This window comes from Callospermophilus lateralis, chromosome 8 (assembly GCF_048772815.1).
Source record: "Callospermophilus lateralis isolate mCalLat2 chromosome 8, mCalLat2.hap1, whole genome shotgun sequence".
Lineage (NCBI taxonomy): Eukaryota > Metazoa > Chordata > Mammalia > Rodentia > Sciuridae > Callospermophilus > Callospermophilus lateralis.
The window spans coordinates 4,446,859-4,507,806 of record NC_135312.1 but is presented as its reverse complement, the minus strand read 5'-3'; the positions used below and the strand labels follow the sequence as shown (position 1 = coordinate 4,507,806).

At 55.3% G+C, this 60,948-nt stretch overlaps 2 protein-coding genes across 2 annotated transcripts; both read left to right on the top strand.

Moving 5' to 3' along the window:
- Nucleotides 1-273: 273 nt before the first annotated feature.
- Nucleotides 274-30,256, top strand: Man2b2 (mannosidase alpha class 2B member 2). Its single transcript, XM_076864817.2, has 19 exons — nucleotides 274-430; nucleotides 2,731-2,877; nucleotides 4,714-4,819; nucleotides 7,194-7,366; nucleotides 8,785-8,900; nucleotides 9,441-9,618; nucleotides 10,532-10,730; nucleotides 14,028-14,218; nucleotides 15,155-15,314; nucleotides 16,708-16,865; nucleotides 19,440-19,699; nucleotides 23,384-23,575; nucleotides 23,925-24,177; nucleotides 24,626-24,736; nucleotides 24,826-25,039; nucleotides 26,715-26,849; nucleotides 28,190-28,302; nucleotides 28,947-29,064; nucleotides 29,986-30,256. Exons 1-19 carry the CDS (start codon nucleotides 296-298, stop codon nucleotides 30,081-30,083), a joined length of 3,057 nt encoding a protein of 1,018 aa, XP_076720932.2. The 5' UTR covers nucleotides 274-295; the 3' UTR covers nucleotides 30,084-30,256.
- A 6,413-nt stretch (nucleotides 30,257-36,669) lies between these two features.
- LOC143406235 (MORF4 family-associated protein 1) lies at nucleotides 36,670-38,549 on the top strand. The gene is made up of 2 exons (XM_076864923.2): nucleotides 36,670-37,245; nucleotides 37,562-38,549. The coding sequence occupies exon 1, from the start codon at nucleotides 36,857-36,859 to the stop codon at nucleotides 37,238-37,240; it is 384 nt and encodes a 127-aa protein (XP_076721038.1). The 5' UTR covers nucleotides 36,670-36,856; the 3' UTR covers nucleotides 37,241-37,245; nucleotides 37,562-38,549.
- Nucleotides 38,550-60,948: the final 22,399 nt, after the last annotated feature.

Below are 60,948 nucleotides of genomic sequence, written 5' to 3'. Positions count from 1 at the left end.
AGGGTTCTGACCCTCCACTAGCTGTGTGACCCGCACAAGTTCAGGGCGGGCCTCAGTGGGTCCCCAGCCCCCGGCGGGCACGTCAATCTCCACGTCCGCGGGAGCGCGCGGTGGGCGGGCTGCGCGGCGGCGCGCGCGGCGGGCGCTAACCGGCGGGAGCGCGCGCCCCTACCCGCCCGCGACCGCAGGCGCACCCCGCCCGACCCGGGGCGCCCCGGTGACGCGGCCGCGGACCCGGAAGTCGCCGGCCCGCCCCGCCGGCCGGCCGCCAGGAGCACGGTCCCCGCCGCCCGGGATGGGGCCGCGCTGGCTGCCGCTGCTCGGGCAGCTGCTGCTGCTGCAGCCGCCGGGGTCCCGGGCCGCCGGCCCCATCCGCGTCTTCGTGGTGCCCCACAGCCACATGGACGTGGGCTGGGTCTACACGGTCCAGGTAGGTGGCGAGGACGCTCCACGCGCGCCCCTCGCAGCTGCAGCCTCCCTCCACCGGGAGCGCCCCGGGTCCCGGTGCCGGCGCAGGTGGCCCCGCTGGGTCCAAGTCCGGCTGGGCTCGGACTGGAGGGGCCCCCGACTTCTCTGGTCACTTCCTGCCTCTGAACCCCAGTTCCTCCTTCTGTCGGGTGGTACACTGAATGGGTGGCTCCTGCGTTCCAGGCTGCAGAGGGGAGTGGCGTCCCCAGCCTGGGCATTGACCGAGGTGGCCCATGTGAGCCTGGAGCAGGAGGGGCAGGCAGGCTCCAGGGCAGGTGGACGTCAGGTGACCACTGGAAAGAGGCTGCTTCCCTGTGCGGCTGGGTATTGGAGGCCAGTTCGGTATGCCCCGCCTTCCCAGCCCATGGCTTGGGTCGGACCAGGGGTCACCTCCTGGTTCTGCTCCGAACCTTGGGCAGGGGGTTTGCTCTCTAAGCCTCGGTTCTCCTGTCTGTGAGAGCAGTCACTCGCCTGCCCCGCCCCACGTCCAGCTCCCTGCACAGCCCTGCAGTTCCCTGCTGGGGCCCAACACTGGTCAGACCCACCCCTCAGAGTCCTGAGAGAAATGCAGGAGAGGGACCAGCATCAGGGTCAGTGTAAGTGCTCAGCCCCATTAGGCCTGCACCTGTACTGTGGAGGCAGGTGGTGGTCAGCTGGCACCCGGACTCTGAGGCACATGACTATTGGTTTGCTTCACTCCAGCCACAGTGCTGCCCTGGGCCTCCTCCACACCTCAAGACCCCTCCTGCCACAGGACCTTTGCCCTGGCTGTGCTGTCTGCCCAGGAAGCTTTCCTCCTGAGAACCTGCAGACACAGTCCCTTCCTTTCCTCCACTTGTTATTTGAAAGTCATTCTTGGTGTGGCCTTCCTGATGACCCTCTTCCCCTCTCCCTTCAGGATGGTCCCTGTTGCACTTGTCTCCATCTAAGGGGCCATATGTTTTGCTTGTTGGCTTGTTGACCGTGAACTAGAACCTGCACTCTTCAGGGCAGGGGCTTTGTCCACTGTGTTCACTGTGTCCCCACCATGCCCAGAAGATGTGGGTGGAAACCAATGGACACCCTGAGGTCCTCAGGTCTCCGTGGGCATTGCATGTTGTCACCTCAGCCTCCCGAGCTCCTTTGTGGGGTGAGGAAGGAGATGCCTAAGTTAATGAGCCAAACCCTCTGTGGCCTGGTGTGGTGGCCACGCCTGTAATCCCAGTGGCTCAGGAGGCTGAGTCAGGAGGATCATGAGTTCAAGCCCAGCCTCAACAACTTATCGAGGCCCTGAGCAACTTAGCCAGACCCTGTCTCAAAATAAATAAATAAATAGAAAAAGGGCTGGGGATGTGGCTCCGTGGTTGAGCACCCCTGGATTCAATCCCTGGTCCAATAAATAAATGAATGAATAAATAAATAATTGGTGATTAGGGACAGAATAACTTACAAGGACATTGTAAGTAAATGGTGACATTTTAAAGAGAGACAGGAAGCAGACCTGGTGCCAAATGTAAAATCCTGTCCCTGATGCATTTGGCAGCCTGTCAGGGAGGCCACCCACCCACAGGAGACAGTTTAAAGGTGGGGGAAGGGGCACCCACCACTCCCAGTTCCCAGAAGAAGAAACTGAGGACCAGAGAGGGTGGATGCGTTTCCTGAGACTACTCAGGAGTAACCCCGAGCCTCCCAACTCCTGCCCCGGGCTCTCAGCACTAGTGTGCAGGGCCTGGAGACTCCCTGGTCCTCAGAGTGCCCAGCCTGGGGGCATTGGGCAGCAAGTCCCCCAGGGACAACCCAAAGCACCGCTTCTCAGTTCAGCTCCCACCACCCACGTCCCCCTCACGTCAGCCCAGCAGACCCCTTTGTGGTCTCTGAGCCACGACCCGTCTTGCATCTGGGGCTTCACTGTGCTGCTGCCCATGGACCCTCAGGGCCAGCGGACACACGCCTCTCTGCCCAGCTGACTCTGGCTCCCCGGCTGGCTGGCACATTCCTCTTCCCACTGGGTGTCCTTGCCTGTTTCCTGGTGCCCCTGCCTGGCCCCCAAGAGCCCGTTCCCCCCACGGGTAGGGAGCACGTTCCCTCTTCATGTACTGGGCAGAGATGGGCACCCTGGACTGGTGAGGTGCTCAAGGGGGGAGCCGCGAGGGGGAGAGACCACAGACGTGCCCTGCAAGTGCCAGGGCCCTGGGACACTTGTTCAGCTGGATTTTTCCTGCTTCTTGGGGCCAAGCCCTGCAGAGCTCCTGGGGCACTGGCCTGACACGCGCCCCTCCCCAGGAGAGCATGCGGGCGTATGCTGCCAACGTCTACACCTCCGTGGTGGCAGAGCTGACCAGCCGGCCCCAGCGCCGGTTCATCGCGGTGGAGCAGGAGTTCTTCCGGCTGTGGTGGACCAGCGTCGCCTCAGAGAAGCAGAAGCACCAGGTGAGGCGGCCAGTGAAGCCTGGAGCAGGGACCTCGTGGGTTGGGGCTGAGGCCACAGCTGCGTCCGCATCAACCAAACCCCAGGGACTGCTTAGGCCAGGCTTCGTGGTCAGGGCCACAGCAAGAAAGGGTTTTCTTTTTAATCCAGGCTCTCTGGGGGTTCTTGCAAAAGTCTCCGGCTCCGGCAGGAGGGGCACGTTCCCAGGTGCTGCCTGGCCCCTCCTGAGCCCCTGCACCCCTTCCCTGATTTGCTCTGTCTGCCTGGCCCCCAGGCACAGGGGTGGTGGCCCTTGTGACGGTGCTGTAGCGTGGGCCAGGGCGTGACGGCTTCACCAAGTGCAAAGAGCCAGAGCACCCCCTCTCCGTGACACAAACACCCAGAACCTACGCAGGAGCTTGTTCCTCTTTTCAGAACAGTTACTGAGCGTGGACTTCAGAGAGGTTAGGCAATTTGCTTGAGGCAGCGAAGCTGAGAGGCTGAGCAAGGACTCCTCCCTGCCTCACTGGGGGGTCCCTTCAGCCTGCAGCCTGTCCAGTCATGATGAGAAACCCTGCATGTGATGGCCACTTGCCAGGTGCCCGGCCAGGGGATGTTACCCAGCTTTACAGAGAGGGCGTGCAGCAGGTCACACAGCCTGTGAGTGATGGGGGCGATTCGGAGCCAGTGTGTCTGACTTGGGAACACTGCACCCAGTGGCACATCTTCTAACTCCTGAGAGGGATGAGGGACGTGACAGGCATGTCTTGGTGGAGATCTGGCAGGACACTCCTGGGAAGCTCCCTGGAGGCAGGGACTTGGTTTCCTTTGTCCATTGCAGTGTCCCAGGGCCTGCCCAGTGCGGTGCCCATATGTCTCAAGTGAATGACCCACAAACGCTGTACCTTGGAGTACCAGCCATAGCTGCAGGCCCACGTCCTTGGGATCATTTACCTTCCCATCCTCCTGTTCACTCGTTTATCCAGAAATATTTATCAGCTACTCACGAGGCCAACCCAAATCCAGGGACAGTCTGCAAAATAACTAGTCTGTGGTCAGACTGGTCAGTCCCACAAGGGAAGGGGAAGCCTGAGGAGCTGTTTCAAGTTAAAGGGTCCAGAAGAGAAATGACAGTGTCATGCACTACGTGGTCCTGGCTTGAATCTGGCAAAAGGAACAGGAATTTGGCACAAAGTCTCTGGATGAGCTGGTAGTGTTGTCTTGATGTTAAAGGTGCTGATTTTCATCATTATGCTGTGGTTATAATTAATTACCACTGCTCTTCTGAGGTGCACCGAAAGCCTCGCTGCTCCTGAGCTACTTCCAAAACAGATGGAAAGTGTCAGAGCTGGAGCATTATGGCAAAGGAGGTCAGAGCAACGGTGAACCGGCAGGAGGCTGCACCTTAGCTCTTTGTACTATTCTTGCAAGTTTTTGTTTGTTTTGTTGTACTGAGGATTGAACCCAGGGCCTTGTGGTGGCCAGGCAAGTGCTTTACCACTGAGCTACATCCCCAGCCCTTTATTTTATTTTGAGACAGTCTCACTAAGTTTCCCAGGCTAGCCTCAAACTGACAGTCCTCCTGCCTCAGCCTCCCAAGTAACCCAGCCTTACAACTTTTTGCTGAGTTTTAAATTATTTGAAAACTAGAAGTGCACTTATAGGTAAAATCTCAGACACCAGCCATGGCCAGGTGCTCTCTGGGTGCAGCTGGCACAGTCTGGACCAGATCAGTGTCCTGCTTTTGTGGAATAAAGTAGGGTGAGGGGTTTAATGAGGTGCTACAGGCGCGGCCCTCACAGACCCAGCCAAGTTTAGGGCTTGAACCTGGCTGTTTCTCTCTGCCCACCCCTGCCAAGGTCCACCAGCTCCTGAAGAAAGGACACCTGGAGTTTGTCCTTGGAGGCCAGGTCATGCATGATGAGGCTGTGACCCACCTTGATGACCAGATTCTACAGCTCACAGGTATGGCCACCCCACCCTACACCCAGGGACTCCAGTGGGCTACGAGTTCCAGCTGTGGCCACCCCGCAGTGTGAAGCCTGCCCCTGGAAACAGTGGCTCCTAGAGCATACCCATGCCTGGCCGAGGGAGCTGAGTGCCAGGGTTGAGCCTGGGTTTTAGAGTCGTGTCGCGTGGGTGCATCCTGATCCTGCTCAGTCCCGTCCCCATGGCCCTGAGCATGGGATGTGGCCTCCCTGTGCCCAGTGTCCTTTGTTGATGAGTGTGATGTTAATGCGCACCTGAGAGAGTCGTCGTGAGGATTCAATTGGGATGATTCAGGTGAAGGACTTTAGGTGGGATGTGTGGTCCTCTGGGGTGCTCAGCTGACTTCACCACCCCCCACCACCCTCACTACGGTCACCCTCACCACCATCATCACCCCGATCGCCACCTCGGTCACCACCTCAGTCAGCACCAGCACCAGCACCCTCTTCCCCTGCACCATCACCATCCTCGTCCTCACCATCTCCATCCCCTCCGTGGTCACCATACTCCCTGTCCCCACACGATTGCAGTGCGCACGTCACGCTGCAGGCTGTAGCCACTCCCGCCGTGTTCCTCAGAGGTGTGGGAGTGGAGAGCTGACCACCCTCGCCATCTCTGGTCCCTTGGGCCCCGATTTTACCTGGGTTGAGCTGTAGTGGGCCTTGCTGTGAAGTGGGCCCCAGAAGGGAAGAAAGAGGGGGGCAGTGGACGGCCTCCCGCCGAGCTGGCCTCCCACATGGAGCTGGGCCCCTTCCCAAGTGGGGGCGTGAGGTGCCTCCACCCAGACCTGTCCCGCTGCCCGGCTGTTGGGAGCTCCTGCCCTCCTCTTGGCCCTCATGTCAACACACACCTGAATGTTGGATGTGACATTTTTATTGAGGGACGTTTGTTTCCAGCATCTCTGGGGTTGGGACGAGTCAGAGGTGGGCAGCAGCTCTGGTGACTGAAGCTTCCAGCCCCCTCCTCGGGCAGCAGTGCCCTAGCGGATTCTCAGAGGCCTGGGGGAGTGGCAGGTGCCAGCAGTTACCACCCCTGCCCCTGAGCGGGCCTGAAGGGGCCTGAGGAGGCTGGGCAACACCAGGCGGAGTGGAGGGAGGAAGGAGTCCAGGCAGGAGCGAAGGAGGCCACTACTGTCCTGTCCCCCACCGGTGCCCCCTCCCTCTCCTTTGCTGATGGACCCCTCCCTCCGTCCCTCCAGTGTCCCTAAGCAGTATTTAAAACACGCTGAACAACACCTTACACATCTGAAGGTCTGGGCAGCCCAGGGCATAGTGGATATCCAGCCTTCCTGTCCTCCCTTGTCCCTGCCTCCACACATGGCTTGGCCTGTCCACTGGGTCATTGTACTAGTGAGACACTGGTTCGGCTGCTGCAGTAGGGACCAAGAGCCATGAAAGACTGTCTTTATGGTTAAGGTGGGAGGTCTTCCCTGGAGCCCAGCAGGGTCGCCACACGTGCGGTAACCATCGTCCATGCTATTAAAGACAAACTGAGGCACGTGGGGGGACATGTGGGAGCTCCTCTGTGCAGACGGCAGCCCCTGAATCGGCAGCACCACCCTGCGGATGACCAGGGCGGGAGGCCATGGGGAGAACCTTCCTGAGGAGATCCTGGAAGGAAGATGCAGTGTTTGGCTAATGTGGAAAGCCCTAATTAGGATCCACGTGCGCGAGTCTGGCCCTGGTGGCTTACCCATCCTCCCTTGGTCCCTGCCTTGGTCTCTTACATAGAGACCCAGGGCGCCAGTGCCGCCACAGCCCAGTGGCCTGAGTCATTGAGGGCACCCACCTCTGGCTGCCGACAGAAGGGAGTGCGTGTGGCTGGCCCAGACCTCTGTAGGTCCTCACGGCTGGAGTCCCCAGAGGAGGGACCCAAGAGAGAAGGCAGAAGTGACGGTGATGGCAGGTGCCCTGCCCCTTAGCACTCAGTCCACTTCCGTGTTTGTTGGGGGTGAGTCCCCAGGTCCTGCAGCCGGCCTGGCACCCCTCAGCACCAGAGCTTGTCCAAGCTCACGGAGAGAGCCTCACCAGCACCCGGGCTGCCACATGGGCAGGCCTTGAGGGCCCGGAGTAAGCCAGTCAGGAGGGGCAACACGGAGGACCGCACTTACCGGAGGTTCCCGGAGCCCTCAGGTCCACAGGGACAGAAGGCAGAATGGCCGTCACCAGGGACAGGAGTTGGCATTCAGAGGGCTTATGCAAGACGGAAGGAGATCTGGATGGCGGTGACGCTGCAGGACCCTGGGCACTACCTCTGTGGGACCTGCCTGGCCTGGCGGCTTGTGCCCCAGCCTGCTGGATGGGCAGTGAGCCTGCCGCGGGTCACTAGCAGGGCGACGCTCTCTTTGCAGAAGGACACGGGTTTCTCTATGAGACCTTTGGGATCCGGCCACAGTTCTCCTGGCACGTTGACCCATTCGGTGCCTCGGCCACGACCCCCACCCTGTTTGCCCTGGCGGGCTTCAACGCCCACCTCATCTCCCGGATCGACTACGACCTGAAGGAAGCCATGCAGGAGGCCCAGGTGCGTGCTGCGCCACACCTGCCATCACCCCTCGCTCAGCGCATCTTAGGGGACACCGCCAGGTGCCTGAGCCCGAGCGTGTGGGGTGCCTGGCCTGCCCTCGTCTTGCCACCTCCCCAGGGTGCCCTCTTCCAGCAGGCCCAGCCCTCCTGGCCCCCTCCAGTCCAGAGACCCCTTCCTCCCCTTCCACAAGGCCTGGGGCCAGCCCAGGTCCTCAGGCCCCTCCAGGGACCAAGCAAAGCGCACTGAGGAACCAGAGGAGGAGAGTGGGCCTGGCTGGAGCGCAGCAGCGGCCTCCTGATGTCCAAGGCCGCGAGACAGTGGACAGGGCAGACCTCCAGGCTGTGTGCCCAGGAGCCACAGGCTCCACCCTCCTCTCCATTAACCTCCCCCAGCAACCCCGGAGGCTGGGGCTGCAGGAATAAAGTCCCCCAACTGGTGCTTGGGCAGCAGACATCTGGGGTCTCAGCTCTGGGGCTGCAGGCCCGAGCTGCAGGGGCAGCTGCCACAGGCCCCTCTCCTGGCTTGTCGATGTTTTCTCTCTGTGTCTCTGCTGTATGTCCAAATGTCCCTTTTTATAAGGGCCCCTGTCCTACTTGCATTGGACCCACCAATGACCTCATTCTAACATGGTCACCTCCACAAGACCCCCCTTACAGTCAAGGTTCTGGGGGCTGGAACTTCAGCGTAACTTTGTGGAGGGTGTTATTCAACCCAACATAAATGAGCAGAATCATAATCGCACCCATTTCACAGGGTGGGGAAACTAAGGCCCAAAAGGCCAACTTGTCCTGTCCAGGCACCCTGGAGAGCAGTGGTAGAGAGTGGTAGAGCTGGCCAGGGGAAGTTATGCAGAAGGACATCAGGCTCCAGGCAGGTCAGCAAAGGAACATTTCACTGAGGGCCTGGCAGAGAGGTGGTCAGGACCCTCTCCAGTCAGCTGCTTTCACCTGCCTGTGACCCCACGAGTGCTGGGGGTGGCTCCCCATTTATCCTGGGGCAAAAGGACTTGTGTGTGGCCCCAAGCCAGAGCCGAGCAGAACTAGAACTTCACACCTGCCTTGCAACCCTCAGAACTGTTGAGGAGCAGGCTTCGCGCTTGTGAGAGGCAGTGAGCCCCGGGCCCAGGAGTCTTCAGGTGAAGCTAGAGCAGGCTTCTCCTGGAGGGCCTGGCAGCGAGAAGCCTGCGAGGAGCGGGAGGGTGAAGGAGCAGCTGCTGGCAGGCAGACCCCATGGCCCCCAGACCCCACGGGGGCCTTGAGAGTGGCCTGGAGGGATGTTACAGAGTGGGCAGCAGCAGGAGGTCTTGGCCCACAGAGAGCGGAAGGTGAGGACCGGCCAGGGGGCACAAGCTGAGCTGGGGCGATGCAGCCAGGGCTGCAGCTGTCCTGTCCTCACTGCCCCCTGTGGCCTTGCAGGGGCTGCAGTTTGTGTGGCGAGGGTCCAAGAGCCTCTCAGCACAGCAGCAGATCTTCACGCACGTCATGGACCAGTTCAGCTACTGCACGCCCTCGGAGCTGTCCTTCTCCAACAGGTACCAGCCCTCCCCAGCGGCTGCCCTCGAACCTCCCGTTACCCAACAGGTTCCAGCCCTTCCCCAGCGGCTGCCACCTGCCCCTCTGCACCTTCCTGGGATCCCAGACCTGCGTGTCTGGCCCCCGCAGGTGGTGAGCAGTTGCATTTCCAGTCCCCAGGCCCCATTCTTGGTGTTGTGCCATGCCCAGCCACCCTGAAGCCCTAGGCAAAGGGGAGACCCTTGGATACCAGTCCTTCATTATTTCCGACTGGTATTTCTTCATCATGTATTTTTGTGTTGATTTTGATTTTTTCTAAGTATCGTATTAATATGTCATTGATCTTGATGACCAAGATTTTGGGCATCTGTGAATGGTGAACAAAGGAACCAGCTGGATGCTCCTGGTGGGGGAGCAGGGGCTGCTGGCTCCTCGTGGCAGCTGGAGCTGACCAGGCCGTGGGGTGTGGCCCCCCAGTTCCCATGCTGGTGAGCGGAGCGGCGCCTGGAGCCCCGTCTGGGCACACCTCTCCTCCCGCTCTGCACTCTGCCTCCCCACAGGTCCGGGTTTTACTGGAATGGTGTGGCTGTCTTTCCAGAGCCACCTCCCGACGGGGTGTACCCCAACATGAGCGAGCCTGTCACCCCAGCTAACATCGACCTTTACGCCAAGGAGCTGGTGGCCAACGTGAAGCAGAGGGCTGCCTGGTTCCAGACTCCTTACATCCTCTGGCCCTGGGTAAGGCAGGGACCTGGGCCTCATGTCCTGTCACAGCCCAGGGCCTGCTGTGCAGGGTCCAGCCCCTGTGCTCGGGCCCTGTGGCAGCTTGCACCAAGCCAGCCTGCCCAGGCCCCACCACTCTGCACCCCTTCCCCACAGACCACAGGGCCTCAGCCAGTCCTCCAGCCTCCCTCCACCCTGGACTCACCCCGGCCTCTCCCACCTGACAGCAAACCCCCCGGCCAAGCAGCTTCCACTCCCGCCTGATGAGCCGCATTTGCCATTGCAGTGTTGGGGGCTGAAGCCCAAGCCAGAACCCCACCACTTGACCTCCAGTTCCCTCTGTAACACAGGAACAATAATTGCTGCACAGTCTCCATCCAGGGTTGGTGAGGAAACACCTTCCCCAGGAACAGTGCCAGGCAGGACACCATGCCACTGTCTCCGACCTTTACCGAGCACCCACTGTATGCCAGGCACTGTTCTAAGGGACTGTTCACCTCATCCATCTGATTTGCACCACTGAGCCTAGAAAGCGGACACTGCTGCTATCCCATTTTGCAGTTGAGGGACCTGAGGCTCAGGAAGGTTAAGGAGTTTCCTAAGGCCACCCAGCCTCTTAGCAGGGCAGCTGGGAAGGGCAGGAATTCCTGTCCAGACAGGTCACCCAGGGCTGCCTCTCCTGAAGGTGCATAAAGGCCACGGGAATCACGGCTCTGGCCGTGATTCTTAGTGAGTATCACCCGAGCCATGTCGGCAGGTAGCAGTGCCACGGGCCTTGGATGCACAGGGGTGCCAGCTGTGGGAGCCGGTGACCCCTGTTGGTGCCACGGAGAGTGGCAGGGCTGCCATTGGGAGGCAGTGCTGACCCACCTTCCTGGGCAAGGTCTGTGCTCTGAGGCACAAGCCATTGCTTCTGTGTCCCCTGCAGGGATGTGACAAGCAGTTCTTCAATGCCTCGGTGCAGTTCGCTAACATGGACCCGCTGCTGGACCACATCAACAACCGGTCCCAGGAGCTCGGCGTCTCGGTGGAGTACGCCACGCTGGGCGATTACTTCCGCGCCCTGCACGCCCTCAATATCTCCTGGGCCGTCTACAACCACCATGACTTCCTGCCCTATTCCTCAGGTACAAGCCTGGGCGCTGGGGTAGCAGTCTAGTGTCAGGGCCGGCACAGGACTGCACATCCCCAGTGCCCACAGGGGTGCCCCACAGGCCCTGTGTGGGGCCCTGAGGCAGACTGACCCCAGCTGCCTCCCGCCAGACGGCCTGCTTCCTGGTTCAGCTCCCACCCTGCCCACACCAGCAGTTTGCCACCCTGCCCTGGCAGTGCCCTGCAGGGGGCACCCTCCTCACCTGCTCCTTCTCCTATGCCCTATATGCACCTCCTCCAGGCATCCCTTCCCCAGACATCGAGTCTGGGCTGGGTGACTCCACAGTGTCCCAACAGCCCCAGGCTTTCTTTTTTAATTGCTTCACCACTCTTGGGGACCTGGGGACCTAGTCTCCTCTGGGTCACGAATGTGTCCTCAGGCCCGCAGCTGGCCGGCCACACATAGCACCACCTATGATCCTCTCCTCCGGGGTTCTGTAAAAGTCATGAGGCCTCCCTGTGGCAAAATGGGGACACCAATGTGCTTTGTTCTCATGGTCGTAATAATTGCATGAGACCAGAAGAGCTGTTAGCCTCCCCAGCACACAGGGGGCTCAGCCAAGGGAGCTGGGAGTAACTGCGATGCTCAAACCAGAGTTTGAGATGAAACTAGATCCCCACTTCAGCCAGCGGATGTGTCTGGTAAGCTGGCCGAGAAGGCCTCTTGTCGCGCTAGCAGCTCATCAGGGCAGGGGCGCCTCCCTGTCAGCTCTGAGTCACAGCCGCCAAAGCCAGTTCTTCACAGCCATTGAGGGAGGTGTTGCCCCTCCTCACAGCAGGCCGTGTCCTCAGCGCTGCAGCAACCCCCGCAGTTCACTCCCAATTTCTTCTTTCTGGGTTCTTGTCTAGTGAATTCAAAGAATGAAATCCACAGACAGCGATGAGTGAGTGCAAGAAAAGCCAGAGCTCTCTCAGGGCAAGAGGGGACCGACAGGGGTTGCCGCTCAAGTGTGCCAGTCTAAGGGTTTAGGTAGCACCTGGGTCGATGCTATGGGTCCAAATTTTGCTGACGGGGGTTTGGAAAAGTACGAGTGCTGTTGGTCAGGCTGCGATCCCATTCAGGTCTGCCCTGCTTTCATTTTCCTGCCTCTCCTGGAGAAGGGGGAGGTTGAGGTCAGAGGATCATGGGTACTCAGGGGTTCAAGGCTGCAGCACTGTGTAGAGTGGGCACCAGCACCAGGCCTTGACCTGGCCACCCAGAGACACCCTGGCTGGCCTGGGCCCTGGCTGTCTGCTCCTCAGGCCAACACCTGCCCATCTCCAGCAGCTGCAGCCGAGCTGGCTGCCTGCACTCCAGCCACCAGCCCTGCTCTAGGACGAGGGCTTGGCTTCAGCGCTGTCCCCAGCCCTTTGTGCCAGGTTAGGAACGTGGCTTGCCAGCCCCTGCTTGAGAGACTGCTTTATGGCCTGCAGGGTACAGCAAAGCTGCTGGTAGCATCAGCACCCTGTCCCTGTGGACCCTACACCCCACACCCCCTGGGCACCCTGCTGGCGGCTCCTGCAGGTCTGCTCACCTGCCTAGCTTGGGGGACAGGTAGAAATTGCTCTTCTCAGCCCACTCCAGACCCCCTCGGGCCTCCACAGGGGGATGGCTTTGCCCAAATGTTAAAACCTACATTGATTGCATAAGATGAGCAGCCCAGCCAGGCTGGGTGGGATGGTGGCTGGGCCACCGTGAGCCAGGAAAGCGCAGGCTCTCAAATGCAGCCCTCCCTCCCAGCTCTGCCTAGCACTGACTCCCATGCTTGGCTGACTGATTCCTGGGGCTGCTTTGGGAAAGGAGGCAGTGATGAAGAGGCATGCCACGGCTGTCCCCAGAGAGCTGAGGAAGCCCAGGGGCATCTGGCCGAGTGGCCACCATGTCATGTGGCCTGGGCACCTGGAGCTAGGCCTATCTGGGGCCTCCCAGCCACAGTGACAGGCAAGGACCGGCCCTGGGCAGTGACTCCCAGCATACCTGGGTTTGGGTCACACCCCTCCCAGCATGAGCTGTTGCTCCAGCAAGTGGAGACACTTCTTGAGCTCTGGGGTGGTCATGGTAAAATGGCATTTCGCAGGACTAAGGGGGACACCCACGTGAAAGCTTCCTGGTGGCCAGCCCCCTTCTCCCTGTTTATTTCCTTTCAAAGAGAACTCAGATGGACTGTGGCTGCAGGGCTCCAGGGGACCTGGCTGCTGCTCAGACTCATGCCTGTCGGGAGTTAGGCTTACCACTCTGTGCCTCCGTCTCAGGCTGCGTGGAGATGGGGTGGGCTGCACAGCTGCCAGGACCCTCTGGTTTGCACCAATTTGCTGAGGGGTGTGGCTACAGGTGGGGAGAATGGGTTCCCGGGTGGGGGCATGGCTACAGTCAAGGTGGGCGGAGGTGATGTGGGCGTGGCTACAGTGAAAGTGGGGGGCGGTTTTGTCCTGGGGATGGGATGCGCCCTGTGGTTAGAGCTAGGCAGGAGAGTTGTGGGTGTGGCTAGCTGTGAGGTGGGCGTGGCCACGTCCAGGCTGGCTGCTCTAATTAGCGTTTGGGCTGTGAAGTTGCCTGATAGGGAATCCGGCCCCCAGCCTTGACCCCAAGCCCTCATCTGTTTCGCCATGAAGCTGCAGGGGACGCTGCCTATCTGACTCCACAGCCTGTGGCCTTTCCTCTGTGCCGTGGGGCCACCCACCAGGAACTGGCCCAGATCTGTGGGGAAGAGCAGGGAAGAGGCACAGGGCAAACTCGGGTCAGCAAAGAGGCAGACCTTGCAGGGAACTGAGAACCCCCTTGGGAGACAGGCAGACCGAGGTTCTCAGCCACCTCCCTCCCGGGCCCTGGCAGCCAGACAGCAGCTACCCGGGATGGCTCAGCTCCCACACCACCAGAGCATTCTCCCTGGGCCTGGGAGGCTGCTGAAGTGCAGGCCTGTCCCAGGACTCCCCCTGGCCCAGGGAGTCACAAAGCCCTCCTACCCACCTGGTTCCTGCTTGCTCTCTTCCCTCCCTGAGGTTTCCCAGATACCATCTTGTCACTGGCCTTGATCCTCCTGCACCCACTCTGTCCCCAACCTCCCCTGACACTCCTGCCCTGCCCCAGGCTCTCCAGGGCTCCCTGAGCAGTTCTCTTCTGGCTTGGAGAAGGTCCCTGGACTGAGAGCCACCGCCTGCCCAAGTTGCCCTCCTCGGCCACCCAGGCACACTCTGCCTATCTGGTCCCCATTCCTGAGCAGTGCAAGAGTGAGGACGTAGTGGGCTCCACAGGCCAGGGACCCTCAAACTCCCTGTCTGCCCTCGTCTCCCAGAACCATTTGCTGCCTGGACGGGCTTCTACACCTCCCGCAGTATGCTCAAGGGGATGGCACGGAGAGCCAGCGCCCTGCTGTACGCAGGGGAGTCCATGTTCACGCGCTACATGTGGCCAGTGCCCCACGGGGCTCTGGACCCCGCCTGGGCCCTGCAGCAGCTCCAGCAGCTCCGCTGGGCCGTCTCGGAGGTAAGACCAGGCTTCTCAGCCACAGGGGTGGGACTGACACCCCTGCTGTGCACCCTTGTCCTAGCAAATCCTCCAGCCCAGGCTTTGGGGCCCATTTCACAGATGAGAAAAGCAAGACTCCCCGTCACTGGGTCGTGCACCATGAAGTTGGGCCAAGTTCTCTTGGCACCCAGCTGGTGGCTTCAAAGCTTTATATGTAATTCTTCCAAGAGGAATAAGGACCAAGTAGAATGGCAGTGGTGTCAGCCAGTCCTGCCTGTAGCTAAACCATAGCCCCACTGTGACCTCAGTGACAACATCTAGGAGGGTGGTGGGGCAGTCGTGACAATAGGCTTGACATGGTTGGCACTGCGGCTGCCATGTAGCCAGGTTTCCTGGCCTTCCCTCTCCATGTGCTCCCCAGGTAGGAAAAGTGAGGCCCCAGGAGCCTTGTATGCTGTCCATGGTCACCCATCCACACGGGGCCATGCTGGCTGTGACTTCTTTACAGCTGCCTGAAGGGGCAGCTGGCAGAACTCGCCTTGTGCTGGGCATAGACTGCCCTAAAGTCCGTCAGAGCAGCCGGCCACAGCACCTTCCACTGTGGAGCTCCATGTCCCCTTCTGTGAGGACACAGTCCTGCCCCTGCCTCGGAGCAGAGGAGTGTGAATGTCATGTGGTGTGAAGGGTGCCCAGAACAAACCAGCTACACGTGGGGCAAGATGGAACGGGTTGGGCAGGTCCTTCCCAGAGTCTCCTGGCTGCCCAGGATGGCAGACATGGCCAGGGGTTCCATAGGTCAGCGAAAGGGGCCAGTTCTGCAGCCTCTCTCGCCTCTGCTTCCTCTTCTGGGAAGTGGGAGGGACGCCCACCTTCTCCCCTGGCATGAGACCAGCACCTTGTAGGGTCAGGTCCTGATCCCCGCCTCTTCCTCACATCTGACAACGGGTGCCACAGGTCCAGCACCATGATGCCATCACTGGAACTGAGTCCCCCAAGGTGAGAGACATGTACATGGAGCATCTGGCCACAGGGATGCAGGGCGTGCGCAAGATAATGTCCTCTATTGTCCTGGACAAGTTCCAGCTCAGGGTGACAGCCCGGGCAGCTGAATCAGGTAAGCCAGACCCCCACAGAGAGGCTGAGGCCCACCTCTGAGAATAGAGTCCAGAAGGGCCAGGGAGGGGGCCTAGTGACCTGAGTCCACAGCCCCTGCGACCCCTTACTGTTGGCATGACCTTGACCTTGGCAGTGGCTCCAGTGCCCCAGGCCTCCATTTCTTCATCTACGGGATGAAGAAGGGCTGACGTGAGCCTTGGGGATGGTAAGCCTGGCGTCTGTAAGACTGGACCTGTCATGGTCCTCATTTCATAGCTGGGATCCTGAGACCGTTTATTTACTAGCTCAGGGCCACACAGGTCGGAAGGAACAGAGCAGGGGTCTGACCCCTGAACCCATGTTTCCCTGCCTTGCAGGGAAGATGCCAGTGTCCTTGGCCCCATCCTGTTCCCAGCCCCCTCCTGGGCTCACTGGACTGCAGGTCACCTCCTGGCGGCCTTTGGATCCGCCTCCTGATCACAAGGTTTCACGAGTTAAGAGTGTCCAATGTACCAGTTCACCCAGGACAGGGGCTGTCAAACCCGAAAAATCCTGGGCAAATGGGGACAATTGGTCTCCCTACAGAAGCAGGAGGTTTTCCTATCCACGGCCCTGATCCCCGCCTCTGCCTTCACTGTGGTCACGGCACTTCCCAACGCTCCCTCGGCCTTCCCGCTGCCCCAGCAGTGTCTGGGCGGTGCCATCTTCCAGCCCTGCCCTTGCCCTTCCCACTTGCAGGTCTGGAAGGCCTTGGGGACCAGGACTGGAATAAATAGGACCCCCACCCTGGGGCATCAGGGCGCTGAGAGAGACAGGCAGACAGGCCCCTGTGAGATGGGCTTTGATGTCATTGCCAGGTGGCACAGTTGATGGGCAACCACTCCAATGCCATGCTCATGCCATCCCCACAGGCACACAGGGAGTCAGGAGAGAAGACGGAGAAGCCGCCCCAGGCACAGGGGAGGAGCCAGCAGAGCAGGGAGGCTGCCAAGCGGGTGCCGTGTTGGGGATCCTGGGACATCCAGCACAGGAGATGGCAGGAAGGGAGAGACGGGAGGCCAGGCCAAAGGTGCAGGGCCCTCAAGTGCCAGCTCAGGCTCCAGAGGATTTTTCCTCACAATGCCAAGTACTCAAAGCTTTGGATCCGGGCCTCGGAAGCTGGGTCACTTTAGGCCAATGACTGCACTTCTCGTGTCTCAGTCTCCTCATCAGTAAAGTGGGCCAATGGGGAGAGATGTGTGAGGGACAGTGGACCCTCAGCCACCCAAGGGACACCTCATTTTCCCTTTGTTCCTTCCCTGCTCAGGGACTGTACTGAGTCACATGTGACCAAGCTGTGCACCTGCTCCTCCCTGACTCCCCTGGGGGCTCCAGAGGGCTGGGTCTCACCTGCCTTTTTCCCATGTACCCAGAGGTGTGGAGTGAGCCAGGCAGCAACCCGAGGCCTGATGGGTACTCTGCCTCAGTCTACAACCCATTGGCCTGGACCGTCACCACCATCGTCACCCTGACTATTCACTTCCCCAGAGTCAGTGTCACAGATGAAATGGGCCACCCCGTGCCCGCACAGGTATGGACATGTGGTCCTGCAGGAGGGACATTTGCCATTTGCCACTTGCTGATCTAATCTGTGTCCCACTTGCACATGCAGAAAGGTCTGGGGGTCTTAAAGGGCTGAACAGGGCTGCGGATGTTGGCGAGGCCCAGGCTGCCCCTCCCACCCCCCTGACATCCGCATGAGTTGCCATCTCTTCTCCCTTCCGCTGCCTGGAGCTGCCCTGGTTCCAGAAGGCACTCTCTGTCATCCAGCCCACGCCCCCTTGGAGAGGACGGAGAGGGACTGACATCGCTCAGCCACTCAGCACACACCCTCCAGGTGGGGTGCTGGGCCCCTGGACAGGAGTGAGGCCCAGCCCACCAGGGGACACAGTCACAGATGGTTATGGTGTAGAGGGTGACTCAGGAGCCAGTGGAGGGTCCCCAAGCCGAGACTGAGGAGGAGGGGAGGCCTGGAGTAGACCCACACGTGCCACCCCTGTGTCCTGAGTGCAGGGCCCATGGAGAGGAGTCCCCTCCGCAGGGGTTTCTGGAGCTCCGCCGCTGTGTCAGACCCTTCCTAGGTGCAGGGACACTGCAGTAACCGCAGGACAGAATCCCTGCTGTCTGTCAGGGTTGATATCCTAGTGGTGAGACAGGTGAGAAGCAAATTAAGACGTGGCCAGTGACAGCCGTGGGGGAACAGTTAACAAGCACCAGGGCTGGGGCTCATCTGACGAGGGTGGCCCAGGTCGCATCCCGCACGATGGGGTGAACGGGGACAGGGTGTCTGTGTTTGGGGAAAGGTCAGGTTGGGGGCAGGAGTGGCAATCATGGGTTTGACACTAGGCCCCCAGGAGCCTCCCCAAGGGACGCGGAAACTGCATGCCTCAGCTGCAGAGCAGGCGGGAGGTCCCCAGCCCAAGCCTCTTACTTGTGGCTCTCGAAAAAGGGGTCAGTGAATCAGACAAGTTGTAGGGGCAGGAAAAAGATCTATTCATGATGCCCAGAGAAGAGAAGATAGCAGGCTGTGCTGCTCACAAACCCAGCTCCCCCCAGTGAGAGTCAGGCAAGGGAAGGGAGGGGGCTGAGGACAGGCGAGGGCCTCTAACTAGAGGCACGTAGGTGCCCTGGGTGGTGTCTGCTATGGTGAGAGCTTGGCGGCCTTGAAAATGGCTCATTACCGTTATCTTGGTGTCTTCTGCCTTAGAGTGGGGGAGACGTCAGGTAAGTTTCAGGCAAATCAGCCTGTGCTCCCAGACCTGGACGGCAGGCCTTAAATGGGCACCTTGGCTGCGCCAGAGTTGAGCAGAAACCTGATGTAGGGTTCAGGTGGGAAGGGGGCGGATCCAGTCTGAAGGCAGAGCTTTCCTGCCCTGTTATGGCACCCACAGGACAAAAGCAGGCTTGGCCCCAGGCACAGTGGCACAGGCCTATAATCCCAGAGGCTCAGGAGGCTGAGGCAGGAAGATCCTGAGTTCAAAGCCAGCCTCAGCAACAGGGAGGCACTAAGCAACTCAGTGAGACCCCGTCTCTAAATAAAATGCAAAACAGGGCTGGGGATGTGGCTCAGTGGTTGAGTGCCCCTGAGTTCAATCCCTAGTACCAAAAAAAAAGCAGGCACCCGCAGCTGTTCCCATCATGGGTGACTAATATGAATAGTTCCCCTGTGTGACGTCCAGAGGGAGTGATTTGTAAAGTAGCTAAAAGCAACTTAAGCGGGGGGCTTTTCTAGGTTTTCCCTGTTACAGGGGCTCAGAAGACCCCTTCCAACACCCCCATCCCAAACCAGATACCTTGTAGCTAGGCAGAGGCCAGGAGGGTTGACCCGAAAGGGTCCTTCTCTGTGGGGACAAGGGATGGGGGTTGCCCCTTCCTAGGAAGTGAGGGGGAGCTGCATCTTGCTGGAACTGAGGACCCCCTCACCGAGGGGGGAGGAGGAGGAGGGTCTTAAAAACTCCTCTGGTGCTGTGGTAGATGGTTGGGACAAGAGAGGGTTTGGGGACACCTGGGCTACTGCCAGGGAGGGTCCACAGCAGCTATCACCAGCCGGAGGCCACAAAGACGAGACAGCAAGAGGCCAGTCCTGGGAATGAGCACGGTGGGGCATGGTGGCCTGGACAGTAGCTGTGGGTGGTGAGCTGGAAGGGCCACAGCAGGGTTCCGGCTGGGGAGCAGGTGGGGTGGAGGAGTGGCCATGAGCCATGGACGACCAGGTGGAGGCGTCTAGCAGGAAGCGGTCCTTGTGGGTCTCAGGTTCCAGAACAGATCAGAGGTTAAGATCAGGGCACCAGTCACTTGGCAGATGAAGGAGAATTGAAGGAGCTGGGGTGACCCTGAGTAAGAGAAGCCCTGGGCACCCTGAGAGCCAGCCATCTTCGGGCCACTAAAATATGCTCCAGGGGCCATTTTGTGTTGTGGTGGTCCTAGGGGGTGCAGCCAAACCAAGGAAGGACACAGGAGAGCTCAGTCCAGGAGACAAGGACACTGCTGGCTCAGTGGACAGTGAGCACCCCCTGTCCAGGAGGGATGCAAGCCAGGGATCACCAGTGGACCGAGTGTCCTCCCTGCACTGAAATCCACCTCTACTCCATCCTGCTGGTTGCAGATCCAGAACTCAACGAAGGTCCTCTCTGCCTACGACCTGCTCATCCTGAGCGTCATCCCGGGACTCAGTTACCGGCACTACAGGGTCATGCCCACTACAGAGGCCCAGGAGGCTACCACCATGGCCACCACGCTCCGGTTTAAGAGCAAGCTGAGGAGACATAGCAGCTCACAGAAAAAGCGCCTGGTGACCATGGCAAACGACTGCTACACCGTGCAGTTCGACCAGGACACCAACCTGATGCACAGCATCTGGGAGAGGTAAGGCTCAGCCACTGCTGGTCTGCGGCAGAGGCGCACCCAGGGCCTGGACCAGTAGGGCCCCCAGTTCCCATTGGTGTTTCCATTGGCTCACCTGCCTGAGAGAAGGACCAAATGTGGTGAGGCCTCTTCCTGCTCTTGTGATCTTTAATTCAAGTTGTATGAGTCTAGGCCAAGGCAAAAAAAAGAAAAAATAAATAAAGCTTTCTTATGCCTTCGAATTCCAAGGATTTCAAAGCTGTTATCCAGAGAAAAGAGGGCATTGAGGGAATCACCTTGAGAAAAAATAGGTTCACATTATCCACTTTAACCAAGAATCTCTATTCAGGAAATAGTCACACTGTCTTTAGAACAAGAAGTGTGTTGGTCAGCTTTTCATTGCTATGACTAAATACTTGAGAAAACCACTTAGAGGAGGAAAGTCTTCTTTGGCTCCCAGGTGCAGAGGTTTGGTCCATAGTTAGCCAGCTCCATTGCTTTGGGCCTGAGGCGAACATCATAGTGGAAGGGCATGGCAGAGGACAGCCACTCAGTTCACGACAGCCTCAGCAGAGAGCAGGGGAGAAGGGGAGGGGCCAGGTACAAGATAAAGTCCCCCAAAGCATGCCCCTCAAGGACCCATTCTGCTCAGCCACACCCCTCCTCCTGCTGGTTTTCACCACTTCCCAGCAGTCCATCACTGTCGGTGGGTTGATCCACATGGGGTTACAGCCCTCGTGAGCCAGTCACCCCCAGATTCCTGCCTCTGAACATTGCTCTATTGGAGACCAAGCCTTCCATACATGAGCCTTTGGGGGACCTTCAGTTCAAACTACAACAGGAAGGGACCCTCAACATCGTTTATTCATACCCACCCACTCCCCGGCCATCTGTCCACCCACCTTTCCATCCATCCATCCATACCTGGACCCCCACCCGCCCACCCCGCTCTCAGCCTTCCCTCTGTCCTGCACTCAGCCCTGTGCTCATCCCGCCGGCCGGCCTGTGAGAGAGGCGTTTGTGCTGGTGGTGTGGACAGGGCTGGGGCAGGATCTCTCAGCAGCCCTCCACTGCCCAGAGCGTGGGACTTCCCTGGGAGTTGGGCCACGGATTCCTCCCTAGATGTGGGCAGCTGGAGCAGCTGGCAGCAGGCAGCAGGCGGAAACAGAGCAGGGCGCCAGCCACGTGAGCTTCCCCGCCAGGCTGGGAGAGGCCAAGTGCCTTCCCTCCGTCAGTCCCCAGCACCACCTTGCTGCCTCCTTCCTCCAGTCCGCAGATGGGCGCACCGAGGCCCTGCCCACCAAGCACTCTCCAGTCCCAGAGCCCACGCCACGCTGTCCTGTGCCTGGCCCTGTCTCTCTCTCACTCTGGAACTCTGGGGTGAGGACAGGGATGTTAGGTTCCCAAAGCCCACCTGTCACCTGCACAGAGGAGGGGCTGCGGGAGCTGGGAGGCTCAGGGGAGGCGCAGCAGAGGGGGCTGAAGCCCGGGATCCAGGCACAGAGCGGGGGAGGAGAGCCTCAGGAGGAGCCGTGCAAGTTGAGAGGCCCTTGGCCCTAATGTGACAGCTTCCTGAGGTGGCCACCTTCCACCCTTTTCACCTCTAAATGTGCCATTCAGCAGTTTTAGTGTCCTCGCAGTGGTGCAGCTGTCCCCCAGTCCATTTTGAGCCCTTTTGTCACCCCATAACCCTCCTGCAGTGTGGCAGCCACTTCCCCAGGAGCCTCCCCCAGAGCCCTGGCCATCCCAGCCAGCTTTCTGTGTCTGTGGATTTGTCCAATCTGGACGTTTCATATACGTAGCAACCTACCTTTTGTGGCCTATTTGTGTCACCGAGGACCTGTCCTCCAGGTTTACATGTGGTAGCAAAGGCCAGTGCCTCATTCCTTTTTAAGGCCAAATGGTGTCCATTGCCATATTCTGTTCACCTTTCTTTAGTCAAGGGACACTTGGGTTGTTTGGTTACTGTCAATGATGCTGCTGTGAACAGTCACTAGTGCTTGACATTTCCCTTGGGTATGACCAGGAGTGGACTTGCAAGGTTGTGGGGAAACTGGGTTTCAGCTTTTTTTTTTTTTTTTTTTTTTTTTGGCAAGGATTTACCAGGGATCTACCCAGAGGCACTTAGTCACTGAGCCTCATCCTCAGCCTTTTTTTTTTTTTTTTAAGTTGCTGATGGACCTTTATTTTATTTATTTGTATGTGGTGCTCAGAATCGAACCCAGTGCCTCATGCATGCCAGGCAAGTGCTCTACCACCGAGCCACCTCAGCCCTTTTTTATATTTTATTTAGAAGCAGGGTCTTGCTGAGTTGCTTAGGCCCTCACTAAGTTGCTGAGGCTAACTTTGAATTCATGATCCTCCTGCCTCAGCCTCCCCAGCCGCTGGGATTATAGGCATGTGCCACTGCACCCACCTGCTCCGCTTTGCCTTCCCACCAGCACTGTGTGGAGGCCCCCGTGTGTCACATCCCCCATCACTCGTCTCTGCCATTCAGTCATGGCCGTTCTGTGGGTGTGAAGTGCTACTGCCCTGTTTTTTTGATTTGCATGTTCTGGATGACTAATGATGGTGAGTATCTCTATGTGCTTATTGGCAGTGGCCTATCACCATAGTGAAATGTGTACCCAAGTCTTTGGCCACTTTTAAATTGGGTTGTCTTTGCACTGTTGGATTGTAGGAGCTCTTTATGTATTGTAGGTGGATGGTCCCTGAGCAGATATAGGATTTGCACATTGTTTCCCCCAGTCTTGGACTTTATCCCGTCTCCATGGCCTTTGAAAAGAAGCTAGGGTCGTGGGCCTGGGCCAGGAGATCAGAGGCCTTTTGTGTCAGACAATTGGACATCACTGCTTTTTCTCCTCTGCATCAGGGTCTCAGCAAGACCCTTATTAGCACGTCTTCTTTTTCTTCCCCTACTGGCTCCTTCCCCAGACCACAGAAGTCTTCAAAGTGGGCACAGAGCTGTGCGGTTCTTCCCACTCTGCCCACAGCAAGTCCAAGCCCATTAGAAATAACATACCAACACGTCCCTTGACGAGGCTGCATATATATTTGCAATTAAAATATACATCTCTAGGGCCGTGGGACCCCTCCCCATCTGCCCATATCCTCCATCTTAACCAGAACAACCTAAGGGGGGTGAGCACGGGTTTTGGAGTCTGAGCTGAACTTGAACTGGCTGGCCTCCTTCCTGGATACACCGCGTTGGTCAAGCAATGGCACATGGCCCAGCCGCTGGGCCTCCACGTGCCTCAGAGTGAAACTGGTTAACAGGTCGTGTCCCTGGGGCCTGAGGGTCAGGAGAATTTAACCAGGTGAAGGAAGGCCCTGGCATGTGATGTGACATGGGGTCATAAATATGGTGTCCTGCTGGACAGCTCAGGGTCAGCAGGACAGAAATCCCTTCCAGTACTGGTGTGGCTCACAGACCCTGCTGGCCACCTGGATGGCCCAACCCCTGTGATGGTGCCCTCTGCTGGGCCTGGAATGCAGCCCACAGAGATAGGGGTGGGATCCGAGGTCCGGCTGGCTCTGGCTGGGGTCTTTACGTGGACGCCACTGGGTTCTGGTGACCGTTATGCAGGCTCCTCGGGGTGATTCTCCTCATTCTGGGCTCTTGGCTGCATCTGGACGGGGGATGGTCTGCTGGCTGCAGACCCCGTGCAGGACAATGGTGGTGTGTTCTCTTGATCACCACTGCAGAGAAAGCAACCGGACAGTGCCCCTGACGCAGGAGTTCCTGGAGTACCACGCCAATGGCGACGTGCACCAGGGCCCCGTTTCTGACAATTACAAGTTCACTGCCAACAAGACCGCAGTGCCCGCCTGGAAGACTGTGGTGATGGAGATCGTGAGGGGCAAGCTGGTGACTGAGGTCCGGCAGTACTTCTACAGGTGCCTGGGAATGCCCTGGACTAGCCGATGAGCGAATGCGGCCACCCCGGGGGCCGCCCTGGCATTCAGTTGAGGCTGCCATCTCTGGGCATGCTTTCTCATGTGCATGGGTCTAGTCATTTGGCCGGAGCCTGGGTTCAGAGAGGGGCTCTTGTTAGGTCCAGGCCCACACAGCAGCTCCATGGTGTCAGGGACCCAGGCTCCTCCTGCAGCATTTCTGAGTGTGCCATTGTGCACGTGGCCCTGGGAGGCCCCCTTTCTACCCACCCTGCCAGCAGGAAGGACGGGGAGAGGAAAGGAGCAGAGAGAGGCTCTGCAGCCTTACCTCCCACACCTCCTCCTCCTCCAGGAACACCACTGCCCAGAATTACACCTTTGCAATCCACTCCCGGCTTGCCCACGTGCCTTCGGACCCCGACCAAGAGCTGCTCTGTCACCGGATAGAGCAGAAGTACCGAGTGGGCCCCTTGGAGCTGAACCGAGAGGCCATCCTGAGGACCAGCAGTGATATAAACAACCAGAAGCTCATCTACTCAGACAACAACGGCTACCAGATGCAGCGGAGGCCCTACCAGGCCTTTGTGAACAACGTCATCGCCCGGGTAACCCACCTTGCCACACACTGCACCCTGCCACACGCTGCCTGTCCCCTTTAAGCAGCAGAGGCTCTGGAGAGAGTTCCTTTAATGCCCCCTTACCCCAGATCTGCCTACGCAGGGTTGAGCGCACAGGCTCCCAGTCAGACTGTGTCTGGATTCTGGGGCTACTACATATGTATGAGACAGCTCGGTTTGTACCTCTTTCCTCTTCTGAAGAATCAGTGCTTTGTCAGTGGGTCCTTTTGAGGGTTGGTGTGCTGCTGTGTGTTGAAGGCCTAGAGCCATCAGCTGGGCCACATGGCTAGGGAGCAACAGAGCAGAGAGCTGAACCCCCGTGCACTGGCCTCCAAGGTCAGGGCACCTCCTCTGTGTGCCACCGAGCCTTGGGGGCTGGCCGGGCAGCCTGCACCACCCTTCACCCAGAATGCCCGCCGTGGTGCTTATGTTGCAGAATTACTTCCCCATGGTGCAGTCGGCCTTCATCGCGGACAACAAAAGCAGGCTGGTGCTGCTGTCGGAACGCGCCCACGGCATCTCCAGCCAGGACAACGGACAGGTGGAGGTAGGAGGCGTGGTCTGACCTTCTGCAGCCCCTCAGAGCCACCCGTGAGCGCTCTACACAGGGAGGCCCTCAGACAGCCCCTCCTGCAGGTCATGCTCCATCGGCGGCTGTGGAACAACCTGACCTGGAACCTGAACTACAACCTCACGCTGAATGACACCTCGATCGTCTCCCCGATGCTCTGGCTTCTGCTGGGGCCCCACTCAGTCACTACTGCCCTGCGCCCAAGGATGGGGCTGGCACTGCAGCACAGGCCCATCGTGCTGGTCAGAGAGCTGGCCAGCAAAGGGGTGCCCATGGCACGTAGGTATCGCTTCTGCCCCAGAACGAGCCTTTGAGCCATGGTGGCCTCAGGAGGGACTCATGCCCTCAGGGATCTGGGCAGCTTTGGGGCAAGGAGGAGCCTCAGAGATTGAGGGCAAACAATGGGTCGCTCAAGGGCACGCTGCTGGCAAGCACAGAGCGGGGGCTCGAAGCTGTGCCACTCTGCACCTCTCCCTGATGTGTCTTAATGTGACACTGTCACCATGCCACTTGAGGCCTGGGGTCCCAGCATTTGAAAGCTAGGTTTTGTCTGAGTCTGGGCATGCTCACCAGGCAGCCCAGCCTGCAAGGCTGCGCTTTGCCTCCACGGAGGCATCTGTAGATTAGCAACCATGCAGTTCTGTATCATTAAAATAGTGGAACCAGAGTAACATTAAACCGGGATTTCACTAGAAGACGGTCCTTGGAGTAGGCTTTGAAAAAGTAAAGACCTAGCTACATTCTGGCCCCATCCTCAGGATCCTGGAACCCAGTTCGTTGCTTGCCCACTTGCGGAGGTGTTGATTAGGGTGTGCTTGCAAGGTATTTCCTCCAGTTTCAGACCAGAACCTTCTCAGGGCCTCCACATTCAGGCAGGCTGTTACCCACTCTTGCAGCATGCATTTCCCCAACTGCAGGCCAAGGGTGCCTCAGGTGCAGCCCTGCCCTGCAGGAGTTTTCACAGCCTGAAGGGGGGACATGATGGTGCCTTGCGTTTGGAGGAGCACAGCTGGAAGATCACACACCACTCCAGGTGTCCTCCCAGCTGGGACATGCTGTGCTCAGACGGCACCTGTTCCCCACTCCCCAGGTTAGTCTGCTTGCCATCACAGTGATGAGATCTCTGGGAAAACCAACTTTAAGGAGAAAGGTTATTTTGGCACATGGTTTCAGAGGTTCCAGTCCCTGGATCCAGTCCATGGTTTCAGAGGTTCCAATCAGGACAATCCATGATGTTTGGAGCCTTGGTGGAGGATGTCAGCTCACCTTGCAGAGTCTGGGAAACAGAAGGGATTGAGAATCAGTGTCCCCATCAAAGACCTGCCTCCAGTGAACTAACTCCCTCCCAAGAGCAAAGGCTGGTGACCAAGTCTTCAACACATGGCCTTTGGGGACAGACAAGTTCCAAACCATAGCACCACTCAAAACTGAGACTCTGACTTCCCATCTCGAAGTGCAGTAGGCCCAGGGAAGGCTTCTGATGGTCCTGCTGGCGTGAAGTGTCTGTGTGGCTGGGGTGCCATGCGCAGCTGCAGCTTGAGCGTGCCTCCGAGCAGGGCAGATGGATGTCAGGACAGGAGGAACTGGCTTCCCAGACCCCAAGTAGAAGGCAGAGCTGCAGGATCCTGGTCAAGCTCTCAGGGCCTTAGTCTCATCTGTCGTTTGAATGTCTAGACTGGGGAGGCTCCAGATCCTTCCAGCCCCTCAGCTCTGGGATCCCAGCCATTGGATGTGGAGGAAACAGCCTTCAGGGGGAAGGGCCTGCAAGGGCAAGGGTAAGGGCATGGACGCCTGGGGCGCCAGGACCGCAGGGCTCAGGCTGACTTGCATAGGCTGCACACAGGTTGGGAGAGAGATGGGCTGGAGACCGGGGAGACGCCACATGGAGAGTTCTGGGTGCCAGAAGGAGGAGTTGGTCCTGAACCCTTCCTCGCCCTGTCTGTCTGTCTTGCAGGATCCGCCCCAAAGCTCCTAGTACCCCAGGAGCAAGAAGCCGTGACACTGCCCCCAAATCTACACCTGCAGATCCTGAGTATCCCTGGCTGGAACTACAGCAAAGTCCACACCAAGCACAGGTACCTTCGGAAAGGTGAGGCAGGCGTCCAGCGGTCCAGACCCACTCTTCCAGGAGACCACCAGACCCCTCAGCCCAGCACCAGACAGAGGAGTTACCTCAGAGTCACTGCACTTCTGTGGGGCCCTTATGTGGTCCCTTATCTGCAGCACAGCCCACAGAGATGGCTGTCCTTATTCTGCCCAACCCTCAGGGCTGCTCAGGGTCCATCTCCCAGAAAATGGGCAGGTACCACTCCAAGAATGGGTGGCTGGTCCTGGGCTGGAGCCCACTTTCCCGGCTTGCTGGCTGACTCTGGCCACTCCCCGCCTGTGTGCAGGCTGTGGTCCATCCCTATTTGCTAGATGAGGGGCCCGGATACCTGCAACTGCCTGTAAAGTGGGCTCCCATAGCACCCCACTGCTCAGGGCAGGAGGTGGGGTCGTTCTCTGACTCTGGGTTTCAGATCCGCAACCATTCCACCAAGAGCATACAGAAATGCCTTTTACAAACCTCTTAGCTTGTGTGGGCCCCGGCAGCCATTCCTGTGTGCCATCTGAGAGCCAGCAAGCTCCAGCCTCAGGGCGAGCTTCATAGGACTTCAGCACCTCAGTGCCAGCCCAGAGTCTGTCGGCAGCTGGGGTGGCTGCAGGGCTGGGCTCCTGAGCCAGGGCTTCACAGTCAGCAGGCCCTCTTCCCAGAACCTTGGACCCAGGGCTTCCCCTGAGCCTTCTCTCCTCTGTAAGACAGGAGCGTCAGCACCGAGCCTGTCTGTGAGGGGCGGCCAGGGGTAGGACATGAGATCCCAGGACACTAGGGCCAACAAGACCAGCGTGTCAGGCCGGGTGACCGGTCGTGCTGTGGCCGCAGGGACCCCTGATTTGTTGCAGCATGAATTCATTCCTCCCCCGTGTGTTCCATGGGGGTCAGCGGGAAAGCCGCTCTCACTGAGGCCACCAGGACCCCGTGTGCAGGTTGTGCTGCAGCACCTGCCTCCTCTTTACTGTGGAAAGTGACAGCTGGCTCCCACCACTCTGGGTGGTGTGGCTGCACCTCGCCTCGGAGGCAGGGCAGGAGAGAACTGGAGCCTTGAGGACAGCCCACTGATGACCTCACAGGGAAAGAGGACCCGGCCTCCGCCCCTGAATGGCAGGCTGGGAGGCCTGGAGTCCTCCCTCCTCGGTACTCCAACTTCCTGACCATGGGCAGGGACTTCCCCCTGAACCTTGGCTTCCTCTGCTGTCAAGTGGGGACCCAGCAGCTGCCTCTCAGAGAGGCTGAGGATGTGGAATGAGTCAAATGTAAAGCACCTGGGACACACCAGGGCCTTGAGGCTGGCTGGTAAGGGTCCTCACTGCCATCTTTGGTACTTAAAGGCCACCAACCAAAGGCCCAAGCCGACCTGCACCGCGTCCTGCTGCGGCTGCACCACCTGTATGAGGCGAAGGAGGACCCGTTCCTGTCTCAGCCGGTGACTGTGGATCTGGAGGTAACTGCCCCTTGCCCATCCCCGCAGACCACTGTGGCTGGCCCCCCCAGGAGAGTCTGAGGCCCTGAGTGAGTACCCCCGTGGGCCCACCTTCCTCGTCCTCCTTCGAGGTCTCCTGGCTTTGTCAGTTACAGCAAGTCCGCTTCTTCCCCTCTGATCACCGACAACACAGACAGCATTTGCATAATTAGGAACAAAGCAGATTGAGGCGGCCTTCCTCTGAAGATGGCTTAGAGGTCCAGGGGCCACCCAGCTCCACCACTGGGCTGTCTCCACCCCACCAGCCTCTGGGCCAACTTCCTCACCTGGTCAGGTGGGGAGACAGGGAGTACTCGGCTGAAAAGCTGTGGAGATGCATCGAGAGCCTGCCCACAAGTGCAGGCACCTGAGGGTCGCAGCATCGGCCCAGGGTGGTGCCTGTCCCCCAGGCCCTCATCCGGCCAGGCAACGGGGAGGCACACAGCCTGGCCTCAGTCTCCTCCTCTGTAAATGAGCTGGCAGACCCTTCCTTTCAGAGTGGAGAGCTGAACAGACACATCCAGCAAGGCAGGGCCTGCCCTGGACAATGGACACCACCCCTGCTGCTGCTCTGCTCGGATCTAGGGCATCTGGGGCCACCCCTCACTCTGCTTCTGTCCCTGCAGACCATCCTGCGGGGGCTGGGGCCCGTTGTGGCGGTCAAGGAGCGCTCGCTCACTGGGACCTGGGACATACGTTCGCTGCAGCGCTGGAACTGGAGGACGAAGACTGGCCACCAGAAAGGTGGGAACCCCTACCATAGTCCCAGCCAGGTCCCAGCCAGGCTCCGGAGCTGGACAGATCTGGTGCAGATCCAGCCATCCACCTTCATGGCCACGGGGCCTCAAGGGGCCCTTTCCCCGTGATCCTGCAGCCTCCTGATTTCCAGAGTAGGTCAAGAAAGGCTTGGATCAGTCTCTGCCTGCCAATGCCACACGCAGGCACGTACATGAGCGTGCATGTGTGTGAGAAATGCACACATACACATGGACCGCACACCCTGTCCGTGCCCTGAGCAAGAGCCCCAAGCTCCTGAGTGTGGCCCAGGGGTTCTGCCAGAGTTGGCCCTGCAGAGTGGCCATCCTGTGTCCACTCTGCACCCACCATTATCTCCCACAGGCTGGGCAGCCTCATGCCTCCAGCTTTGCCATCCCCTCCCTCCTCCTCAGAAGGTCCCTGTCCTTGTTCCTGGCTTCCCCCAGTCCCCACTAGGCAGGTGGCTCTGCTGCTCTCCTGGCCCCAGTGCTTCCTCTATCCTGGGCATCGCCTCTTGTCCACTGCACACAGCATGGTGCCGAGTGCAGAGTGGACACTTAGTGGCAGGGAGAGGAGGAGGGACCCAGGTGAGGAGGGAGGCAGGACAGATGTGCCTCCTCAGTGGCCATGTTTTACCAGGTGGCCCAGTTAGAAAGCCCACAGATGTTGAGTACAGACCCCAGGGGGAAACCCGTCCACTGGGGCCAGGACCAGCCTGTATCACATGCTCTGCCTGGGCATGCCTCAGGAGAGGGAGACGTGGAGAGACCCACTTGTGTAAAGACCCCAGTGGGCACAGGCCTCAAGGGCCATGGTCACCATGGGAGCCACAGCAGGCTGTATGCAGCAGCAGGTTCTGGGGGGAGTCTGGAAGAAGCACCTTGCTGGACACACTCTGTGCTCCCCCAGGCCATCCCACCTCTCCCTCAAGACTGAAGAGAGGCCCCATCGTCACTGTCTACCCCAAGGAAATCCGCACGTTCTTCATTGACTTCCAACAGCCATGATGGGTTGCCACGGCTTCAGGACTGCCCCAGCCGTCAGTGCCGAAGCAGAGGAAGAGCCATCAAGAGGGACTGGGGTCGGAAATGAGCTGCTGATCCCACAGGCTAGCAGCAGGAAATGGTCCTATTTGGGATTTTCTCTTATTTTTTTAAAATAAAATTTATATTACAAAGTCTGGGTTCTCTCTCCAGTGCTCAAGCCCGCCCCCACTCTCCTCACACGTGAAGGATGTCTTCCTTCTTTCTTTTAATTTCTTTTGGTTTTAAAATAACCTTTTATTTAAAAAAAAAAAAAAGTTATGTGCATTATAGGAAACAGAAAAACACAATGAACAAAGTCATCAACACACGAGCAGCTTACAGCTGTGTGTCCTTCTAGGTCCCCAATGCACATGACGTCCAGTTTCATGTGGTCGGGCTGTTGGTGCATATCATGCCTCCCGCACATCATGAATATTTACAACTCGAAATCCCAGGGCTACATGGTTTGATAACCAAGAATACACTGCAAATTCAGTCTGGGCAAAAAAGAAAAAAAGAAATGTAATCTTGCCTTTTTCACAAAAGACAAAAATGGCACGACTTTGAGGTAAAGGACCGGCAGAGCCATGGTGAAGCACTGCTCTGTGTCGCGCCCCACTGAAGACGAGACGACGGGGCACACGAGGCACGGTTTCCACATCCACACTGTTCACGTGTCAGCAAGAAGCTCTGTGCCACTGACTGTTGACACCCACGTGCAGCCAGAGAGGTGCCCACAGGCCAGGGTGGGTCTCGTGCTCTGGCTCACCCACGCCCTGGGTGCCATCCCCAGCACCATGAAGAGAAAGACAAAAAGTCAACCTGAATGCACGTGCACACACCTCTCCCTGTCCCTCCACCCTCTGCTGCCGCCCACGGTCAAGTCCTGACACACACTGCCTAGAGGTGGCTGTGGGGGGCCATCACGCTATGTGACCAGCATTCTCCTTCCCTGATCAGTTGAGGCCCTGTCGGTCACTTCCAAGTGATCCGGCCACATCAAAGTGGCCCTAGATGGCTACACCAATCTTGGAAGATGCAAAATGTCACAAAATGTGTCCTCATGCATAGGCGCGCCTTCCTGTAGCCCCACAGATCCAGCTATGCTCACCTGTTCCTTTGTGATATTACCCCCTTGCCCTGTTTAGGATAATGTTTCCATGGAAACACCCTTTGTGTGTCCCCTTCTCTTGCTCTGCCTTTGGGTCCGTCCTTCCTAGCTGACAGCGGACATCATGAAGCTAGACTCAACCCCTTGAAACCTGACCTCTTGCCTCATTTGAATGACTGCTCCTCAATAAAAGGGGTCAGCACGGGCTTGTACTCTCTCGCTCTCTCATTCGGTGGACCCTTAAGGTCAGAGGAGCCGTCACAGGACCCAAAGAAAAAGGCATCTCTGCCTCTTGTGTGGTTATTTCGTGCAGCCCAGTTCCCCTGGAGTGACTCTTGAGTGTTTCAGTTGCGAGGAAGGCGACAGGTAGCGAAAGGACTCCACAAGGCGATGCGTCTTTTCTCTCAACGATGACAGAGGTATTTAAGTCAGCTCATTCACCAGCTCACTTTTCCCCACAGGTGTCAGTGCAGGACGTCTACAAAGCCCAGATGCCTCAGAATAAAGACCCACCTCACTCCACAGTAAACACATGTACCTGATGTCAAAGCACCAGACCTAGGGCACAATCCAAACCAGCTGAGAGCTGCAGAAGTCCCAGCAAGGAGCCCCCCCACACACACACATCTTGCTCTGCTCCCCCTTGACCTTTCCAGCCACAGAGCACGGCACTAGTCCAGGTCCCAGAGGCGATTGACAAAGCTACTCCCAGGAGACAGTACTTCCTAACAACGATTACACAGGGATTATTTCACCATCTCCACCTTAAGTATACTAGGGGCAATGTGGCTTGTTTATCCTTAATACATTGACTAAAATGGCTGGACAGCTAAACTAACATAGCTGGGGGCAGAGCCTCTGCATCTTGCCTCCTGCTCCACCCACCACTACCCAGGCCCCACACAGTCTCCAACGCATCAAAGTTCACAATTCCCAGTGCAACACTTCCGTGAAACTGCAGAAAGCCTGCCAAGGAGCTTGCTGCAGCCCACTCCCACCATGTGTGGTGCCCTTCTCAACATCTAGAAAGACTGCAACTTCCAGTCAGGGCTGAGGCGTCCTGCTGGGCACAGAGGCCTTGGTCTGAGACTAAGAAGGCGGTAATTAGAAAGTGGCTTCTGTGTAGAAGCATTCCCACCTAGGGCCCTCCCCTTCCCTCTCCTGTCAGCCAGTGGCCAGGTGCTTGCTTCTGTGATGCATACGGGGTTGTAACAACTTCCCCTTCGCGCACAAGTGGTTTTAGGAGCAGCCCCTGGCTCTGAACACACTTGGAGTGTGCACACTAGCTCCGGTTCTGTCATGCACTGGTAATTTCCATAACATTTAGAGACCAGATGCTGTAAACTGGCACTCTCTCCTTTTTTACACAGTGCACACAGCAAAGGCAAACAGCTCAGGACCCAAGGACATGGCTACTCTTCCTCATGCGAGCCCTCTGACATTGGGCTCTTTGCACCCCTTCTCCCCAGACTCACACACAAACAAGGTAGCTCGGCTATTCTCCCCAAAACAACATTTCCAGTGAATTTTAACAAGATATTTACAAAATGTGTTGTTACTACCTCTACTTTTAAGAGGTTCCAGGCAATTCAGAACAGCTAGAAAAACTGGATGATTCAAAGAAGTACCTAGCACTGTCGATCAAGTGTACAGCAGTGAAGAATAGCACACGCACACAGTGGTCGCAACAGGAAAATGTCCTCTGCCTATGACTGGCACAGAACCTTCTCTTTATTTTCGGATCTTCTAATCCATGTGGCTCCTGGTGTGGCCTCTAGGGGAGGTCTAATGAATTCATTTCATTTCCATGGGGCTAAAGGGGTAAACTAGTGGTAGAGGCCAGCATGCACAAGACCCAGGGTTTTATCCTCAGCACCAGAAAAAAAAAAAAAAAAAAAAAAAAAATGTTGGAGAATGCTCAATCTTCTCAGGCACATATGCAAAGTGCGTGCTAAAATTGCCCAGGTCATTAGACAAATATTAACAAATTTTAAACAGCATAAAACAAAACTCCATTTCTAATCAGAATGCAATTAAGTTAGAAATCAGAAGAGCACAAATGGCTCTTGGATGTTTGAAAAACATTTTTTTGGGGGGGGGAGGGTGGTACCGGGCATTGAACTCAGGGCACCAGCCACTGAACCACATCCCCAGCCCTATTTTGTGTTTTATTTAGAGACAAGGTCTCTCTGAGTTGCTTAGCAACTCACTTGCTGAGGCTGGCTTTGAATTTGGAATCCTCCTGCCTCAGCCTCTCAAGCCACTGGGATTACAGGTGTGCACTACCACACCTGGCTTGAATAACATTTTTTCAAAATCTAATAATTTGTCGAGCAAAAATTACAGTGGGAATAAGTGTACTTATAAATAAAGAATAATGAGGGGCTGGGGTTGTAGCTCAAGGTAGAGTACTTGCCTTGCATGCCTGAGGCACTGGGTTCGATCCTCAGCACCACATAAAAATAAATAAATAAAAATAAAGATATTGTGTCCATCTACTGAGAAACTGATGACTCCATTTTTGAAAATCCAGTTTCGATCTCAAGGCCTGTCCAAAGGGACGGGCGTGACCCTTGTCCTTGGAAAAACCCACTGAGTGTTCCTAGGCACAGAGCCACCCTGCTGAGTTGTTTGTCTGTAAATAACAGGAGAGATCTGGGTGTTAGGTGTCCTAACTCAGTTAACAGAAAATACAGAAATGCTGGAGACTGGCCCCTACTGAACACTGGACACCTGGCATCTATGCCCGGCATGAAAGTATATAGTGGAGGGGACCCACCTCCCCTCATCCTGGAGAAGAGGCACTGTTTTCCAGTTCTTTGGCAGGGTGTGAGCCATCTGCCCCTCACTCCCTCTAAATCAACCTTCTATTTTAGAATAGTTTTAGGTTGGCAGCAAAACTGGGCAGCAAGCGCAGTTCCCATACCACCACTGCTCCCGGAAGCAGAGCACAGCATGTGTGCAATCAGTGAAACCATGTTGGCACATCATCTTCACCCTGTCCTGCCTTTACTTTAGGGTCCATTCTGGGTGGCATACATTCTGAGGGTTCAGGCGCGTATCCACCAGGATAGTCTCACACAAAGCAGTTTCACTGCCCTGAACGTCCGCCAAGCTCTGCCTGCCTATCCCTTTCTCCTCAAGCAGCCACTGAGCTTTTTGCTATCTCCATAGTAGCTGGAATTGAAGCCAGAATTGGGCCGGCAGTCAGTGTAGACAGGTGAATCGAGTCAGGTCGGGTCAAGGAGGCCAATTTTGAGTGAGTCTGGGAAGTTGGAGACTGACCCATGAAGGATCTTAACAAGAACCTGCCCTTGCTCCAACCTGTTACCAAGGTAAGCTGTCCCAGGAATTTCCCCTCCCTCCAGGGAGTTATCAGATTGTTAAAGGGTCCCTCTCTACTCCACCCTGCCCTCTCCCCTTGGCCCACCGGTTTTCCACTTTCTGGCCCTCACACCAAGCATTTCCTGGGCCTTGTCAGGAAAAAGAAAGATAAGTGGGGGAAAGGCAGGAGAACAAAGGAAGCCTAGGACTCATAAAAAGGGCAGAACACCTTGCTTCTTGGGATACCAGGATACCAGCTATGGCCCCCTTCTCCTCACGGTTTAGGTCTATGTTAGCCCCCCCTTTTTTTTAAACATTTATTTTTTAAGAGTAGTTGAACACAATACCTTTATTTTTATGTGGTGCTGAGGATCAAACCCAGGGCCTCACCGTGCTAGACCAGTGCCAGCCCCAACCCTATGTTCACCCTTTTTAAATAAACCCTGCTTCATATGTTTGCCTCAGCGCGCTTCTCTAATCTTCAAACTTCAACATGTGGGGAAGCAGGACTCATCACAGAAAACCGGAAGTATCAGAATCATGTAGTAGCTGTAGAGATTGGCTTTTACTTAGTAAGATGCACTCAAGGTTTCCTCAATGTCATTCACGGCTTGATAGCCTGTTTTCTTTTAGGACTGAATTATATTCCATTATCTGGGATATAGTTTATCCATTCACCTGTTGAAGGCCACTTGCTACTGAGTTTGGGCAGTTAGGAATAAAGCTGACATAAACATCTATGCACAAGTTTTTGTGAGAACAAACAGGTTGAACCCAGTTGAATAAATATCAGAGTGTGATTGCAGAGTTTCTTTAGTTTTAAAAAGTAACTACCAGGACTGGGGATGTAGCTCAATGAGCACATTGCCAAGAGCACTTTCCAAACTTGCATCAGTCTCTGGGTTCTATTCCCAGCACCACAAAATGATAATAATAAACTACCACACTGTCTTCCAGGGTGGTTGTGCCATTTTGCACTCCTACCAGCAAGGAACAAGAGTTTCTCTTGAGCCACATCCTCACCAGCATTGGGTATTGTTAATATTCTGCATCTTAACTATGCTAATAAGTGTGTAATGGAATCTCATTGTCATCTGGGCCATTAATTCTTACTTAAGAAAAATTTGAGATAGGTGCTTCTGATATATCAAGAAAGCCCCCAAACCTGGAATTTTACGAGAGGAGCAACCAAAATATAAAGAATCGAGGTCAGGCACGGTGGCAACTGCCTGTAATCCCAGTGACTCGGAGGCTGAGGCAGGAGGATAGCAAGTTCCCCACCAGCCTCAGCAACTCAAGCCCTCAGCAGGACCCTGACTCGAACTGCAAAAATAAATAAAAATAAAAAGCTGGGATGTAGTTCAGTGATAAAGCATTTTTGCACCCTTGGATTCAAAGCCCAGGACCCCACCCCACCCCAACCCGCTCAAAACAAAAACAAAAACAAATCTGACAAAGGCCTAAATAAAAGAGATGCACTTTACACATGTGTATGCTTGGTGTTTACAAAGTACTTTCATGATTTTTATCTTAGTCCCCAACTGTGACTTTTTATCTGTCAACTGGAGATCGCTGGGGGGGGGGGGGACTTGGGTCAAAACACCAGTTAAGTCACAGTTTGCACGTCGTTCTGTGTTGAGCGAAGGCTGAAGCGGGGACATGGCGAAGGCCGCGGCGCCCTGCGCTGGAGATTGGCGCCGCTGGCCAACTGGCGCGGGGGTGCGCGGGCCCCGGGGTGCGGGGTCTGCGTGGAGAAAAGACCCCCGACGCGCGGAGTGCAGCCTCGCGGAGACGGAGGCGCGCTTCAATGGTTGAGTCCAAGAGGAAGGGCTCCGAGCGTCGCTCGAGATGCTACAGTCTTCGTCGGCATTGGACCCCCGCCTTCTCCGCGTCCAGCGCGGGAAAACCTCCTTTTCAACGTAAACTTCCGTGCCAGGGAACCGCCACGGGAGGCGGACGCGACAGAAGCCCACGCCCACAAACCTGGGCAAAACGGGGCGGAGCTCGGGGTGACGCACGCGGGACCAGGGTCTCGTGCGCGCGCGCGTCGACTAGCGCGCGGCCGCGCTTTACAGCGTGACCGTAAAGCGAGGCGTGGCCGAGTCGTGAAAGGGGCCGCAACGCGCAGAGCGCTGGTTGACGGCCAGGACTCCATTTTGTTCGTCGCCTCTCGCTCTCCAGTCGCCGTTTCCGTGGCTGCTCTGAGGGGAAAAGTTTTAAAAGGGCGAAAGTTACACAGACCGCCCTGCGGCTGCGTGGCTGAGCGCCGCGAGCGTCCACCTTACCCCCGCAGACGTCGGCAGCGCGGCCCGAGCGCGAGATGCGGCCCCTGGACGTGGTGGAGCTGGCCGAGCCCGAGGAGGTGGAGGTGCTGGAGCCCGAGGAGGACTTCGAGCAGTTCCTGCTGCCGGTCATCAACGAGATGCGCGAGGACATCGCGGCGCTGACCCGCGAGCGCGGCCGGGCGCACGCGCGCAACCGCGGCAAGCTGTGGGAGATGGACAATATGCTCATCCAGATCAAGACGCAGGTGGAGGCCTCGGAGGAGAGCGCGCTGAACCACCTGCAGGGCGCGGACGGCGGCACGGCGCCCCGGGCGGCCCCGCGCTGCGAGAAGGCGGAGGAGAAGGCCAAGGAGCTGGCCAAGATGGCAGAGATGCTGGTGGCGCTGGTGCGGCGGATAGAGAAGGGCGAGTCGGCGTGACGGCGGTGAGCGGGCGCGGCCACGTGGGCGCGGGGGCCGCGCGGCCGGGGACGGCGGGGCGCTGCTGCGCGGGAGGCCGGCTCGGTGTCCGCCCGGGTCGCACCCGCGGGAGCGACTTCGAAATAAACGCCCTGCGGCACCGGAAGGTGTGCAGCCGCGGGGCGTGGAAACGGTGGCCCTCGGCAGCCGCTGGACGGTCTCAGATTTTGCTGGAAGGCCGGGATGAGTCAGGCGGCTTCCCGAGAGGGGCGACCTGCGTGGTGGGCTTTGCGTCCCCTCCGCGTTGACCTCTCTGATGCGTGTCTCCCGTTTGTGCCCTAGGTTTCCGCAGCGGGTCCTGGTCCAGTGATGGAGATTGGTGACACCCTGGAGAAGCTGAAACCAGAGAGCCTCTTGTTTTCCCTTTTTCTCTGTCTACACTCTGTCCTCACCTACACTACGTTTCTGCTGTGGTCGGGGGTTGATGACCTCAATGAGTTTTGATTGTTAAATGTTTTTGTTTGGGGAAGTAATTTTTGTTTGGAAAAAGCTCTCACATACAGGAATTAGGGCCTAGATTGTGAGCTCTTGCGGCAGTCACATTTGTTCCTGGGTTTGGTTGTTATTTCTGAATTTTGAGGTGCTTTGCTCTTTCTAGTGTGACCTGATAGCTCCCTGGAACTTTGGGTCTGTGCAAAACATGAGACTCAGTGTTCTCCAGCTCTGGAGGTGCCCAAGGAGCTGCGTGGACTCCGAAGACCACTCCATGCAGCAGCTGCTGAGGAAGGGGCCAGACTTGGACTGGGAATGCGGATGGGCCTGACCTGGCTAGGACTGATGAGTCTGGAGAACGGGTGGAGGATGGTATTGTTTGTATTGGGGGACTTTAATTTCTGTGTGAGACCAAAGGCGGAGAGATGTATTTTGTTCAAAATTTAAATTTTATGTGGTACACTATCGGATGTAACCTGTCTCATGGGTTTGTTTGGACAGCCTAACTCAGCTCTATTTGCCATGGAACCAGAGTAGGAGGTGAGATCTTGGTATTCTATATGGGTTGATGTGACACCCGTATGTATTTTAGAGGATACTGGACATAAAAACGAAAGATATTTGCAAAGACCCTTCAGGGGCTGGGAAGGGAAGCCTGGAACTGTCTTCATTGAACTGGACAGGGAAGAGGCATCTTCAAGGTTCATATGTTGTCCAGCTATAAGTTTATTTGAATAGCAGGCCTGCTAAGTATTTGAGGTCAAAACCCTACCATGTTTAAAAAAGTAAACAAACTTACCATGTTAATAAAAGTATTCATTTGCTTGAAAAGACAGAATATCTAGAAAGTTATTAAGAAATTTTTGTTCTTTAAGTTTTTTTCCTTGACTGTCCTTGTTCCTGAGTGGGGGTGACATCCTGTGGTCTTAAGCTGTTGTGAAAGGGAGCTTCTCAACTCTGAGTGCTCTTTAAGGAGCCAGGATAAAGGAAAAAAACATAGGTGTAGGAAGGAACCTCATGTAATCCTGTGGTCCAGGCCCTGTCTTCTAAGAAACCAAATGACTTTAGTCTTTCAAATCATATTCTTTTCTAGTCTTTGCACTGGGAATATAATGATAAAATAAAATTACAGTGGGGTGGATCAATGTACAATGTGCTGGTGAGCCACACCCCCTTGGGAAGTGAAGGACTTAAACTCCCCTAGCTGCTTTAGCTAGCCACACCCCTGCTCCTGAGTGGTCCACATCCAGAGAGGGCCTTCTACTCCCAGTTTGTGACAATATAAGTCATCTCTGCTTCAGAACTCCTGTTGGATCTACTGAAGCTTTGGTTAGGACTATATCACAACCCAGTGTTACATTCCTTATCTTCCTCAGGTATTGGTTCCTAAAGAACTTACCTGTACTAATTTTCATCTAGGAAACTAGCAGCAGGAAGTCTACTTCCTGGGGGGACCTAGTTGGTAAGCAAATCTAAAGCAAGAAAGTCATGTATCAACAGCTCTAATACCATATCTAAGGAGAGCATTGAGGGAGTGCCTAGGAAACCTGTCCAGAGGAAGTAATTGGTGAACTTAGCTTTCAAGGTCAGGAAGGATGGGGAACATGCCAGTCACAGGGGAAGAGTGTAAGAAAATGCCAGAGATCCAGAGGGGTTTTTTTTGTTTTGTTTTGTGTTTCCCCCATTTGTATTTCTCTAGCGGGGAAAACTGGGCCTTGTGGAATTATGAATCAGGAGACAACTACCTAAGCTGTATTTGGTCATAACTAAGAAATTAGACATTGATCTAATGCTACTAGACTTTATTCTTATTTTACCAGTTTTCTACTAATGCCCTTTTTCACTCAGGGCACTACACTGCACTGGGTAGTTGATTTTTTTAAACGGATAATACTTAATGAGACAATATTCAGGATAAAAGAGTCATCCTTCCTCTCTCCCCCGCATCTCAGTTCACCTAAGATAAAACCTTCTACCAGTAACCTGATGAATAGTCCACATTTGTGATGTTTGTGTGTGTGTTTCTGTACACACTCTCCCATACTTTTTTAAAATTTTCTGGCGTATACTATGTGACCTGTGAGAGTCTTTTTTCCCTCTCATTCTTAAGAGAAGTCATGAGGGCTGTGGGAGCGCAGGGTGTCTCCTAACCTAACATGGGAGAGTGGGAATGGCATCTGGAAGACAGGTATGAAACAAGCCCTGAGGAGAAACGGGCAAGTATGGAGAATGAGTGAAGCCTGCAGCTTCAACACTTGGTCAGCATCAAGCCAAGGAGGCCTTGAAGAACTGCCAAGGCCCTTTGGAACAAAGCAGATTTAATTCTGCCAGGCATCATGCCAGAACCGGCAACAGCCATGACACAACTCTTGGGGACAAAATACTGACAGATGACTAACTCAGAGGAAGGGAGAACACTGAAGAGCTGCAGATCCGCTGGAGATAAAGGCTCAGGGCAGGGCCAGAGAGCATGGGGAGACCTGGCCTCCTTTCATCCTACACCTGCCCTCAGTGATCTTAGGCTGACGTGGCTTGTCCCTCTTTGAAGCCCTGGCATTATGAGTGACTTCTAGCACTGAAGCTATTTTGGGATGAAGTGCTGTAGGGATCATTAGTGCTGTTCAAATAAGTTCTAGTTGTCGACATTTTGGGCGCACAGTATGATTGCACATCTTGACCACCTTGTGTTTGCCTGGGACCATGTGACTAATTGGCAGGTGACACCTGTCATATCCAAGCCAGAACCTCCAACATGATGGTCTCCAGAGCCCTCTGTCTCCTACGCCATGGGGACTAGCAACACTTGAGATGGTGGTTGGCTGTCAGCCTGTGTGCCTTTGATGAGCATAGCTTCCTGACAATCTACAGCAAGTTGTAGCAAAATAAAGAAAAACAAGTGGTTTTAATCCTCTGAGATTTGGGGATTGTTAAAAAACTAAACCTAGACCAAGGTTACTGAAAAAAGATTTTTCTCCTTTCCTGGCCTTGCTCAAAAGCCAAGCTTCCTCCTGAAACCTGTATCCTCCACTGTGATCTCATCTCTCTTGCCTGCCTGGGAGCATTGTCCAATAAATGCCTCCTGTGTCACTCATTCACTTTTTCTGCCCTCTAATGACTCCAGGGGGACAGGATGCCCAAAGTCAAATACCTGGCTCTGTCCACCATCTCCCATCCAGGCAGAAGGTAAACATGGAGCACCTTAGGCGTCTACATCTTTCAGGTGTAAGTGGGGTTTGCGATCCTGGTTAGCATTGTGGCCAGGTAAATCCACTAAAACCCTCCAGAGCTTGCTTCAGTTGCTGCCCAAAATGTCACTCTACCCAGACCCTCAAAATACTGATTAGTTCCCTTTCCTCCTCTTCAAACTCTAGTTCTTGGTTCACAAGATACGCCAGGCTGTTATTCCCAAACTCATCTTTGCTTTTTCAAAAACGTTCTTTACCAACTCTCACAGCTGAAGCTACCCTTCTACAAGCCCTGGCTACCCTGCAGCCCAGTTGATGGTCACAGCAGCACTCTGATGCCTGGTGCCAACATGGGTGACGACAACTGGGTTCTTTAGGGCTGCATTTTCACCAAAGAGGAGTGAAGAAGGAAAAGGGGGAATTGAAGTGGTATGTTTGGGAACTGGAATGTCCCCCAAAGGCTCATGTGTTGAAGGCTTGGTCCCCAAGTGGCAATATTCAGAGGTGGGGTTCTTGGGAAGTGATGGGATATGAGGGCTTTGACCTCATTGGTCAGTTGGAAGGTGGTGGAAACTGGAGGAGGTGGGACCTGGTTGAAGGGAGTAGATCTTTGGGGATGTGCCCCCGGGAACTACATCATATTCAGACCCTTTGCTCTCCCTCCCTCCTTCCGGGCCACCGTGAGGTGAGCAGCTTTCCTCTGCTGTGCCTTTCACCATGATGTTCTGCTTCACCACAGACCAGAAACAATGGGGCCAGCTGACAATGGATTGGAACCTCTGAAATTGTGAGCCAAAATAAACCTTCCCTCCTCTAAGTTGATTTTCTCAAGCATTTTGTCACAGCAATGAAAAGCTAATACAAAAAGTTACAAGTTTGGGCGGGGGTATTACTGCAGTGATGGGCTAGGTACTCCAAACAGATCAGTGGGGAAATGATGAGCAGGAACAAAAGATGGAGAAAGCTGATGTGAATGGGAGGGTCAGGGCTGTTTTTTTTTTTTTTTTTTTTTTAATGTGTCGGTGATTATGGTGGAAATGTCCCCTGGAGGGATGAAGCTGTCTAGTGATTGTGGAGGTGCTGCAGGTTTCCCTGGGAGTGGAGCAGCTCCTTGGAGGTGAGGAGGCCCAGGTGTGGGCTAGTGGTCATGTGAATGTGGAACTTACTGGGGCAGCAGCAAGGACAGCCAGCAGCCAGCTGCAGGGAATGATGGGAATGAAGGTGGGCATGGCAGGGAGGCTGGAAGATGGTTAGCAAGCACCCAGAAGAATCCATGTGGGCAAGAGTGGGGCAGGGGAGGGCGTGGAGCCCCGACCCAGCTCCTGGATGGCACGCAGGACGTGGGGAAATGGGTGGCTTTCCCTTCACAGACTAACCAGCAAGGGGCAAGGAGGGGTGGAGGGCAGGTCTTCTCCAAGAATGAGGCCCAGGCTGGCAGTGGCTCCAGTTGCAAAGGCCTGGACACAGCTGTGGGCTGGAGGAGTGGAGAACATCGCTGGACACTTGTCGCAGGACGGCGTCCGGGTCTTCTGCCCCGCTCATCATGGGGGAAGCAGTAGGCTCAGTCCTGAATCTGGTCCCTCTGAGGGGTGGGCATGGCCTCTACCTAACTGACATGGAGAAGCCAAAGATGCCACAGTTGGAGGATGTCATTCAGCCACCTCTGTGACTGAGAGGCTATATGCACAGTCACTTAGGGCCTCAAAGGGTTGAAAATGCAGGGGGTTCTGCACCCCAAATTAAAGCAGTTTGGAATAGCAACAGGAGCAGCCATCTCAGGGCAGACGGGCTGAGTCAGAGCTTCCTTGAGCAGCTCCCTCGGGCTCCCCCAGCTGGGGGTACCTGCCCAACCAGCTAGGACTAGATGAGGACCTTCCCCTTCCCACGTGGACACCCCCGGCGGAGAGAGGAGGGCCAGAACAGCAGAGACCAGAACCAAACCAAAGACTGCAGGAGACCTGGGCTGTGACCTCGTCCCTGAGGAAAGGCCTGCATAGACCTCTAGCTTCACTTGCTTTTCGCTGACTTAAAAATCACTGATTCTGGAGGTCACACAGCGGGGTGACACATCGTCTCCCACCACCTCTGGCGCCTCTGCCACCTCTGCCGCAAGGACCATGCCAATAACGGCCTGGGTTACTCTTCAGGGACCTGAGGCTCTTTCACTCAGAGCACTGGCTCTTCACTTGGGCCTGCAGGTGACCCGTAGGGTGACCAGAACCAGAGGCAGAAGCTCGGCATCTGTCTTCATCTTGGGTCTCTCTGCTTCGCAGCCTGAACTTTGGGGCTAAAGGCACCACCAGCCACCATGATCTGAAACACCAGACCATAAAAGAAGCCACAAGAGGTGGCCCCTGAGTTCCAGGGAGCTCTCTGCCTATTCCCAGGACAGACTTGACCACTGCTCCCTCTGGGAGCCTGTCTCCCTCCCCCATTCTCCTGTCCCATCTCTTCAATTCCCTGGAGCTGAGAGGTGGTTTGTGAGCAAAGCCCCCTCCCCACTCTCCATTGAGTAAAGCTCTTCTCCTGCCGCTGTCTCCTGAGTCACTGGCCTTATCGAGCACCAGCAGAGCTGGATACTTCTGTTACACTTATGTGGACGGTGGGAGTGGACAGGAGGCTTCCTGGGGTTTGGAAACATTATATTGCCAAAGAAATAACAAGCTGGCTCTGTTAGAACCTGAGGCGTCCACTGCAGGGCCCTCCTGAGCCCTCGCCAACACCAGCAGGAACCAGGCTTCAGAGGCTGCATGGCCCTAGAGGGGTGCACTTCCCAGCTGGACTTCACAGGTGGCCTGGGAAGAGTCTCCAGGGGCGTCGGCTGGCCACCCAGAGGGGAGGGGGCAAAGCAGTTCTAGAAAGAGGGCCAGGTGCCAAGGGGCTTCCCTGGGGCTTTTGCTCTTCCTGCCCAGTGGCTTTTCTTTTTTTGGTGGACACAATATTTCTATTTTATTTTTGTGTGGTGCTGAGGATGGAACCCAGTGCCTCACACGTGCTAGGCGAGCGCTCCACCCCTGAGCCCCAGCCCCCTGCCCCGTGGCTTTGGATGACTCCTGCAGGCTGCGTGCTCCCTGTCCTTCCTGAGAGGGCTTCTTGCCACACGGAGCCCCCCTTGGGGAACTCCCAACATGGTACCACAGCCCCCAGAGGGAGTGCCCACGAGAACCCACGTTCCACAGCCTGGTATCAGGGCACACGGCTTCTGCCCAGCCGCAGTCCAGGGGAGGGGATGGAGCTCCGCTTGTTGGAGTAGCAAGAATCTGGGTGCTTTTCAGAGCGCGGTGAGCGCCGCCCCGCGTTCCAGTCACGGCCTGTTTTTAAAACACCACTGAGTCAAGGACCTAAAGACAAACCGCCAGTGTGGACAACGGGGTCCCCAGCGTTTCAAGGTTTCCAGAGGCAACACAAGCACAGAAGTCAGGAGCGTCTCCACCAGAATCAAAGAGGAAATGTACTTTCTAAAAGGTACCATTTATAATAGGATCCACAAAAAACTGTTGATGTGTATTTGTTTCCTAGGGATTCTGCAACAAAATGCCACCACAGAAATTTGTCCCCAGTTCTGGAGGCCAGCAGTGTGGCATTGGGGTGCTGCAGGGCCGTGCCCTCTCTCACGTGCCTAGGGAGGACCCCTCCGGCTCTGGGGACTGCTGGCAGCCTCGGCTCTCCTTGTGTTGCAGCTCATCAGTCCAGGGGGCCACCGTGGTCACTGGCCTTCACAGGAGGACACCGTCAGTGGATTAGGCTCACCCTAACCCAGCACTTGACTCCCAGTCCTAACTAATCACATCTGCCAAGCTCTGTTTCAGTGCCACCTTCTGAGGTTCCAAGACATGAGTCTTGGAGGGACACCATTCAACCCAGCTCAAGTGGCAGCTGGGACTGTGACATGGCATGTATAATTTGTAACACGCGAAATGTCTCTATGCATGAAATGACATAAAACACTTTAAAGAACAGCTAAATAGACAGCTGATGGGCATTGCTGTCCTGTGGACTGGTCCAGGAGTCAGCCGCCCAACAGAAATCTCACCAGAAAAACCAGAACGCTCCAGGGCACTTGCCACACTGTACCGAGCACCAGTCCTTCCCATGGAGCTAACAGGGGCCAGGACATGGAGACCCACACACAAGCGCGGACAGCCCTGACACAGGCGTGGCAAACATGGAGTCCTGACGCACTGACCGGTGCTGCGCTGCCACCCAGGGCCGTGGAGGAGAGTCAGCATGTGGCACGAGGACAACCGGCCATGTGTGGAGTGCGGGTGGAAGCTCTGCAATAAGGGCCCTGCCCCAAACAGCTTGAGAATCATCTCCAGATGGGTTAGCCACAAATAGGAAAATCTAAGCACTAAGTATTTCAAAAAATATAAAGGGTAGGAAAGGATTTCTTAAGACCAAAACAACAAAGCATAAAAGTAAAGTTTGATATTTGTGTTTACCAAACCAAAATCTTAATCCCTACATGAATGTTCACAGCAACGCTTTTCATAATAGCCCAAGGGTAGCAACAGCCCCATGGCCATCAGTGGCTGGAAGCATAAACAGACTGGAATAGCCACACTGGGGACCCTATCAGCACTTAAAGGAACAAAGTGCTGTCACACACCACAAGCTGATGAACCCGAGAATACTGGGCTAAAGGCTGGGAGGGCTCCTAGTGGGCTGCTTGCTGGCGTGTGTGAGGCCCTGGGTTCCTCCCCAGGGCCATGCACACACTAAGAAGCCAGGCACACAAAGCCACATGCTGTGTGATTCCTCTTCTCCCCCAGTGGTGAAGACGGAACCCAGGGCCTCACAGTGTGAGCAGACGCTCACCACTGCCAGCCCCCAGCTGGTGTGAGCCCCTTCTTGTTACATTATGAACTGAACCAGTCTTCACCAAACTCAGGTTAAGCCCTGCTGGATTTGGAGATTGTTTTAGTCAGCTGTGCATTGTTGTGACCAAAGGGCCTGGCAAGAATGATTTTAGAGAAGGAAAAGTTCATTTGGTGCTCACTGTTTCAGAGGTCTCAGTCCAGAGACGGCCGACTCCAGTGTGAGGCAGAACATGGTGTCGGAGGAAGCAGGGGAGCAGTTCAGGACATGTCAACCAGGAAGCAGAGAGAGACAGCTGTGCTCACCACCACAAAAGGTAAACTCCAAAGGCACACCCCCCAGTGCCCACTTCCTCCAGCCATGCCCACCTGCCTGCAGCCACCACCCGTCAATCCCTATTCATCAGGGGATTAATGCACTGATTAGGTTCAGGCTCTCATGACCCAAGCTCTTTGCCCCTGAACTTTCTTGCATTGTCTCACACATGAGCTTTTGGGGAATACCTCATATCTAGACCATAACAGAGATACAACCTCTAAAGAGGTAATAGAAGTCAAGTGAGTTAAACAGGGACACAGCCCCATCAATGTTTATAGCAGCACAACTCACAATAGCTAAACTGTGGAACCAACCTAGATGCCCTTCAGTAGATGAATGGATAAAGAAAATGTGATGTATACACACAATGGAATATTACTCAGCAATAAAAGAGAATAAAATCATGACATTTGCAGTTAAATGGATGGAGATGGAAAAGGTAATGCTAAGTGAAGTAGCCAATTCCAAAAAACCAAATGCTGAATGTTTTCTCTGATATAAGGAGGCTGATTCATAGTGGGGTTGGGAGGGGGAACATGGGAGGAATAGACGAACTCTAGATAAGGCAGAGGGGTGGGAGGGGAAGGGAGGGGGCAGGGGGGTTAAAAAAAAAAAGATGGTGGAATGAGATGGACATCACTACCCTAAGTACATGTATGAAGACATGATGGTGCGGAAATACTTTGTGTACAACCAGAGAGATAAAAACTTGTGCTCTATGTGTAATATGAATTGTAATGCATTCTGCTGTCATGTATAACAAGTTAGAATAAAAAATAAATTTTAAAAAAGAAAGAAACATCAATATTAAGGACAGCTAATGAGTGAGCGCCTGAACTGGGTATGAAATGGGAGTCCTGAACCTACCCTCCTTCACAGGCCTGACGTCCCACAGGCCTGGCCACTGCAGGTATCATCCCCAGGAATAATTTAAGGAGAAATGTCCCTCCTGGGACTGGCTTCCCAAAAGAAAGCCACAGATGAAGACACCAAACCATCTACACTACACTTTATGAAAAATCAAAATAAAAAAGATTTTCAACAGTAAAAAAAGAAGTTAAGTGAGTTACTAACGATGGAATCCTAACCCAGTGTGACTGGTTCCCTTATAAGAAGAGGGAGAGACACAGGGAGGTGTCTGCATGAGAAAGGGGCAGGGAGGACACAATGAGAAGGAGGCAGTCTTCAAGTCACAGAGGGACCTCAGGAGAGCCCAGCCCTGCTGGCACCTTGGTGTAGGACCTCCAGGCTCAGAACAGTGAGAGCACAAATTCTCGCTCCGACCTCCCAGCCCGTGGTATCGTCACGGCAGCCCGAGCACACGTGACGTGTCCAGATAGAAAAACCCACAAACAGAAGGCAGACCGGGGTTGCCAGGCCCGGGGTGGAACGTGGAGTGATTAATAAACGTGCCAGATTTTTTTTTCAAGGAACAAAAACATGGGGTTTATTTTACTTCTCAAGCACAAACATATTTCTAAAAATTTCAGGACAAATGAAGAACTTGATATTCAGAAGTGAATTACTAAAGATTTAAAACTGGCAATTTCTGGAGGGTCAGAAATGAGAAGGTACCAGACTTTGGAAATTTCAGAGGTTGACTAAAATGGAACAAAGGAAGAGCAGCACAGCTGGTTCACTTATATGTCCACAGAAGGATCAGGGCGAAGACGGGGTGAGAGAAGGCCGGGGAGAGGGAGGGTGCGGGCAAGGAGGGCTGGAGGCAGGATGTCATAGGAGTGTTTTCTAGCCACCTCACAGGAACAGGAGACAAAGGAAATCTGTGTTTCAGCTGAATCTGAGTCCAGTCTACCGGGGACTCCTAGCGCGAGGGGCTGGACCCTCAGGATGGCCGGCTCTGCACAGTCTGGGTTCTTCCTCCCCGATTCTCAGAGGTTCTGGAAGACTTGGGGAGTCTGCACTCCTGCCCTCAAGGCCGGACCTCCCAGTGCTGGCAATGACTGACCTGTGAAAGTGACTCATGAGGAGCTGAAGCTTGGGACTGTCACGCAGGCGGGGGTGCAAGTTCCCTGGGCCTCTTTCCCGCCCGTTCTGCTTGAGCACGGTCTTTCCCCTGGAAAGCTCAGTGGAAGCTGGGGCTGTGGGGCCCAGGTCTTGCCATCATGTCCAGGCCACTGCTTGCCATTAAGACAGGCGAGGACGGGCTTCAGGACAGTGGCCCTACCGCCCTTGTAGGGACTGATCGATCTGGCAAGATGCTTTCTCCCAGAAGACATGGGCCACAGCCACGAGCGCTCACCACAAACTCCTTTCTGGGGCCCTAGAAATCCAGGCCTCTCACTGTGGCACCTTTTCTGTGGCCCTTCCATCTCTTAAGGTATCACCGAGTGGAAGAGGTGAGAATCGTCATCACCGCAGCCCCATGGAGCTCTGTGCCTCGTGGTTGCCCACAAGACTGGCCGCGTCAGTTCAGAATCCCAAGGCGAGGTCATGAGGACAGGATTCTCGCCCGCTGTTCTCCTTCTCACCAGCCTGTCTCTGGTCATAAAACCTCATGCACTGACCTCGCCCACCCACTGCAAACCGGCAGGTGTGGCTGGGCTCCACCTATGTTGCCACAGTCCCTCTTTCTTCTCCTTCTCTTTGTTACCACCACTTTTGGAGCTGCTGCCCTTGCCTGAGATCAGTGGTAAAAATAACAGCATCTTCACCTGAAGTTAGGGACTTACAGGGGAGTCTGGCTCAGAGCCAGCTGGTGAGAAGCTGCCCTGAGTCTGGCACACACCTTTGTTCTGCCCACCTGTTGGGCAGGTCGTTCTGCTTCCTGTACCTGGCCATCACGGGAACTCGTGGCCACAGTGGGATCACCACAATCAGAAAGGAACTTAGCCTGGAAGACCTTCTTTTTGTGGCCACCCCCAAAGCCCAGTCTTGGCTGCTTCCCCATCCAATCCCACGCTATCACCCTCTGGTCCTCAGTACCACTGGCCAGCCAGGTGCCACGCTGATTAAAATGGCTGTCGAGACCATACTGCAAGCTGAACTGCTGCACAGAGGCTCTTGACCCACGGGCCTCGTGTACAGAATGAGCATTGGGACCAGCGGCCGCTCCCGGAGTGTGGAGGACCTGCCAGGCCCTTCCTCATCTGCTCCGCCTGCTCGCCTGCTCCTCACTGCACTGCGACGCCCCAGGCCGTGGTTCTCCACCTTCCTCCCCCTCCCCTCGTCCTCCAAGTGGCCAGCGAACGTGCTTTCCTCACTGTGACCAGGTGGTCAACGTCCTCCTCAGTGTGAAAATCCATGGTGTCACTCGAATTTTCTGGGTCCGCTCCTTGGCTCTCCGTGCTGACTTGGATGGGGACACCACCGTCGCTGTTCTCGCTGCCATCTTCAGTCAGTCGCCCACTGGGTTCTGAGGCCTCCCTTTTAAAGTCCGAGTAGGCATCTCTCCCCACCCCGCCAGGTGTCTCCGGAGGTGCCCAGGGGGCTTCCGCGCTCTTGTTTGCTGAGGCGATTGTTGGGTGCCAGATAGTTTTTTAAGATATATTTTCAGTTGTAGACAGACACAATACTTTTATTTATTTATTTTTATGTGGTGCTGAGGATTGAACCCAGGGCCTCAGGCATGCGAGGCAGGCGCTCTGCCACTGAGCCCCAGTCCCAGGTGCCAGATATTTTTATGGGATGATGAAAAAGTTTTGAGACTAGAGGGAGCTGGTGGCTGCAGAGCAGTGTTGAGACACTAAATAGCACAGAATCTTACACTTTCAAGTGGTTAATGGCATGTTACATGAATTTCACCTTGAAATTTTAAAAGACTAGAGCCAGAAAGTGGAATGGCAGGTGCTAGGGCTGGGGAGGGGATGAGGAGCTAGTGTCTAATGGGGACAGATTTCAGTTTGGGAAGATGGAAATTCTGGAGCTGGACCAGCCGTGTGCATGTGCTTAAAGCCACAAACTGCACACTCAGGTCAAAGTGGCAGATTTTACCACAAAATTTCAAAGTAAAATATTGTTTATGAAAAAAATAAAGTGTACTATCGTCTCAGTTTTTCTATAAACCTAAAACATCTAAGAAATAAAGTCTATTTTTAAAAAAGCAGTCAAGTCTCAATTGGGAGAAGATATTTGCAACACACACTCTGGGGTAAAAGAAAAGGATCCAAACTGTATAAAAAGAACCAGAGAATTCTCCAGGGAAGGCTTCCAGGACTGGCTGCACTTTCTCTCGTGCTTACGAAGAACAGGGAGGCCAGGGGCCACGGCTCCCCTCACCAGATGTAAATGTCCTGCAGGCTGCGCCCAGGCCCACGCTCAGCCAGACCTTCCCTCTCTCATTTCTACTGCTAAGGTAACCAAATGCCACGACCCAACCCAGCAGCACAAAACCACACAGCTCAATCACCAGAGCTCGGAGGTCAGAAGCACCAGTGGGCTCAGCAGGTGTCTCCACTCCAGGTCTCCCATGCCCCAAATTAGGGGCCCTGGGCGGCTGGGCCCTGGGGGGGGGGCTGTGGGAGATAACTGCTTCCCCGCTCGCTCAGGCTGGGACTGTAGGATGCAGATCCCTGTTCCCTTGCTGATGGTCAGTAGGAACCACCTTCCACCCCTATAGGCCACTCTCCGGCCATTGCACGGGGTCACCTGAATCTCAGAACCAGCAGTGCTTTATCAAATTCTTCTTGTGCTTTGAATTTGTCCAGACCAACCAGCTAACAAACAAGCTGTGAAGCTCGGGTACCAAGGCTCTGCCCACGTGGGTCGGCATGGCAGGGCAGCCAGCTCATACCTGGGAGCTCTGACCGCTTCTGCCTCTCTTTTTCCCTCTCTGCTCTTAAGGACTCTGTGATTAGATTGGCCCACCTATAATACACAGGTTAATTTCCTTAAGATCTTTCTGAAGTAATTGATTAATTTTTCTGTAGTGCTGGGGCTGGAATCCAGAGCCTCACACCTGCTGGGGAAGCATCCCTATCCAAGACCCTTAATTTTATTTTATTTTTTTCCTGGTCCTGGAGATTGAATCTAGGACCTGTGCATGGGAGGCCAGCGCTCCAACACTGAGCTGCATCCCAGACAGACCCTGAATTTTAACTTATTTCCTTTTGCCATGTGATCTATGATGTATTCATAATTACAAGATGTATGCAACTCCGCATAATCCCAGGACCCCGCCACGGATTAGGACGAGGGCCTCCTTGGTGAGTGCAGACTGTGCTGGGAAGGTGTCATCTGGCCTTGGGCACAGGGCTGTTCAACCAGCTGCTGAGACTTGTGGCCCGAGCATGCGTTTAGGATGGCTGTAGCGTGTGTCAACAAACTGGGCCACTTTTGAAGGTGAAAGGTGGTCCCTCCACTGTCACAGGCAGGCAAAGACAGGGACACCTCGGGTTGGTGGTAGAACAGGAGGGGATAGTGAGAGGAAGCTTTTCAGACCAGGGGACCTGCTCAGCCAGAAGGATGAGCACAGCGGCGGGAGGACAGAGCAAGGTGGCAGGTCCGGGTCCACGTGGCCGAGGAGCCCAGCCTCAGCTGGGAATGTGGCTGGAGGGGGTGGGCAGGGGCGCCAACTCGTAGATCTCGGCCTGGCCCCAGGTGCCTCTGCCTCTCTGCCTGCTATCTGTGTGCCCAGAGTTGTGGGCAGCCGCTCATGCTGAGGGAGGTCCTGACGTGTTTTGAATGGTCAGCTTATTTGATGTTTGATGGAAAAACACTTCTTAATTTTCTAAATGAAATATCAACATCCAAAGAAGTTGCTCTGCGGCTCTGCACACAGCCCTTCACAGGGTGCTATCCAAACTTCCAGTGCACCTGAACCTCGGGTCTCCCCCAAATGAGATTCTGGTCCTGTGGCTGAGCAGCTGGTTTCTGATAAGCTCCTAGGTGAGGCCTGGACAAGGATCAGAGCCTCTGAAGTTAAGGGGAGTTTGAAAACCTTTGAGAAGCAGAGCCATGGGGAGCCAAGGAACTGTTTGAGCAGGTCCACAGCACCCAGGTTTGTGGAGGGGACAGGAACTAGGGATGTACAGAGGGAAATGGGCACCTCACCTGCCTCTGTTGTCCCACCTCCCTGCCTGCTATGACCACTGTGCTGCATTTGCCACCAACCTCAGATACCCCCTTACCACGCCCAAATCTATACTCCTCATTTATCTCACCAGAAGTACAAATGTGTCCTGTGCCATGGCTTGACCAGTGGACACCCAGAAGCCACCAGGAACAACAGCCAACAGGGCTGGGCTTGCCAGGGCTGAAGACTGAGGTCTGCACCCCTTTGGGGAGCCCCAGCTTGCAAGTTCCCTGTCCTGGCTGTGCTAAAAGGCCACACCTTGGGTGAGTGTGCAGTAGTGTCACACAATCAAAGGCAGGGGAAGGAAGCAGGCGAGAGTCTGCGTCCCCATCTGTTAAGGCAAGCCTGTTTGCAGTTGAAAGAGATAATTGCTGGGCACAGTGGGGCACACCTGTGATTCCAGCAACTCAGGTGGCTGAGGCAGGAGGATTGTAAAGTTCAAGGCCAGCCTCAGCAATCCAGAGAGACCCTGTATCAAAATAAAAAACATAAAGTTCTGGGGATGTGACTCAGTGGTAAAGTGTACCTAGGTTCAATCTCCAGTACAAGAGAGAAAGAGAAAGGGGGGGGAGGGGGGAGATTTCCCTTTTTAAAAAAGGAAAAAAAAAATCTGGGGCTGAGATTGTGGCTCAGTGGTAGAGTGCTCACCTAGCAGGTGTGAGGCACTGGGTTTGATCCTCAGTAGCACATAAAAATAAATAAATAAAATAAAGTTACTGTGTCCATCTACAGCTAAATATATATATATATATGGAAAATTTCATCTGGAATTGTTACATTTGCTTTCAGCAAACTCATAGAGAAACCAGTCTATAAAATGTGAACAGGATGGAACAGATCAAATCTAGGGCCATTCAAAAGGGACCAAAGGGGGACAGGAGGAAGAGGTGTGAAGGGCCTAGGTTGTGGTGAGAGGGCAGGGACTGTGGAGACAGAGCCGAAAGGCTTAATGCGGCAACCAGAACGGCCAAACTAGCAGGTTCCGTCGAGGGGCGATGGGAGATTGTAAGAAATAAAGAGTCGTCACATCCAGATCTTGAAGATGAAACAGGCTGGGGTCAGGTGGAGCACTGCTCTCTGATGGAGCAGCAGGTCTAAAGAATTACACCAGCAATCTTTATTATGCATGTCTCTTATTCAGGTTAAAGACTATGCAAGCATCATTCCTTGTATTCGTGAAAGTTGCAGAGTTAGCAGCAGTGTGCAGCTATTTCCTCAGTTACCTTCTACAGCTGCAATGTGCAATGTTAGGAGCATGGTGCAGCTCTCAAGAAAGTCCACTGTTTAAAGTTACTGATCTGCGCGCAGATTCAGGAGCCACGGGACTGGTGAAAAATTGTGGTTATCTTAGCAAGGAAGCTCCCTCATTCCCAGGAGCTGCTGTGCCTGAGAACAGGGTCGAGGCTGATAAGACTCTACAATGGAGGACATCTCCTTAGCAACCGGGTATCCTATGCCTTTGCACAGAAACTTTCCTAGTCACCAAGTGACCATGAAGTCATCAGGGACCCTAACCTCAGACACTGGTCTCCCAGTCACTGTCACCACTCTCCACAGGTTAGGGTTCAATCCTCAACACACAAAAACAAAACAACGATGAAGGGACCCTGATTCTTCTGTCATCCTGCAGCAGAAGCAGAGTTCCTACAGCTCCCAGCCAGTAGCAGGACATTCGGTACATGAAATAAGGAAACAGAAATCTGTGACAAGATATCGATTTGGGATTAGGCACTTAACATACCTCACTAACTTTCACGGATGTCAGAAGTCGTTTGATGATTCTCATTGTTCAGGTGAGGAAACCTGAGCTGGGAAAAAAGAAAAGAGAGCGAAACCTGGGGAGCATTCACTCGCTGCCAGAGCAGATCCCCGCGGTGGTCCTCTTCTCCCAGCAGGATCCATGTCTGAGCCCAGAGAAAGGGAAGATGCTCACGGAGGAAAATCCGGCTCCCAGAAAGGACACCAGCCATGGGCAGCCCACGAGGCAGGGGCAGGGGCAGGAGGACTCCATTTCCGGCCCTGCTGTGCACCACCCTGTGGCTTCAAGCAAGTGACAGTCTCTAAAATTATGCTCCAAACTGCCATGTCCCGTGGGTTCCTTGGAGCCAGGCGTTCCCTTTGGCCTGGGTCCATGTGAAGTAACACCTCTAGGACAAGTTTAGCCTGCCCAAGCAGCACTTCGAGGACAGGTGTCCCAGAGGCTTTCCAAGTCTCTGAATTTAACTGTGGCCCAGTCACGCTGACACTTCCACATCGGTCCGGTATGTGGACTGAGTCTCACTGGGAAGCACAAGATGCCCTGAGACCTCCCCAACTGACCAAAGCTGCCAAACAAGTGTAGTCCCTTTTGATCTTGCTCCTCGGGGCCGTGTGGTGACACCCTTGACAGCTCTGCGGTACTCGTGGCTATCCTGAGCTTATGGACTCCGTGGCTCCCACAGTCCTCGGTGCAGATGAACTCCACGCTCAGAGATGAGTGGTCCTCAGTGACAGGTCCCCTGGAGTAGCGCCTCAGCTGTCAGTCACCAAGGGCTGGCTGAGCCTCTGACTAGTGGGCCGTGGATTTCTGGAGTTCTGTGCATTTTTTATTGAACACAGGGGTGACTGAGCACTGAGCTGTGTTCCCAGACCTTTCTATCTTTCATTTGAGACAGGGCCTTACTAAGTTGCTGAGGCTGGCCTCAAACTTATGATCCCCCTATGTGACCCGGTGCACACAAGCTTAGAGGTGTGCTCTCTTCCTGTAGAGTTGAATTCTTATTGTGTCTGTTTTCTCACAAAGTCAGTTTTTCTGCTGTGTATATAGGCCACCCCAGCTTTCTTGTGGTTGACTTACCTGGTAATCATTTACCATTATTTTAATCTTTTTTCTGTGCCTTCATATTAAGAGTTCCTTTAAGTATGTAAATTAGATACGATAATCCCAGCTGTTCAGTCCACCCCAGGTGGACAAGGTCTGTAACCCAGAGGACCTCTGGTCCCTTCCTGGGGCAGTTCAGTGTGTTTGGGTTCTGTGCTGGATGACAGTGGATTTATGAACTGTGTCCCCAACCACCTTCCCCAGGGCATCTTGAGGAGGTGACCTGCAAAGCTTCCTCCAGAAAGAGGTAGAGGGGCAGCTTCCTCTGCAGGCTGCATCCACGGTCAGCCCTGCACAGTCACTCTGAGGACAGTAGAGAGCCTCCTCACCAAGCAGCAGTCACCCTGAGTGACACCCAACAGGCAGTCTGCCACCAGAGGAAGGTGGCACTGTTCTCTAGTGGATGCCTCCCCCCCACCACAGGCTGAGTTGGCTCTGTTTGCAGAAGCCTTCTCTCCCACCCTTGGTGACATAGAATGCAGGTGGCAACTGGGTGTGGTGATACATGACTGTAATCTCAGCAATTCCAGAGGCTGGGGCAGGGGGATCACAAGTTTGAGGCCAGCCTCAGTAACTTAGTGAGACGCTGTCTAAAATGAAAAATAGAAAGGTCCGGGAACATAGCTCATCGGTAAATCACCCCTGTGTTCAAGCCCCAACACACACACACACACACACACACACACACACACAAGAATGCAGGCAGCAGTCTCTTCAGGGCAGGGCACAGGAGGGTACAGGATCCTTGTCACACCCCATCTGGGGGACACAGATGAACTCCCCTTGGGGAGGAGGTTATTTATTGTTGCTGTTTGGGGTTTGTTTTTTGTTTGTTTGGGATCTGGGTATCTAACCCAGGGCCACTTTACAACTGAGCTACATTGACAACCATTTTTTTTTTTTTTTTTTTTTTTTTGAGAAAGGGCCTCACTAAGTTGCTGAGAGCCTTGCTAAATTGCCGAGGCTGACCTCAAACTTGTGATCCTCCTGCCTCAGCCTCCTGCATCACTGGATTCCAGGTATGCACCTCCCACCACGCCTGGCCTGGGGAGGGCATTTCAAGGGATGCTGAAACTCTGTGAAGGTTCATGCTGAAGTCTCACATGCCAGTCCCCCCTCATCAAGACTGCCCAACCATGGGGGGCGGAGTTTCTCTCCTTGGGATGCTACCAGCCTACCTCCAGAGATAGCTAAGTGCTGGGAGTGGGGGAGGGGAGCACAGGATAAAAACAGAAGCCGCTGCCACCCAGCCCCTTGGCCTTTGGGGAGGCCAGGGCACTGGGTACCTTTCCTTTCATTTTCCGGACTCGGCCCTGAGGTGAGTGGGAGGAGGTGACAGGTCAGATTTGGACCCTGGCTTCTGCACTCAGAGCCCTGCACTCCTCAGAGAGGACAAGTCCTTTCCAAAGCTGCCTCTCCCGACCATAAAATAGGCCTGACAGTTCCTCCCTTTGTCCCTCCCAGAACCAACCGGAGGATTAACTGATAGGAGAAATTTCTGCTGTAGGCCAGAGATCAAATACTTCTCTAAAGACCTAAACAGTAAATGCATACGATCACTGTCACAGCTCCTCAGCCTTGGTGAGCCCACTAACACAATTCACCCAGTGACGGTCAGTGGAGAAGAGAAACGCAAGGGGGGCCCGGGGTGTGGCCCCTTGAGCGCTGGCCTAGCACTTGTGAGACACTGGGTTCCATCTTCAGCACCACCGAGAATGAATCAATAAAACAAAGGTTAAAAAATGTTCAAAGAGATAATCTATACCTTAACACACACACACACACACACACACACACACACACACACACACACCCAGTTGCCACCTGCATTAGAAACCAAGAAAGCATTTCCTGCCGTCCAGCGCCACAGCCTCAGGTGGGAGGATGAAGGCCCCGAACCTGCCATAACATTCCACCCACCGGCCTGCGACTGAGCACAGGGAAGTCAGGGACAGGGGATGGCGGGCACTGACTTTAAGTATTCCCTCTCCTGCACCTGGGGAAACAGCCTGAGACGCCGAGAGTGCACCAGCCTTGGGCAGCAGAGGGACTAGCGTGCTCACCCTCACCTTGACCACCCCTCCCCAGCCCAACGGGACGACGGGTCAACGCAGCTCTAGGAAAGGGGGCCCTGACCTGGGGAAGCCCTCTGCCCTGGCTTTCGCAGCACGCCAGGGCCACCAGCAGGACAGTGCTGGGAGGCTGGCGCCAGTGGGAGGTGTGCCCTCTCCAAAGGGCCAGGAGAGGAAGCCAGGAGACTGGGTGCTGAGGCAGAAAGCTGCCCCCCATGAGCCTGGAAAAGGACTATGCACACCCCGGTTGCAGGCAGGGCAAGGGGCACATTCAGACCCTCAGACCCTCGGCAGCTGGAGGCTGGTGGCTGAAGATAGGGTGGGGCTGAGATGGGGCGTGGCCTATATGGGGCGGGGCGGGGAGTTCGTAGTGTAGGGCCGCGATTGGGCGGGGCCAGGATGGGGCGGGGCAGGAGTGGGCGGGGCGGGCCGAGGTGGGCGGGGCAAGGGGTGAGGTCCCCCCCCCCCCCCCCCCCCCCCCCCGCAACACTTCCAGTTGGTTGAATTTTCTAAACCTGCTCAGGAGCCAGTTATTTGGTTAAAGACAACAGAAGTTATTTGGGTAAGATTAGGCTTCATATTTGTGTTCTTCCTCACACTTCCCAAAATTAAAAAAAAAATTAAATAAGGATTAAAGGTAAAATATTTAGCAGCTTCAAAACCTTCACGCTCCTTTTCTCGGTAGTCCCATCTCGGGGGTCTGTGGACAGAAAGGAAGGGCGCGGTGGGCAGGCGGGTTGGGTGCTGGCCGGTGGTGTGCGCCACCATGACTGCGGCTAAGGCACTGTGTCTGCACCTTGTTAGTGCTCTGCACGACTTCCCTGTCAGACAGTGCTGGGGGCATTTTTGGGGCGAGAGAAGGGCAAAGGGTCCCTGGAGGTGGATCTCCCCTTGGCTTCCAGAACTTCTGCACCTCCCAGACTCAATTCCAGACTCAATTCCAGGAAGCTGGCTGTGTGGCGCCATGTTGACCCCAGGCCCAGGCCAGCTTCTCCCACCTGGCTTTCCATGAGCAGGTCATCCAGCCCAGGCCCTGGGTCTTCCTGCTGTGCTAGCACCCCTAGGCCATGCCTTGCTGCTCCTCGCTTTCCTTCTTTCTTTGCACCCGAGCTTGCTGGTTGGTCCCCCTCATAGATGGGCACATTTCATACTCACCGGTTCCCCGGAGCACCCAGCAGAAGAATATACTGCACATATTTGCTTCACTAAACCCAGAACCAGAAAGTAGCTGGGGGAACCCAAATGCCCCAGGAAGGCCGGGTCACAAGCCTGGGGAGCAGCAGGAGTGTGGCTGCCCAGCTCCGGCAGGGGTTGAACCTCTCTCCAGGGCAGCTGGACCTCTGATTTTCAAGTTAGAAATCCACATTCCTAGAAGGTGAGATCTTGTTTTTGGGCACTGGTGATGTTCCCTTGTTTGGAAATGGGGTCGTTCCAGATGTAATGAGTTCAGATGAGGTCGTGTTGGACCTCGAGGATGGGCTCCTAATCCAGTAAGACTGGTGTCTTTCTAAAAAGACACAGAAGGAAGATGACCACGTGACCAAGGCAGACACCAAGAAGGAGGTAGCCGCGTGGCAAGGAGGGCCCAGCTTGCCAGTCACCACCACAATCTCGGGGAGGGCCCAGGAGCTGATCCCCCCTGCCAGACCCCATGAAGAGACCCCATGAAGAGACTCCATGAAGGACCCCATGAAGAGACCCCATGAAGAGACTTTGGGCCTCCAGAGCTATGAGAGAATAATTTCTGTTGTGTTCATTCACCCAGTTTGTGGTGATTGGTTACAGCAGCCCCTAAGACAGCACTTAATTTGGAACGCCCTCGGGTACAAGCAGTAAGAATCTGTCATAGTCACCCACCCACACAGCTGCTACTTCTCCAGTGTCACTCCAGGTCACAGGAAGTGGGAAGGCAGAAGGGCTGTGGCTCCCTTTTTGTATCCATCAAGGCCAGTCTCCTGCAGCCCTCAGTGAAATATCATTTGACTAGAACTGAACTAGCTGCAAAGGGACGGGGAGACAGTCCCTGACTCACCGCTATGTGGGTGACCCCAGGCATTCGGGGTGGACCTGAGAAACTCATTTTCTCAACCTTTACCTGCCTCACTCATCAAATATTTGTCTGAGACATTATCGAGGATAAAACTGGTTTGAGCCAGGACCCGTGTGGGCAGGAGCCATGGAGCTGGCTGTCTTACTTCCTCACAAAGCATGAGGGCTCTCTCTTCTTCCTTCACTTTCCTACTCCCTGCTGAAGCCTCCACCAGTTTCCAGAGGTGCTTGGGCTGTGGGTGCAGGAACTCTGAACCAGTAATGGCTGCCTTACTCCACAGCCTCTCACTGGCCTCTCTGGCCCCAGCCTCATCTCCTCATTCATGTCTCACACTAGCGCTGAGTGGGCCCCAAAGGACAAATCCAGCCATATGTCCCCCCAGCTGAAGACCCTGCAGACTCTTGCTCTTGCCCAGAAGCACCACCTGTAATCTCTGGACCCATCGGCTCCTCCATGAGGTCACCATGGAGCTCTGACATACCGTCTACAGGTCTGTTCCTGGTCTCTTTTCTTCTGGACTCCAAGACCATCCCAAAGTGCCAGGTCTCTGTGCCTCTCTGTTCCTGTGCTGTCCTTCCTGTCCTCCAGCCTCTCTCCCTTTCCACAAGCCACTCTGCTCTCCAGGCGCTGGTCCTGGGCCAGCTGGGCCCACCTTCCTCCATGCCCCTCTGATTCCCCCTCCTCAGTCACCTCCCTTTGCTGCCCCATCTGCTGGGGACCTCCGTGGCTTGATGTGCATCCCCCAGCCCAGGGCAGGACTGGGTCTCTGCTCACTGGACTCTGGGCTGGACCAGGGGTCATACACCAGGGGCCTCAGTTTGTATCCACTGTGCATAGATGTCTGCCTCATCTGACTCAGACATAAAGGACAGAAGAGGGTCACTTCCTCAAGCCCTTGCCACTATAGGTCACACTCAGAACAGGCCAGGAAGGCCAGATCCCCTCCGTCTCACCTCACACCTTACGGTTTCCTCAAACCTCCCTGTTCTTCCCAGGGCCAGATTTGCTGGAGACATTTCCAGCCTGCCCATCCCTGATGCGGGGTGGTCTCAGCAGTAGGGTGACGATGGCATCTTGGCCCTTGGCAGGGGCTGCAGCTCCACCCCTTCCTCATTCCTGGCCACGCCTTTGTCCATCAGTCAGGGCCCCCTTTGACTCAGGTTCTGTCAACATGTAGGAAGCTGCCCTTCAAGTTCTTCGTCTGCTCTCTTGACACCGGACATGGGAGAGCCCTGCATCCCGGTGGGCAGAGGGTGCCCAGAGCTCTGGGGATTGGCTGGCAACCCTGCCAACACACACAGGTGCTGTTTCATCACCTCCTGACCACAGTCCCTCTGCCCTGTGTGGAACTCCAGCTAGCAAGTGGCTATGGGGCAGCTCAAACTGGGGCATTCCTCCTGAGGGCCAGAGGCTTTCCCGACTCGACCTTGATCCAGCCTCCATCCCGCGCCCAGCAGGAGCCCTCTGCCCCAGCTCTCTGTGCTGCAGGTGCCAAGAAAACCACCCACCTGCCCCAGTGCTGCAGCTCCTGGTCTGCTTCATGCTCCCCAGGACCCCACAGCATCTGGCTGCTGCCAGGTTGACCCTGGCCAGTGACTCCAGGTGCCCAGGGCTGGAGGGAGGGAAGAGAAAGGACCTCAGCCAGGTCAGGGACGGAGAGAAGGCAATATGCATAATGTGATTCACAATCTCTTTAGGAAAGACCTAGCTCACAGATCAATGAGATTCTGGTTACATCTTTAATAGAAAAGAACCCATGGGCACAACGGGCGGCTGTACTTCTCTCCAGGCCTCCTTTTCTGTTGCCTTCACTTTATCATGATCTGACACCTTTTCAAAATCCCTCCAAAGATCTGTACCATGAGAAGCCCTTGAATAGGCTACTGTGCGCCTTTTTTTTTTT

Coding starts and splice junctions, on each gene's coding strand:
- Man2b2 (XM_076864817.2), top strand. CDS start 296: ATGGGGCCGCGCTGGCTGCCGCTGCTCGGGCAGCTGCTGCTGCTGCAG. Junction 23,576..23,924: donor GTCCGGCAGTACTTCTACAG/GTGCCTGGGAAT, acceptor CTCCTCCTCCAG/GAACACCACTGCCCAGAATT. Junction 29,065..29,985: donor GAAGACTGGCCACCAGAAAG/GTGGGAACCCCT, acceptor GTGCTCCCCCAG/GCCATCCCACCTCTCCCTCA.
- LOC143406235 (XM_076864923.2), top strand. CDS start 36,857: ATGCGGCCCCTGGACGTGGTGGAGCTGGCCGAGCCCGAGGAGGTGGAG.